Source organism: Mixophyes fleayi, chromosome 1, assembly GCF_038048845.1.
Source record: "Mixophyes fleayi isolate aMixFle1 chromosome 1, aMixFle1.hap1, whole genome shotgun sequence".
NCBI lineage: Eukaryota > Metazoa > Chordata > Amphibia > Anura > Limnodynastidae > Mixophyes > Mixophyes fleayi.
Window position 1 is genome coordinate 61,102,969 of NC_134402.1, and position 72,089 is coordinate 61,175,057.

Here is a 72,089-nt window from a genome sequence, read left to right on the forward strand (position 1 = left end):
TATTGATTATTATTGAGATATACCCCCTTCAAAGGAGAGCAACTCTCATTGTCCTCAGAGAAGCAATTATACATTACAAAATTTGCGGTGATATGCAATTCCTGGTCTTGTTGAACTGCAATCATGTTACCGCAGGCAAAACAATTTATAAGCAATTCAGATTCATTTATTTGACTGAAATTTTAATTTATCTATAACAGTTCACCCTTTCATAGTCTATATCAACTATCACATCATACCCTGTAATGTGGGATGATAATGTAGGATCCCTGTTTCCATGATGGTAACCCTCATCAGTACCATAGCTCAACTTTCAGTGGTATTACTTTCAGAAGTTACCATGGTTATTCTTTTTCCACACTTCAACACAGCAGGAACACACCTGTAAAATGTATACATTTTTAACAGGACACTAAATATAAGAATAAGGAGCTTACTCACAGCTAACACTATTTTCTTCACCCAATTACAGGATATAACCATGAGATCCAACTTACTAACTGTCCCCCTCTGCAGAAAGAGAAAGATTATGAGCTCTACAAAAACTCCCCTTTTAGAAAGTAAGATCTCATCCATTTTATGGTCAATGATTACATTAGGGTCATCGGTATTGATGGGTGTGGTAGGATTTATCGGCACTGACTATGCCAACAAAGTTTTCATTGACTAAAAAATTGCGATAAGTGTGATAGCGACAAGCTGAAAATATGGACTTACCATATCATTGACAACCACTGTTTCTGGCAGCTTTATTTATCTCCAGAGGTAAAATGCAACTTTTACAAACATCTACACTAAGGAATGACTTCACTTGTAATGTCACTACTGAAAACAGTAAAAATGAAAACGATAAAAATGAATGCTCCATGGAGGGTTAATAGAATCAGTCCATTTTTGGATCAGGCTACTCTCACTGCAATTCAAGAAACAGGCTCATGAGTGATGATGTTGTTTTATTGAATTTTCCCTCATCCCGAACCTCTTCTGCATTATTGACCCTTCTTCATGGAGTGGAATGTATCCAAGTGTCTCTCTCTGCTACGTTCAAGGATGTGATGCTGGTTATCAACAGTAGATATGGCCCTTCCCAACAGTCTACTAGACAATCTGAGCGTAAATAATTTTGGATTATTACATATTCTCCAGGCTCAAAATCATCACAGTTAGTTCTTTGCATATCTGGAGAATGCAGTTTTAAACCTTTCTGTTGCTGTCTCAGCTGTTTGCTCATTTTAATGAGATTTTAGAAGTACAATTCACTATTACACTTAAAATTATCCTTCGGATCTACCTTAATGTACTGTTGTTGACCAAAATAGTGACAGTTTAAGAAGTGGTCTAGGAGTGGTTCTGATGCTGTGCAGTTGTAGTGGCCATGCTATCCCACTCTCAGCCACCACTTCACTCAACTTGTTCTTAATAGTACTGTTATCTCTCTCTGCTTTCCCACTGGCTTGTGGCCTGTAGGAATTGTGTAATTTGCTTTTAAAGCCCATAAATCTACACATGTCTGAAAACAACACCCAAGAAATGAGTACCCCGATCACTCTCAATTACATTGAGGATACCAAACCTACACACAAATTCCTGCATGATTTTCTTAGTGGTAATTACAGCTGTATTAGTTACCCCTACTCAGTTACAAAACACATCAATGCATACCAACATGTACTTTAAAAGAAGATAATTGTATGAAATTAATCTGAATTACCTGGAAAGGACCATCTGTTGGAGGGATGTGTGGCAGTTAGGTTGATATAGCCTTCCCTGTGTTCTTTCTCAAACAAGTAAGGCATGATGCAGCTTTCTTACCAGCATGGGAGGAAAATATAGATGCATTCCAGTAGGTTTTAACTAATCTACACATACCTTCTTTACCCAAATGCACAAATCCATGCGCCACTTTCGCTAAGCCTGGAAAATACCAACCTACCCATTAAATCTTTCCATAAATCCATTGCATCTTGTCATCTTCCAGAGGGCATTTTCTTGTGTGAAACAAATTTATTGCATTCTGATTAGTTTGTTTGTGCTGAGAGCTTGAAATGCCAGCAATTTATTTGAGTCCTCGTTTTGAATCACAGGGGAAGCTGCCACTCTCTTTGCAGTCTCATCTGCTCTTCTCGCCCATAGAGACTGTGTCAGTGTCATATGTATGCGCTTGACATTTGATGACAGATACCCCTGCAGCAATAACTGTATGGATATCAGTAGTCCTTGTATATGTAGGGTGTGTGTGCTATGGGTGTGCCTACTGCTGTCAAAAAGTTTCTCAGGTGCCACAGAGCCCAAAGTCATGGACCACCCCAAAGGCATACCTGAATTCAGTGTTCTTTACCGATTTATCTTCTAATATCTAACAGGCTCTTTCAAGTGCTATTAGTTCTGTGACTCCAAATGTGGAGGTCCTAATGGGTTGGCCTCTATGGTTTTCCTGTCACCTACTACAGCATATCCAGTGCACAAGTTTCCTCTATCTGTCTGTTTGTGACAGCTGCCATTATGTAAAATGTTAAGTGTGAGTTAACTAAAGGGATGTCATGTTGTCAGGCCTAGCCATGAAAGTCTGATTTAGATATTTCATATAGTCATGCCTATCTACATCTCCACCTTTTGTGTCTTATTAGGCACATACAGTAGGAAACTAACAGAATTCAGCATGTTACTTCTTTTAGTGATGTTTGTTAGTGCCATAAAGGCATGTACCCACTTGGTGTATCTATTAGATGAGACATGCCTTATTTGAGCCAAATGTAAAAGTGCAGACACTGCATGACGTGTGTGGAATGTATAATCATGACCCAATACTACATACTAACTCTTCTCTAGTAGAAGAGCAGCTGATTCTACTGTCCTTAAACAGTCCGAGTGGGAACAAGCTGCAGTATCTAATTAACCACTGTAGTAGTCTGCAGGTCTGTTACCATTACCATGTCGTTGTGTGAGTACTCTCACTAGCACTTTCCATACAGAATATTTAAAATAGCTTTCCATAGTCTGGTATTCCCAAAGCAGGAGATCATGTCAGACTTTCCTTGAGCGCTATGAAAACCTGTTCCGTATCCCCAAAAATATTAACACTTGCTGCTGGTTTTGTGGCAAGGTTTTGTCTAGTAGTGCCTGTACTCTATCGGGTGTCAAGTGTTGTAGTCCCAGGGTTAGACAGGATCCTAAGTATTTATCTTTCATCTGGCAAGGCTGTAATTTGTTCTTAGCAGCCTTAAGACCTATTTCTGAAATGCAATAACAGAAGATTATTGTTGGTCAGGAAAGATTTAAACAAGTCTGAACATAATAATAAATCATCAACATACTGTATCCGAACAGAACCGCAGGTAGGCTGAAAAAACTGCAAACAGTCATACAAAGCTTGAGAAAATACACAAGGGTTGTCTATGAACCCCTAAGTTAACCATGTTCAAGTATATTGTACCCGCCGATAGGTAAAAGAAAAATGGTACTGGCAGTCAGGGTGTAGAGGAACAGAAAAGAAAGCTGAACAGAAGTCAATTGCAGTAAAATGAGTAACAGAAGGAGAGATCAGAGTGACAGCTGGATTGGGTACTATGGGGAGTTGGCACTCAACTACTTTGTTAATCCCCTAAATCCTGACCTAGTCTATAGCCTCTTCCCCCACTCTTCTTGACAGAAAAAATGAGACTATTGGCTGCAGTGGAAAAACCCCAAGTTTAACTTCAGGTTTCAGTGTGTATTGTGGTATTTTTGGCACTAGCCTTCCTTCTTTTAATCAGACCACTACAAGATTTACATTTACTATCAATCCAGTGTCTTTTCCATCCTTGCACCATAGGGAGCTGGGTATTTGTGATAGCATTTGTTCTACTCTGGATGGAGTTTACCATTAGTCTTTGTGAGATCCTTAGTATGTCCTGCACTTCCTGGGCATTATATTCTGGAATATCTGAAATCACTCCATTAGGAGTGCAGTATATAATGCATCCCAATTTGCACAACAAATCTCTTCCAAGAAGATTAGTAGGAGCTGCTGCTGCAAGGAGAAGAGTGTTTAGTTTGGAGTAGCTCAATGGTAACTTTGCCAGTTCAGTTAAAGAGTAATGATTTCCCTCGCCTGTTATCACCACAGCCAAAATTGTCCCTGGTAAGAGACAAATTCAGGGATGAGGTCAATACAGATGTGGCTGTCCCCGTGTCTACTAGAAAAGTTTATTTACTCCCTGCAATGTTAATTTCCACATTTGTCTCCTTATCAGGCCTACTAATTAACTGTACTGTTTGTAGCTTTTGGGTGTGGCCTAATTTTTCATTGACCAAACCAAAATAATATAGGTGAAGGTTCGGCAGATCGAGGCCCCCTGCTTTCATAAATCGACATAAAGTGGCAAGTTTAATTCTCGCCCTCTTATTCACCCAAGGAGAAGATATGATGGTCTATTGTGCGGAATAACAATTGTGGAATATAAATTGGTGATTGCTGTAAAATATATAGGAACTTCGGATGAAGGATCATCTTAACAAGATTAACTCTGCCTGTGACTGCCAAGAGGAATTGTTTCCAGGCATGCATTTGATTTTTTTAGGTAATCAATATGTAGTTGAACATTATGTACCGAGGTGCTTAATTTTGGGGGTCTATTATAAGGGGGATTGGAGAGTGAGTTCAGTCGGACAAGGTCACTTGACTGAAGATATACAAGACTTTCCCCAATTGACCAAAAACCTGGAGTATTTTCCCAAATCATTGACTACACTTATGGGAGTCTAGAGAGAGCGTTGAGTGTCCGATAACAACAATAATATATTGTCAGCATATAATGCTGTAGTGGCTGTCAATTTTTAACCCGTAAATACCTGGATGTCTCCTAATAACACACGCCAAGGGTCCAATGGTGTGTGCAAAAAGAGTAGGTGACAGAGGGCAACCCTGTCTTGAACCTCGGCCTAAAGTAAACTAACTGAGGATGCATCCGTTAATGAACACTCTGGCCATAGGATTGGACTATAATAGTCTCACCCATAGAACAAAAACTGGTTCAAATCCGAACTTAGACATCACCGTCCACAGGTAACCCCACTCTACAGTGTCAAAGGCCCTGGTAGCAATCAACAACACCACCCCACCCCTTACTATATTATCCAACCATGGGTTGGATATTATAGTAAGTCACAGGCAATGGCCACCACATTATGTTGAACTTCTTAGGTCTTATTCAACCTCATACCTCACACTTTTTGCAGAAAGTGTTCTAGGGTCAAGATACATATAAACGGGAGAGGGGGCAGCCCTATCTGGTACTGTTTCCAATGTATAAAGGACTAGACAAAGAGATCGGAGTAAAGGGCAAGGCTCTACTTAAATGTCGCCAGGCCCAAACTTATGTGCCATAGGCATACTCTAAATAGGTCCAATCCATTGGAGTTCTCTGAATTTGTAGACAATAGAATATTGGGAATTGTGTTCAAATCAGGTCAGTTTTTTTGATTGTCTCATCTTGCGCATCTCTGAATGGTATAAAGTCTGCCTCATCCAGATGGATCATCAATATTAAGATACACTATCAGAATTTTATCAAAGTTCATTAAATTTAAATATTGAAAACTTATCTATAGATGACATATATCAATTGCTCCTTGTTTTGTTTGTGTTTTACAATGATACGTGTCTATATTTCCTGAGCTGCGAATCCTGAACTCTGTAAGTTATATTTTCACCAAAAATATGTACTGTTTAGTGCAAACCCCATCCAATTAGATCTCGAGAGTGAGATTTTGCCTTTGAGAGTTCTTGTGTTGTGACTGAAACGTCAAAGCTTATATTTTTGAAGCAATCACAACAGGCTAGACTATTGTCTATCATCAGAGTTGTTGTTTCCCATGGTTTGGTGTTTGCTTTCCTGTTTGTCCCCAGTCACTGAAAGACAGTTTTTGCTTCCTCAGGCCTGAAACACAAAGGTGATTCCATCTATTACCATATTCTTAGTAAGATCTATAACATCTTAATGCTATATATTTGTCTTTAATATGGAGGTACTTCTTAAGGTTATCTCTACCTATATTTAGGACTGCCAGTGTATGGATCACCTTGGACTGTGCATTCATCAATAAACAGAAGGTCCTATTATTTGTTTTACTGAAAGGCTAGCCTGATTCATTCTCTGGCAGGGCAATCCCTGGAGGCACTTACATTTAGGATAGGACTCAACATACTGTATACCGTATTTCCCCATGTATAAGACGCACCTTTTTCCCAAAAATTTTGGGTGTAAAACCTGGGTGCGTCTTATACAGGGGTAACGGGGATGCAGGGGGGGGGAAGCAGCATTACAAGGGCAGCGGGGGGGAGTCGAGGGGGAGCGGGGCAGTGTTACAGGGGCAGCGGGCGACGACGACCCAGGAGGAGGGGGACAGGCAGAGTGGCAGCGGGGATCCAGGAGGCGGGGGACAGGCAGAGTGGCAGCGGGGATCCAGGAGGAGGGGGACAGAGGCACAGTGGCAGTGTGGGGGGGGGGGGGGGGCTATTGCAGGGAGAGTGTGCTGCCCAGCTGCTCTGATCACAATCAGAGCAGCCGGCCATTACACTCTCCCTGCCATTTTTGACAGCTACTGTAATATTTTTTTTTTAAAATTTCGGGGCCAAAATTAAGGTGCGTCTTATACATGGGAGCGCCTTATACATGGGGAAATATGGTAGTTCCAAAATTTAGGACATATCTCTGAAATGTAGGAACTGCTATATGCTGTACCATATCTGGTGCCAAATATGCAAATCTAAACCATATCTGTTCCAAAGTCTAATACGCAGATAACTGATGCCAAGTCCAATTTACAGAGTCTAATTTGTACCTGGTTTAAGTGAAAGTCCTTTTTATAATCAGAAAAGGTAGGAGGTTCAGTTAAGATACACAATGAAGGACCATTGTGGTTACCAGCATCTAACTGTTATATTTCTAGAATGATCATGTTTATATTTCATGTATCCACCTCACGCTGTCTCTTCTCATTCCAACCATGCCACATCACTGGGAACTACATAGAAATGCCAGTTGCCAATGGCTGCTTTATTAATGGCGGATGACAATGCTGCTTCCTTACAAAAGCCATGTTATTGTATGTAATTTCTTTGTGTCATTATCCCCTCAATCTAAATGTCTGTAATATGTCAGTACTTATAAATTTAAAAAATAAATAATAATAATAATAAACTAATAATAATAGTAATAATAATAATAATAATAATATTAATAATAATAAAACATTGATTACTAGAAATGATAGATGTTTATGTTTAATTGTATTGTTTGACATGTTATTTTAGTTTAATTTTCCTCTTTCCAGTACACTGTAGTTTATATTTTTGTAGTTCATATAGTTTTACGGTATACGCTCAACTCTTGAAATAAATATAAAAAAAAATGATCTGTCCTCTCTGAAAACGTGTAAGAATCAAAATCTTTTGCAAGGTATAAAAGACTTCCTGGCCCCTTGCTAGCTGAGCAATGCCCCCTAAATATGCTCCCTTTCCACCCCTTCAATCTTATTTAAATATATCTGGTCACAAATTGAAATATTGTTTTGCATGTGGTTATAATAATGGGCAATTTAGCTAATGTAACTAGCCTGCATTTAGCTAGGAATGTCCTGAGGTGCCCAGCTCCTCGCATGAGAAGACGCTAAATTTTGTAGTCCCACAAATTCTGCCAACTTGATGAGCAGATTATTGAGCTTACCATAAAAATAGGTGCACAAACTGGGATAAAATTAGGCACATCATGTTATTGGAACTGCTCAATATTGCACTTTCATAAAATTGCCTTTATTATGTCCCAGTTTAATCACATTCATGTGTATGATGTCTCATTTTCTTTGGTAAGTTCACAAAAAATATTTTTAAACTTAATAAAAAAAAAGGATAGAGGCAGGTATGAAACACTTCAGATGCAGAAGAAAAACACACGACTTTATTTGAGTTTCGGAATACATCAAAGGTAATTATGTTTTTTGAAAAGTATCAGCACTTTAATTAGGAATACAGAGCAAGAAAATTTGTAAGCAATATAATTAGAGGTATTGTATCAAAATCATTATTTATAGAACTAAATGACAGATGCGGAATTATAAGCGCAGGCATTTCAAAGAATATGATGAAATAAAATATGCCAAAAGCATTTAAAAAATATATATTTATTTACATGATGTATTTTAATACTGCAAAAGTCTCTGATTACTAAATGTCACTTCCCATCTCTGCCAATTCACTAGGATCCAATGACTTGTAAGTATTGGCCAATATGTGTGAGTAGTAGAGTCACTGATTCCTTGTGAACTGATAGGCTGCTTGGGAATATTGGCTCAGCTCAAAAAATGGCTATGCTCACTGTATGTAGGCAATGAAAACACTTTACATAATACAAAACAAATTGGCCAGTTATTATTTATACATTGAACATAGACATGAATTATCATTATATAAATTTTTATCATTTCATTTGCTGTGTAACATATCTATGTCAGTTTTCACATATTCAGTTCTTTATAGGACAGCTGGGTGGGCATCAATTATTCATAAGAGTAGAGTCATAATGTGACATTTTTGTTAGAATTGATATCACACAAGGGGGTAAATGTATCATTCTGCGGGTTCTTCAACACCCGCGTATTCAGCCTCTTCCGCGATTAAATTTCAAGCGCGCTGCATTGTAAAGGGTTAACTTCCCTTTACAATGCAGCGCCGCTTGAAATTTAAGCGCGGAAGAGGCTGAACACGCGGGTGTTGAAGAACCCGCAGATTGATACATTTACCCCAAGGTGTTACAAACTCTACAAATGTTACACAAAATGCCCCCTTTAGAGTTGGATGCACATAATTTTTTGCATAAAATGTGTATTCTTATACTGCACATGTACACCAAAAATGCATATACTTACATCTGTACTAAGATTCTGCGTATTCCTGACTTGCGTCTCCTTATGCCTGTAGAGACAGAATGGAGAAGGGAAGAGGACTGCAAGCGTAGGGAGAGTACATTGCGTGCACATAAATGTGTAATGGTTGCTATATTCCTGGAAAAAATAGCTTTGCTGGTGATCATCAACATTTACCATTGCCCATTAAAAAATAAATACTAATCAAGTAATAAAGCACATGCTCCTCCTAATTGTGAACCAATCATCAGCGCTCATAGCCTGGGCTAGTTTCCCCTATCTGAAGATATGTGCAACTTAAAATAAACATGTAAATGAACAATTTCTGCAACGCAGATTTTATGAGTGCGTCTAACTCTTAATGACTTCCAATATTGACAGTAAAAAGAGGAAGTTATACTATCAAGGGTCAGCAATTGGGGAAGAGAGACAATATAATTGTCTGATGTCCTCTTCACATAATTGGCATAAATGTGACACAATTAGATATGGATGCATTTTCAGATACTTAGATACATACCTCTTGTGGCTGCTGCAGGCTGGTGTAATGTTACGCACTGAGGGTGAAGAGTATCAGCAGCACTGTATAGCCCCTTCTTCTTTAATTACCTTTTATATTGAAAATATGTCTTTCACATTTATCAAATAGAGTGTCAAGACTATTCTCTCTTGTGTATATGAGCCATCAGTATATTATTATAGTGTGTACAAGTAGAGTATTGTGACTATAGCATTTATTACTAACACTGTCAAGACACACCTCATATCATATGATATGCTATTATGGGGCATAGGTACACACACTTGTTATATCTGACATACATCTGGTGCAAACGATACTGTCTTGAGCTGGACGAATCTAGAGACACAACATATGCATGTAAATATTCTTTTTTGTGTGCATTGTTTTCCTTCGTATGTTCTGAGTGCATATGTCTCCACCTCTACATGAGCCCCATTGGGTCTCCAGGAGCAGTTTCTAACTACAACGATGGCTGCTGAGGTTGTGAGTCCATCAGAACCGGTTTTGTGGAAAGACCACATAGGCGCAGGCTTGGGCAGTGGACGTGCAGGGGAAGCACTGTGCTCTCTATGTACATCACTATCTTATTCTGCTTATTCATAAACAATTATTTACATATTGAAAACATATAACCCTGAGCTTAGTATGGGCTCAGTTACATAATAGGCATTTTAAATAAATGAGATACAATGAAAGTTACAGCAATAAAGAGCTAACACAAAGCGGGGGCGGGAGGTGGAAGCGCACAAGTGCAGTGGCCTAGAATTAAACATGTCAATAGGCCTGGAGAGCATGACTGACATAACAGTAAAACATAACAGTAAAATGGAATCATCATCATCATCATCATCTTATATAGCGACAGCAAATTCCGCAGCGATTTACAATTGGGGATAAACACGGACACAGTAATAAACAATACTGGGTAAAACAGACAACGAGGTGAGAGGGCCCTGCTTGCAAGCTTACAATCTATAGGATTGCAACAACAAGTTACATTACATTCGGATTCAAACAGCAGAACATACATTTTATGTATTTCATTTGTTTAATATTCTGTTGAGATGTTTTCACCCTATGGTTAGGTGTTCTTCATAAAGCAGCCAAAAGATTGTTGATTCCTATTGTCATTTTTATTCCAAGTCAGAGTTGCAGTATGTACTTACCCAATGACGAGTAACTCATGTAAATGCAGACATCACTGGTATAAATGGCTTGCAGTAAATAAAGCTTAGAGAAGACAGAGAATGTAGTCAGAGATAATAGGTCTATAAACCACCACTACTTCTCCATTGATCAAATCACTTTAATGTATTAGGGTCACAAAGGTTTTTCACAAATGCTTTTGCCGAATTTCTTTTCAGATTTTAAATCACAAAAGCAAATTAAGTCTCTATCACCATATCAGTGTTTTAAATGGAAAGCTTCCATGAACATTATGCATGCAGTTTCTTTCCTAGCCCATATAATATTGCTTTATTTATCTCAGATATGTTCCCACTGAGTCAAGGAATTACATGGGAATACATTTCCTTCCTTTGTGCAAACATTCTCCCTAAACTTGTATGATTGTAATACCACACAATGAACAGTCTTCTTCGTCGCTGATGTATGAGTTGAAAAGAGCTGACAGTATGAAAAAATAATCAGCAACTAGTGTAGCAATATTATTGAATTTAGAAAGGACATGAAAGTCAATCTTACTAAATTTAATATATACTTTTTTTGTAAGAAAGGTTTATTTCTTAGTTTAGCTTTTTCTCCTAATAATTTTCTAGAATCAATTTTCCACAAAGAAGAACCCCTCATGGACTTTTCAGCCAAATTATTTAAAGTACTGTACTGATTAAACCAAAAGTTATGTTTAAGACAAGCGGAACTTTTTGTCACTTCATCTTTAACACTATGTACAGACATTCTCAAAAGCACTCATTACACAATAGAAGAAGGAATTTCTCTGTTCCATGAATTTTTGCTCTGCACATTGTTAGTAAATAGCCGATGGTTCTGTTAGAGCAGGAGGTGTGTGCAGGGAGGAATGCGGGTTGCGTGTGCCAGTTGTGGGGTTTGTCTGTTTTTGGTGTAACACTCCCTTATTCCTGCTAAAGGATGTACATGTAAAATCGTCATTTGTGTATCACTTACTTCTCCATGTACAGTGCCTCCACCAAGTTTTCTTATTCTGGGTATGTAGAAGCGACTTGGGGACCCCCTGTAACCACACACACTTCGCACAACTCTGACACACGATAAGATTTTTCTTTTAGATAAAAATATTTACTTTGAGTATATATATTTCAAATAGATGTACAATTAGGTAATAAATAATAATGAAAATCACACACATTTTTCTGAGGTTGAGTACTACACTATAGATATATTAACACATTTGGATGTTATAGTATTTATGTAATTTTAATATTATGCTATTACTATTAGACTACAATTAACTATTTCTAATAGACTACAAACTTACCTTTATAAACAAATCCTAACTCACTATAAAATATCACTGTGTCTAACACCTTATATAGATCATATCACATTAAATTACTTTATAATAGCCAGGAAGTAATTCAAAATTACACTCATTACTTAGAATAAATATTAACTAATTAATAGTATAACACACTTAAACGTCAAAGTTCACAGTATTGATTCTTGCAAAATCCCTCACTTCCAGGCCGGGCTGTCATTGGTGAACTTCGCACTTAGTTATATGTACATTTTATTTTGTACAGATATATATTTGAATTCTATATCACTAACGATGCAGATGATATAATAAATTGATATATAATTCAATCTTTAAAATAAGTATTTCTAATAATTTAGATAATGTATTGAATGGACCTATATCACCAGCTCTGAAATAAACATTTATATTTATGCAGATGACATATTGAATGTATCTATATCACAGTCTTTGAAATAAATATTTATACTGATGCAGGTGTTAAATCTACAGTATTTTCCCTTTGGGTTTATGTAATATAAGGATATGATAGTTATCAGATTTACTCACAAGAACCAGGGTATAATTATACCAATAACACTTTTCTCATTGTTTCTTTTCCCAGAGCGTTGTTATTTGCCAAATGATATTTTGCCTCACAGATGCTTTGACTTTATAGATGATTCTCTTTACTAATATTTCTATCATCAGATGTTTTTTTTCATAAATGCTGATCTTTACAATACATCCTTTTACATATACATCTCTTAATAGAGCAATCTCATTAAAGTATATCTTCTGTATTCTCACAGATTTGTATCAATCAGTTTTCTCCACCTCACATAGGTCTGTCTCCTTTCTCCCTGGTGTCCAGTAAAAAACGTTATTCCTCCTCTCTTAACTGTAATTGACACACTCTCTTGTCAGTTCTGGTACGATTGAAAAATATCTTTCTAGCTGCTGGGGACTCTGGGGTATTTAGTCCCAGCCAGCGATGGCTTCTATATTTATTTTTAATCTCCACTCGCCGGCAGATGTTACAATGGTTACATACAAAACACATTACCTTGAAAGTATGATAAATTTATTCTAAATACTACCTTTAAAGATTCTAGATTTCTACAGAACTACAGAATATTATCAAACTTTTCCAGTCAATAAATGACTGATGTAATTGTGTCCAATTTCTAGTTTTGTGAAAGACAATTGATTCTGCATTTCTATTGGGTGACTTTCAGAACTATAATATGATGTTTCTACTTCATGTTCGGGATCTGATACAGTGTGAAGAGTGATTGACAGCCATGGATGGGCTGAGGTTCATTTAGCACAGGAAGTATACACTAATAAGCAGGTGTGGATTGTGAACTTAAAATGGCCCTTGAACAAATTCTGAACGTGGCCTCATGTAGGCCTGCCCAAATAAATGATAGGTGGGGCCAATAGTAGGCGGAGTTAGCATATCATTAGCCCTAGCCACATCAGTTTTAGGCAAGCAAATGCAAAATGCATAGTAGACAGATTCACATTTGTCGGAGCAAGCAAACAAACAAGCAGGCAAAGCATCACATTGGTAGGTGGAGCAAATACAAGCAGGCAAAGTCAGCGCACCAGTGGATGGAGTTCACAAATCGGTTATTTCAGCAGCAGGAAGTTCCCAGGGTTGGGTCTCCCACCAGTTCAAAAGCATAAATTAAAGAAAAAACACATTGCCTCTGTCCACATGTACACAAAACTTTAGGGTTTCCCAACCATGGTGATGTGTACCTTAACTCCCAAAAAGAGGTTCCACCCTCCCAATGACCTCTGTACATCTTCTTGGGGTTAGGGGTGGGATTTCAAAGATAAAAAACACATATTTTTTAACTAACACTGTGATTACTGTGTAAACACACTAGCATGAACAATTAAAAAATACTTTTTTTCATGAATTAAACAAAAATATTCCCCTTGAAAGCGCCATTCAAAATGCATTGTGTGTATATATTGTGTGTATATATATATATATATATATATATATATATATATATATATATGTAAAACAAAATAAGCGGGAAGGGGCACCACATAGTATAATACTGCATATAAAAATACAGGATAATGTGCCAAAGAACGAAATATAGGTCACCAAGAGGGTATAAACACACAGGTATTATGGGTCAATCAATGAAGAAAATGCACTCTGGAACACCGACACCAAGCCAATAAATTATGCGTACCAGATATAAAAACTTTGACGCTTATCTGTAAAGGTAACTGGTATCTTCATATGTCGGGATGTGTTCAGGTTCCCCTTCAGAACAATAGAATGCTTCACTCAGCAAATAAGGTTCAAAGCTGACACTTCATATACCCTCAGTAATATCCAGGGTTATAGGATAGAAGAAACTCACATAGTGTGATACTGTATATCCACACATTTATTTGTAAAAAAAACAATACAGATGTACACTTACATAAAATACTTTAAAATGAGCTTATCTAGGTATCTTTATACAAAGCCAAACCGTTAGACTCACCAATGGAGGCTCACCAACATGCTGCTGGATATAGAGTCAGTGGGCTCATAAGATACAGTCCTCAACGCGTTTCGTCTAGTTAGAAAAAGACTTCATCAGGAGGAATAAGAATTCTTATACTATGTGGCGCCCCCTCCCGCTTATTTTGTTTTAGATTTATTCCAGTCCACCATCTGGCTTTGTGGGTATTTTGCAGCCGCCTGAACATAAGAATACCAATTGCCCAAAGGGACATTATTTGAACTTGTTCGTCTCCTCAGAGTTACGCGCTGCATTATCTATTGTTTTTGTTTATATATATATATATATATATATATATATATGTATATATATATATATATATATATATATATATATATATATATGCCCTGTATATAGTAAGCATTGACCTTCGATCATTTTAGCTAGGTTGCTTTTATCAGGGGCAACCTAGCTGAAATGATCGCTGGGCAGGGCATACTACTGTGATGTATCTTTCTATTTTTTCTATTAAGTTTTGTATTTTTCTTATTGCTGGTGCTGGTCTGTTCGCTTGTTGAACAACTACGGATCCTGTTCCATATAGAGAGCATTCCTGTGGCCACCATACAATGCACAGAGCATTACTATGACTGCCATACAATACAGAGAGCATTCCTATGACCACCATACAATACAGAGAGCATTCTTATAACCGCCATACAATACAAAGTGCATTCTTGTGACCGTAATACAGATGCATCATAGTGACCTCATATAATACAAAGAATATTTTTGTGACCACCTCACAATACCACCCCCCTCATCATGAATTAACCCCTCTTCAAAATCGTTAACTCCAGCCTCATCATAAAATCCCTTTCATCATTAATCCCTTTATAATCATTAACTCCCTCATTTAGTTTAGTTATTCATCCCCACATCATAAATTTATTTCATGAATATTTATTAAACCCCCTTATTACCTCTCTGTCTCATCCAAAGACTGTATATGTGTGCCCGCAGCGATTGTCCCTGTATGTATGTGCGCCCAGAGTGTCTGTCACTGTATATGTGTGTGCTCAGCAGTAAAGTAATAACATTTACATTTAATAAATATAATGATTTGCTACATTCATCCTGGCATTAAATAATTCATACTCACATTTAATAAGTAGCCGTTCTCCCCACACTTAGCCCCACAGTCAATTAATAGCCCCAAACCACCACAGTATTCATTTATTCAATTAAAGGTTCTGTCACCTCGCCTTAAATGAATAGGCCCCACTAATAAGATAAAAAGCCCCACCATGACCCGACAAATAAAATATTACCCATTAAATAATTAGCTCATACCTAAACTCCACTATTAAATTAATAGTCTACCTCTCACCAACGTACTAAGACACCCCCCCTCTCATACATCATCATGTCAGCATACCCCCTCTCATATAAACAAAAGCCTCTCTGACTACTAACTAATACATTGGATGACCCTCTCTGAAGTGAAGGACCTAGTGTCCCACACACATACAAAACAAGAGAACTTACTAGTCATAAATGGCTGTGTCTCTTAGTAGCATCCAATGACTCCCCAGATTGTGAGACAGTGAGTGAACTGTCTAGCAGCCTTTTAACAGCACCTCATCAGGTGCAACTCCTGATTAGCCAGAACCTTGTTAACTCTCTGGAAAACCCAAAATGGGCCATATGAATGGAGCCCGCCTCTTTCTTCCATTCATAATCCTATGGACCCTAACCAGTTTTTCTTACAACTGAAGACAATCTCTTGCAAGCTTTTTTCAACCACAAAAATTATTCCTGGGGTTTTAAAACACAAACTATTGCAGCTGGAACATTAGCAATGTATTTATGTTATGTAATAGGGCATCTATACCATCTGATCACAATTTTATATTGGGTTTCTGTAACTTAAGTACTTCTAAAAGATGCATGCATGGCTGTGAAGATTTTTGGCCAGAGGGTCTCTGCCAGAGCCCCGCTTATATCAGTCTACCAAACTTCCAGCATTTTCAAATTACATAATGAAAGGAGAAATAAGCAATTGATAAACAATTACTGTCTAAGCATAATAACTTTCGGTGGGGGAAGTACATCATAAGAAGAAGGAATATAAAAGGGAGGATTGATACCAGAATCAAATTCAAATTACTCACCATTACCTACAAAGCCTTTAACAACACTTTCCCTGCATATATCTCAAATCTCATATCAAAATACTCTTCCTTCTCTTAGATCTCCCTCTGACCTGCGCCTTGTCTCATCCCTGGTAACCACCTCTCACTCCCGACTACAAGACTTCTCCCGTGCTGCTACCCACTTATGGAATTCCCTACCACTCTTAATCAGACTTTCCCACAGCCTTCGAATCTTTAGATACTCTTTGAAAACCCATCTCGTTTTTAGAGGTGACCTTATCCCTAATAACACTATTCACACTAATGCACACTCACAACTTTCACAATCTCCAATGTGAGCCACATTTGCCCCTCTTATTTCAGCTGTGCCCTCTTCCACTTAGAATGTAAGCTCTCTAATGAGCCGGACCCTTCATACCCTTTGTTTTCATGTGTTCATTTATTATATCTACCTTGTATGTCCCTGTTTTATGTATGTACTGTTTTCCCTACTGTATGGCACTGCGGAGCACTGTGGCGCCTTACAAATCTAAGATAATAATAACAACAATAATAATAATAATAATGGGGAACGGGGAGACCTCTAGAGTCAGAAGCCAACTGAACGAATAAACACAATACAAGTGTATGCTTCAGTATCCCTGTCATGAATCTCTCAACATATGGAATTGATTAAATAGTAATAAATGTATTAAAAACAGACTAATGCATAATTTTAAGAACAAATCAAAAAACATGTAAAATCAGTAAGCGCAAGGTGCCCTGATATATCAATTCCTGTGGAAACTCAAATGAACACTGGGAACAGAACATCCAATAGCAATATTAGACTTGTATTGACAGCACTATCATACGGAAAAAAAAATACTTTTACGTTTTATGATGTGGATGTTTCCCCTAAAGCAAAATACAAATCAGCAATGAATGCAGTTTATATGTGTACAATTATATGTCTCCTCCTTATGTCCATGGGCAGCACAGTGGCCTAGTGGTTAGCACTTCTGCCTCACAGCACTGGGGTCATGAGTTCGATTCCCGATCATGGCCTTATCTGTGTGCTCCGGTTTCCTCCCACACTCCAAAAAACATACTGTAAGGTTAATTGGCTGCTATCAAAATTGATCCTAGTGTCTCCCTCACTGTCTGTCTGTGAATGTGTGTCTATATTAGGGAATTTATACTGTAAGCTCCAATGGGGCAGGGACTGATGTGAATGAGTTCTCTGTACAGCGCTGCGGAATTAGTGGCGCTATATAAATAGATGATGATGATGATGATGTCCTAGGTAATTGGATGGTATGCACATGTATTCCAAAATAAATACTCTCAGGGCCTGAGTCATTAAGAAGAGCAAGACAAAAAGGAGTAAATTTGATTCTGGACAAACCACGTTACAATGCAAGGGGAACAAATTAGTTTTCTATTTTGCACATAAGGAAAATACTGTTTTTTTTGTCATGTAGCACAGAAATACTTGATAACTTCATTTGTACACTTAAATTTAACGTTGATCTAGGACATGCCTAACCCCAACTCTAAATCTGTCCCCACATTTAAATTTACCTCCCCCTCCAATGCAACATGGTTCTGCTAGGGTGCAAAGATACTCCTTTTTTTTTGCTTTGTTCTCCTTTATGAATTAAAGGCACTTATTGTGTAAGTGACCAGCTTACATGTATAATTTTTATCTGAGACTGGCATTTCTGGATAAGGCTCAAAGCTGGCAATTATGGATGAAAGTCTGTGAATACTACACAGGATATCAGAGCCTCTAACAATATCTGCAACTGACGCATTTCATCTACAAGATAGAACTTTTTCAAAGATGTTCAATCTACCATAGATTGTAAGCTTGCGAGCAGGGCCTTCTCACCTCTTTGTCTGTTTTACCCAGTTTGTTTATTAGTTTATTACGTTTGTCCCCAATTGTAAAGCGCTACGGAATATGTTGGCGCTATATAAATAAATGATGATGATGATGATGATGATGATGATCTACAAGATAGAACTTTTTCAAAGATGTTCAATCTACCAGTATAAGTAGGTGCACACATTCTTTAATGACATCCCTACTTTATGTCTTGATAATTATAATTATTCTTTAGCTGTAGCACAGTGCCTAGCTGAGTATACCAAACAAGAGTATCATATTTATATTGTTACATATCGAAAACAATTTATGATTGCAATAACAAAATACCAATTACATGTATGACAATAAATCTTAATATATGTGGTTGTGGTATCTGTCTCATTAAAACTTGTTTCAAAAATCTTTTGTGTGGCAAAGCCTCATACTTAAACCCTTCAGAGTTTAACTAAAATTTTAAACATAAACTAATATTAATTTTAAGTAACAACACATACACAAACTTTATTTAACATGACACAATAGGAACACAGTTCTAAACAAATTAAACCATTCCGCTGCAGAAATATATGGAGCTCTCGCGCCTAAAGTTACCAAGTTGTCTGTGTATTATTTGTTAAATACTAGATATCTGTACTTTGTATTATTTTGTTTTGCATGTATTATGTGTTATTGATCATTGCTGTATGTTAATTTTACACTACTATAAATTTCATGCAAGAGGCTGCGGACCTCTTGTGATGCCTTATAAATAAAACATAAAAATAATAATATTTCAGCATCTTCTTTTTATTGTTCTATTATATATTCCTTTTTTCCCTCAAACACTATATCTGATAAATTATTTGTACCACACTCCGTCATCCATTACCTAAGATGTGCGAAAAAATCTCACATTTCACATAACTATATTTAACACATTTAATGATTACATTTATCCCTTGAAATCATTCACTTCCATTTCTTCATTTTCCTTTCTACAGTTTCTACAGTTCTATTCATTAACCCCGCACTCGTCTTCTGGTAGGTCCCGGCACTCCTGCAGTTGGTCAGTCTCCTCGTTTCTTTGATCTTCTCTCACTGGTGGAGTGCAAGCACAACTGCAGCACTTTTGAAACTGGGGTCACGTGATTGCTGACTCCTCTTTGCCCACTTAATTCAAATGGCCTATGTAAACCGGCTCTGTGCAAAATATGGTGCCAGAGTATTAAGTCTCCTTCACTCCAACATTATTTGTTTTGGAATACATGTGCCTACTATCCAATTACCTAGGACATAAGATTTCCTGCGTACAGTTCTCCAGCTTGTTTCCTGAATTTGAACCTTTGTTTGTGACCCTCTTTCTGGGGTGTCCCCACGTGGGTACAAATCGTTCAGGCAAAGGACTATGTTCGAATATAAAAGTGTGGTTTATTTCCATAAATATGCACAGAACAACCTAAAAATAATATCAACAGTTAACGTCTGCAGCAGCCTTGTGTCACCTGGCTTTAGATACCAGCTCACACAACGACCTGCACCAAAGACTCTCCTCACTAACAATCTGCATATCCTGCTCAGTGTTTGTGATCCAGATATCCCACTCTCTCTCAGCCATCCTCCATCATACTTCATACCCTAGATACACTATTGACCACATAGTGGGTGCCATAAAGTCTGGCAAGTGGCAAAGACAAGGTGCCTAGATCCCTACATACAGTGGGCTGTGTGTGTGATCAGATTAACTGCAGCTCACCCCATGTAATATTATCTGGTGTTAAAAGCGATTCTCTACAGTCCTACATAAAAGTTACTAGGTGTCCACCTCCCTTAGAGACAAACATCCAGAGTTAATTAGTTGAGGAAGTGTGGGTCTGTCAACAATGATTCTGCGGATAATCTGTTTACCTGATCTGCTGCACAATGTAAGCACCTGAGCATTGTGGTACCACAAGACCTCTTATGACCTCACATATGTTATATAAATATATGTGAATGCAGCAGTACTAAATATTATAGCATTTGGTATATAAAGGGGCATAAACAACATATTCCTGCAAATTACAATAAACCACATAATATAAAGGTACTTTGCAAAATAATTGCATATAGACATCATTGTATGTAATGAAGGCACAATTGGAACATAGCTGAATACATCAAATACATTTGCCCTCTTTGACTGGGGCATTAACTGCAACATATATTTCTACCATAATAAAGTCTGTGATGCAATGCGGGATGAATGCCAGTTGGCCTGTAAGCTCCTTTTCAAAAGCCAAAGACATGTGACAATTGTTGCATGTTGATTGGCCTCTTTTCATTCTATGCGCTATAATTGGCCTGATTAAAAAGCAGTAGTAAAATGTTTGATAGGACAGAATAGTGGGTAAATTTGGGGTCGAATTTCATAAGCTGAAAATTTGCTTCATCTATCTCTACTCAAATTTCCCAATATGGCTGATTTACATGACTTCTCGCAGTTGGCAACACATCCTGGACTGTTTACTTCCATTGGGCAACAATTTGCTTATTGGGGGCCAAGACAGAGGTGTGCTTATAGGACGCTGTATTGAAGTAGAGAAATAGAGTAACACTTTGAATAATGTGTAGTTAAGGATCTAAAATTGCTCTATAGTGAACTGAGTTTCACAAGAATACAGCCCTTTTTTTCCTTCGTGTTGCTTATTAAAAAAAAAAAAAACAGCTCCCATACCTCTAAATGACGCTACAATGCAATGTTTGCTTTAGTGTCAGTCAGCTCTTAAAAAAAAATCAAAGTAATTATATTTAAATATAGACATCACACTACTGAAAGTGCATGGCTTATTTAAAAAATAATAATATTAATAATAAAATAAGGAAAGAGCTTGAAGAATACGGGTTTGTACCCTTTGACTACTTTAGTGTATGAATAAAATTATTTTAAAAGTTGCATATAATGTGGGCTTTCAGGAATGCAGAGTACAAGGCTTCTGCTTCAAAAGCACGTTAGCAATCATCTTTCTAATAGCACAGTCAGCTGCTCAATCGAAAATACATAGCGTAACTTGCTTTAAAAAAAAAAAAAAAAGGAAAAAAAAATATGAGTTAGTCCTATGAAATAATGAAAAAATTAAAATACTTTCAAGAAGTGGATCAATTTTAATTATGAAATTATTTAACATTGTAATATACTTGCTTATTATTTAACCAAAGATATCAACCAACTCAAGTATTTTTCTTTTTTAAAAAAGACAACTAAACGATATACTCTATAACTTGATAACTACTCAACTGTTCACTTAAATTCAAAAATCAAATTTCAGTGTTCATAAATATATATACTAGTTACATTTACATTGTGGGCAGTGGCATGAACTTTACTTGATTGTATAGACTTCAGTGAGATGTGTGTACTGATACACAAGTCTGTACAGCATATCACATGATTTACTAACACAACAGCACTTTTTCAGGTTTTAATTTGATGCAGATGATTCTTAGAGAAGGATAAGGAGAATAAAGTACATTTCATCAATGAGGCTTTAGGGTATAAGCTCACTTCTTTTCACAGCTTTAGAAAACTATTTCTGCTTTTTCAACTTTTATTTCTGTTGCAACAACCTGAGCTAAGTTAATTACTTAATAAGATTCCTTTTAACGGCAGTTTGTTAATTCAGCACATGTTGCTGCAATTAGAAAATAAACGGGACAAGTAGAATCAGGCCATTATCACACTATAGAAATTAGTCATTTTGATAGGTATGTCATTACATGTCTTTTTTTACGTGTAAAGAATTGGCAAAAATTGAGGGAGGGAGATTGGGAGGTTAATTGACCTTTTAAAATCGAAAATGATGTTTCCTTCTAATTTATGGTTAACTCCTGCAATTTTGTGTAGGTAATAATGGATAATGCATTTTAATGCATTTTAATATAGCGAAATGCATGTAAACGGGTCTGATGTTAGAAATCCTTGTTTCTAGTGTCACCATGCCTACAGCTGCTGTTACTAGCTTATGCTAGCGTTCCAGCAGCATTCCATTTGTGTTCTGGTTTTCTGATGCATTGTATTCTAGTTTTGCTTTTACTGAGGGTAAACTCATCTGGGAGCATACGTCAGCGCCTATGTCAAACATATCTAAAATGCCATTTTTTGTTAGGGTTAAAAAGAAAGAAAAACACTGCGAATAGATATATGGTTTTATAATATGAAAACGACTGTCTATAGAGATATATCTCTGTAAACATTTGTAAACCTCTTCTATGGCTTTAATATTCCAGTGCTGTTGTTGGGAATTCTAAGCAATTTCTTTTAAAAAGCAAACACTTGAGGATATGCTTATAGATGCAGAAAGCTCCATGCATTTTCAAGCGTGTTACAATAAATATTCAAAACTGTTGTTAGTTTTGAATAGAACAGAAGATGTGCATTTCTATATTTGCTAACGGCATATTGATATTTTAAAATGCCACATGGTAATTGTTTATTATGTATTTCACTATTTTACGGTATTGTCAGTTTTAAAAGTACATTGCTGTTTTTGTGCTGCTAAATTTATTGGGGTTCTGATCTGTAGAAGAGAGCTGTGGGTAAGTGCTTCCATTACTTTTCATTAAGTTGTGACATGCAGACGGCAGTTGGTGATGGCTGTGCTTTAGATCAGCTCTGTGCCCTACTTCCCCCATAATCTTCTTCCCACTCATATAATAACAGAAAAAAAATTGTGAATGTAGTGGGAAATTACTTGGCGGTACCAAGGTGCGTCATTACATCAAGTATAATGCATGTATAGAAGATCTACTGAATATCACCTCAGTTCAGCTACTGGAGTAAGTTTAACTGTCATTACTGTCAATTGTCATCTCTGCTTCTCCTTTGGTGATTGCCACTGCCTTGGTGACAATGCAAGCTGTCAATCATGGCGACTAACTGCAAATTTTCCAACAGTAACCATGATACTCCTGGCACACCGCTACTGCAAACTGATGGATAACCACAAGAGTACCTTTGCAGCACAAAAGTAAAAGCCTTCTCTAGAACTAGAATATACAGGAGGGTCAGTTAAATTAGATAGTGAACAAGTTATGGCTGACAGCAGATGACGGTTTTAAGGTTTTTACAGTGACTGACTGATGTTTTGTGTCTCTGCCTTCTGTTGCCTCTCCTTGTTCTAACTCTCTGCACCAGTAGCTGAAGAGAAATCCCAGTCTCCAATGACTGCTTTATTATTGGCGACTGATAATGCTGCTGCCTTACAATAGTAACACACACTATCAACACTGCACTGTTTTATGTCATTGTTTCTCATTTGTGTCATGATCCCCTCAATGTTCAGCACTGAATAATATGTCAGCGCTTTATAAATAAAAGATAACAATAATAATAATAATAATAATAATAATATTAATAATAATAGCTACATTAAACATACAATTTGTAAACTTTCAGTAGTAGAAAGGTTGTACCACAAAATGACATTTGTAAGGCCAGATGCAGAGGGGTATTTGTCTTGCACAAGAACTAAGACATCATTGAAATTCATGGTGCTTGGGATGTCAGTATATGCTGATGAGTGTGTGTGTGTCGGGGGCAGCACGCACTGGGGGTGGGGTTCCAGCTGACCAGAAACTCACATAATTTTGGCACATTACGATCACCACCCCTTCCTCCCCTCTGTAATCAATATGTTTTTGTGAATTGAAAAAGTTGCTCCTCTGCCTTAGAGGAGTCCAGAACCCCCCCAAAATAACTCATAGCAGGGGTTTATATTATGTACTTGGACACTGTTCTCATCACATGAGGGCCTAATATTTCTCACTGCCTTCGTCTTCCTAACCTTACTGCCTTCTGCTGCCTCCTGTGTTTCCTCTGCCTTTCTCCTGTTACATCTTCCTATTCTCCTTCACAACTTTTGCCTCTGTCCTATCTCTCTCCATAGCCACAAACACTAAACAGGAAAGTACAGAGAAACACAAATAACTAACTAGACTAACACTAAGAACACTCATACCACACTCACACAATAAATTGTGAAAGAAGCACTGGGAAAGTAGTAAATGGCAAGTATATAAGTCCTGAATTTCTGACATTTGTGTTTTAAAACCCCAGGGCAGTTGTTTTTTTTGGGAAACATTTGTCAGTTTGTTTTAGCTTTAGGAAAAGCTGGTATAACAGTCCCTGGGGTATGAATGGAGTGAGATGGATGGGCTCCATGCTTTAGGTACATTCTGTGTCTTCCAAATTACAAAGAAAATCTGCTGGTAATCAAAAGTTGCACCTGTGTGATGCTGGTAAAAGGCTGCAAGGCAGCTCAATCAGTCTCTCTAACCCTGGGGAGGAGGTTAGATGGCTCCTGAGAGATACTGCAATTTGTATATAGTCTGTTGTTGTTTTGTATGTGTGTGGGACACTAGGTCCCTTACTTTAGACAGTGAGTTCCTGCCTATTAGTTAGAAGCCAGAGAGGCAAGGATTTTGTTTATGTTTTGTTTCTTTTCATGCTAGTAAATAAAACTAGCTGAGGCTATATAGACCAAAGAACTGGACTGGTGTGACATATTTGGCTGATTGCGTGTAAAGTGCAATTGTCTACCCCAGGACAATCTATGACAAAATAACAGATGCCAGGAGTACAAATATGCACCTAATACTTTTATTTATATAAATATGTTTTTTTTTATGATGATCATAAGACAGAAAATAAGTCAAAGGGGTTTCTTAGTTTGAAAGAGTAGCCTCCTCTTTTTCAAACGTGGCGTCCCTACATCTTTCCCATATGGGGGGAGGGCAGAAATGTGGATTCTAAAAGAACTGCCCTACTTGTATTTCCAAAATACTTGATTGACCAAACAATAAATAAAGAGAGTCATCTCAGTTTGAATGAGGACATTCCCTTCTTTCTAATACGGGTGCCCCCTTTTTAAGCACAGAGAGCAAAATCATGGCTCCAAAAAGCCCCCTCCCCAACTAGCTAAAAACTTTGTCAATTAAAAAACTCAAAAAGTGGGTCTCCCATTTATATTGGCATCTGGGCTGTGTGAGATTTGAGCCCCTCCCTCATATTTACTTAATGTTATTTATTTCCTGCTGATCAAAAACAATCACCAGTAAATAACTAGAAACAGGAGTACACATGGGGGCGTGACCTGGACAGCATGTGGTAGCAAACACACTTGCTAATATACTTTTTTACTGCTAATGTCCTGTGGAGTCCTTTTCTTGCAGTCCTTGCATGGTTCTCACTTCACTGTCCATGCCACTGGTCTGCTGTGCTAAAACTGCTCCTTTACGGCTGTGTTTCTGCATGCCTCTCTGGTCAACATACCCTGGACCTACTAAGTTATTATTGCACATATTTGTTAATTTTGAGCGTATCATACGCAAAATCAGTCTGTGAATAGCCACATCCAGCCCATATGCCAGAAAGAGCAGCGCTCTCCGCTCCATCTTTGTACGCAAAGGACACTTACTACAGCCTATGATTTCAGGGAGGGAACGGGGCTGTATTTAAGCCAAGAGATGTTTTTGTGATCTCCAAATTCCATATGCTATGGCTTTCTCTGCCAGGCTCCATGTGGTGACTGAAGGTCGAACATTCTTCTTTGGTTCTTCTCAAAAGGCGACTGTCTGGACTAATCGTGTGACTCCTGGCAGGGCTTGAAGTAAGACCTTTGATGAGTATATGTTTATTATTACCTATGATACGTGTTTCAGAAACTGCATGTTTTCCTTGTCTGCTATGTTTTGATAACTGTTTATAAAATGCACTGTTAGGTACATGCATTTCCATCTGAGATGTCGTTACTAGTCCCGCAGTATGCAAAAATTGGTTGGAGAGCCCACGCCTTTAGGACCTGCTTAAGCTGGGTACACACTACAAAAACTTTAGACCAATCTGTTATCACTAACGATTGTATAAATGACTAAAGTCCCGATCAGCCTGCCGATTCAGGTGTACACACTATACCCAATTACCTTCAGATCTCTGCTCTTCTTCTGTCATAACCATCAGCTACAAGTGATAGCTGCCATGGGTGTCAGTGGGTAAATGCTCAAAGAACTTTGTAAGATTCAGAAGCCAAGATGTTAATTTCTACACTGCTACATAAGATAACAGTCTTTCAGCAAAGGTTGACTGCAAGTCAGACACCATACTCGCTGATACTGATAATCATGCCGGCACCTGTGACCTATCACAAGACTCTGTGTCAAGAGTATAATTTATGCGCTGCAGTAACTTCTCCTAATGCACTATACACTTCGTTTGTGCTCAGATCTCCTGCTCTGAATACGCTGCTGCCCTAGCTGTTAATTTAGTCATTCCTGACAGTTCTCACTACCTCCCGGAGCCAGGTTAACCCATTCATTGCTGGCCTAAGTTACCTAAAGTTACCTTTGAGGGAGTGAAGATCTTCCAGCAGGAAGTGTTGTTCAGCTGAACATAACAGCGTGTGATGGACACAGTGACAGGCTGCATACATGTTAGGATAGATAAGCCGTGGAAAGGCTGCACACAGTGACAGGCTGCTACCTCTCTCTCTCTGGGCAGACAGTGATTGGAACGACAAAAATCAAACAGTACGACCAACCAGATGAAGCGATTATCGGCAGTTTGGGACGACTTTGGATTATCGGTAAGTATACACACTCACAGATATCTGACCAATCAGTCATATATCGTTTGATTGGCCCGATAATCTGCTGAAAACAGTGTAGTGTGTACCCAGCTTAAGTGCTTAGTTTGTCCTCCTTTCTCCTTTCTTTGTTTCCCTTATCGGCCCCTCTTTATTTTTAGTTCTTGCTAGATCTTGTCTGTGTCCTTGCAGCATTGATCTAGTTAATAGTTATAGAATAGCTTGTTAAGTACCAGCTGTTGGGTGGAGTTTGGGATAGATCTATACTTATGTAACTTATATAGTTTTGGGTCGATTATACAGGGTGGTGACATGGGTTTGGTGATAGGTTGATTTACTTTATATTAGCTATCATAACAGCGAGTATGGATAGACATTTTTTGCATGGTACTACTATTAGTTTTCTATGCCTAATATTTGTATTTTTGATGATTGTTGTGGATGGGTGGTTGCATGTTCTCCTGTACTGGTTGAGATTTGTTGTGTATGATTTCTTCCCAGAGAGTCCTTAAAAAGTACCAAAATATCCTATCATTAAATATTAGGGGTCGGAATAACAAAGTCAAGCACTCTCTGGTTTTGAAAAAGAAAAGTGATCCAGATTTGGTCTGTCTCCTGGAAACACATTTAGAAGGTGCTAGAACCCTCTCTTTGAAAAGACCCTAGGTTGGTTGGATGTATCATGCCACTCATACTTCCAATTTGCGTGGGGTCTCTGTGCTGATTCATAAACGACTCCCTTATTTGTTAGATAAAATCCAAACTGACTCTGGGGGTCTGTATGGCACCACCATATAGGAGTGAGGTGCTTAAGAAATGTATAGAATTTATGGCACTCGTCTCTGATTTGCCCATCATCTACATAGGGGATTTCAATAATGTTATGAACAAAAGTGTTTATCGATGGAAAGAACAACATGTTGTAGGCACTCAGACTAACTCAGCCTTTATTGTACTGGTTTACAGAATTGAAACTCGTTGATGTTTGGCACTTGCGGCACCCTGACTCTATCCAATTTTCTCGTTTTTCTGCCTCTTATAATGCTTTTTCCAGAATTCTCTCTTCTACCTGCAGTGTTGAAAGTAGAATATAGAGCTAGGGTGATATCTGACCACTCCCCTCGCCTGTTATTTATATATTTTAATATTACCAGGGGCCAGTCCTACTGGAAATTTAATCCATTCTGGTTGTCAGCTATAATGTCTTTCCCAAACGGCAAAGCACCTGGTGCAGATGGTCCCCCAAAAAAGCTAAATAAACAGCATAGATCTATTTATGTTTGCAAGCTACTGGACACTTTTAATGAACTGTATGAATCTGTCTCTCTCTCTCTCTCTTCAAATATGTCAGAGGCACTGATAGTAGTTATACTGAAACCCAAATTCCTATAGACCTAGATCTGTTATTGACAGATGTGAAGATTCTGGCTAAGCTGTTAGCCCTTAGACTTAATAAAGTTGTGACGGAACTTGTATATCCAGATAAAACAGGGTTCATGCCCATAAAGTCCAACCCCTTAAACCTTAGGAGTTTATTTACCCTTCTACAGATTAGACACTCACACAATGCGGGACATCATACAAGAAGTTGTAGTATCACTGGACGCTGCAAAAGAGTTTGATTCAGTTGAATGGACTTATCTGTGGAAATTCTGGCCTGTTTTGAGATGTGATCCTTGTATGTAAAATGGGTTAAGCTTCTCTACTCTAACCCTGTAGCATGATTGGGTGTGAATAGATATATTTCAAATTCGTTTCAACTAAGTAGGGGCGCCAGGCAGTGGTGTCCACTTTCCCCCATTTTATTTCCATTTGCGATGGAGCTTCTCACCAGTCTGATTAGGAATAACTTAGGAATGTACTCCCTATGTTATAAAAAGGTTTTACAACATAGGGAGTACAAGGTGGCCCTCTATGCCAATGATATTGTTTTTATCTGATTCCAGTGCCTCTATGGTGGCTTTGCTGCAATTGGCAATCAAATTTGGATTTTTTTTGGGTTTAAAAATTAATTGGGACAAATCTAGAGTTTTCCCATTGCTTTGGAATGTCCTGATATGCCTATATCTAATTTCCCGCTGAAATGGACTCCCCAGTTGAAATATCTTGGAATCACTAATGTTACCTCGGACTATGTGTGGCTTAATATACAGCCCCAAATTGATTTTCTCAGGTTTAAAGTCCATACATTGCAGAATAAATTTAATAAAGATGGTGATACAACCAAAATTTCTCTATGTAATTCAACAAGCCCCAGTTTTTGTTCCGCCCTCAGTTTTCGGTAGAATAGATTAATACCTCACTTCCTTTGTGTGGGGAGGGAAGAGGGCTAAGATTATATTAAGCTCCCTATACAGACCCAGATCCTTGGGAGGTCTCATTCTTTATTATTACGCTTCTCCACTGGCCCACCTCAAATTCTGGGTTTCTAATCCTGACTATCATTGACCTACACTGGAAATGTATGTCAATTTGATAGTAACCACACTCTATTACAGGCCTTACTGTCAGGTATGATTGATAACTGTGCACCTCTATTGTTGGTACAAGCTGTGAAAATATGGTCTACTACCAATAGAACGGCAGGCGGGGATGGTTTAGACCCATGTACTACTCTGTGGGATACTATTAAGCTTAAAGAATTATTTTCAGTGGAGGGTAGATCTCGTTTGTCCCGACATGGGATGATGGCAATAAGTCAACTCTATGTAGATATAGATCTTTAAATTCTTTGAGCAGCTGCGAAAGGCATATATTATTCCCCGGTCAAGGTTTTTCTCTTATCTTCAATTCTGACATGCTATGATAGCACTATTTGACAAGGGAATACCGGCTTTGACAGAGGAGCCCATAAAAAAGCTCCTTCAACCTCTTGGATATAGAAGGCTAATCTTCCATGTTTCCTCTTAATCTTGTGCAATTAAGAATAAAAATGGGAGTCCGATTTAGGTATTACTGACAAAGACTGGAGAATTATTCTTAGTAGCTCACATTACTCTACTCATTAACATTTCAGCAGATACAAGTGTATATTTTACATAGAGCGTATTTAACTCTTGTTTACTTAGCAAAATTTGGTTCTGATCATACTACCATTTGCCCAAAATGTGGGAGTGAGTCTGGAACATTTTGGCATCACCTTTGGGAATGACCCACAATTAATGCCTTCTGACTTAAAGGGGGGTATTCAATTGTTAGCGAGTTTTGAAGTTCGAGCGCGTTAAGTCATTTTCTAGCTATTTTTCCTTTTTTTTGAGCGCGGAAACTTCTCCCTCAATTCTATTCTTTTTTTTTTTTTTACCGAAAAGGTGTTTTCGCGCTCCAACCGTTTGTCAATGTTAAAGTATAGGCTGGATGTGAACGCTCAGCGGGAAAAGCTATTCAATTGTTTTTTAACGCTGAGTGTGAAAAAGTAAAATCTGCAGTTTCATCTCGCACCTCCTTGGTCTGCTCAAAGTAAAAGATTTTTTTTTTTAGTTATTAAAAAGAGATATTAAACTGAAGATGAGGTGTAAAAGTAAATTAAAACAACCTGAAAACGTAAAATAACTTTTTTTTAACAAAAATACAGTGTAAATAATGAAATATTTTTTCAAAGTTCCCCCTTTAAAAAAATCCATAAGTGGTGCAGTCCTATTTTATTTAAACTAATTTTTTTTTTTTTTCATTCCAAACACTTGAGTGTACAGTTGTGGTGATCAGCTCTGTGGTGAACTGACTGTTGCCTCAGTGTTTTTTTTGTGCATACCAATCTTTCTGAGCATTTTCCAGTAGTGTTCGTTGGTGGATTATCCAGGATTTCCTAAAGATAAGTATCGTATTTGTGCTTGGTGTTGTCTGTCTGTCAAGTTTGCAAAATTAACATATAAATTAATCACTTACACCAATTTAATATCATATAAAAATAGTGCATCTCACAGGTCCATTCATCCCCTGCACAAACATTCATTTCCCTTACAATTTTTGTTAAAAATAGTTAAATACTTTAGTTTCAAATTCACCCCTTTTAATTATTGTCTCATTTCAATGGAGCCATTCGTGGACACAGTGTGGATGTACATGTATGCTGCATGTATGGAGGAGACTGCTTTGGATGAAATGCAAGGTGCTGCAAATGTGGGAGTGTCTGGAGAGAATGTTGATGTTTGTGATGTGAATGCGGGTATGGAAGAGGGAGAGGCTGTGGGAGAGAATGGTGGACAGGCAATGGCTGCATTGTCCAGTGTGGCAAGTAGGACTAGGATCCCCAGGCCGCGTCTGTACCGCAACAGGCGTTTGCTTGATGGATTGGCCGAGGACGAGGTGAGAAGACTATATCGCCTATCGTCCTCTGCAATTTACAATCTGTATGAGATTGTAAAACAGGACCTGGAACCTCGTTACCCTAGTAACCGTGCAGTCCCTGGACTTGCCAAACTGCTTGGTGTTTTGCATTTTCTTGCCTCAGGAACATTTCAGCCCACCTTGGCAGTTATTGCCGGGTATTCCCAGCCCACTTTTTCTAGGATCCTGTTCCAGGTCCTAAATGCCCTCAAAAAGCACACTGCAACGTTTATTAATTTCCCGCAGTCTGCCAATGAGTGGCGTGAGGTCAAAGCTAAATTTTACGCTTTGTCTCGAATGCCCAATGTGCTGGGTGCAATTGATTGCACCCACATTGCCCTTACACCACCCCGTCGAATGGAAGAATGTTTTCGTAATCGAAAACACTTCCATTCCATCAATGTTCAGATGGTTTGTGATGCTAAGCAAAAAATCACTAATGTTGTTGTTGGTTTCCCAGGTTCATCCCATGACTCCTTCATCCTGCAACAGTCGTCCTTATTCCGTAATTTCGAAGCAAGATCCTTTCCAGATGGCTGGCTGCTTGGTAATTTTTTTTGTATTTTTTTGTTTTTGTTAATTGTGTATTACAGTTGTAAACCCTTAAAAAAATGTAATGATGTGTCACTGTTTTTAAAAATGTTTTTTTTTTTTTTTAAGGCGACGGTGGATATGGAAATCGTTCCTGGTTGCTGACTCCTTTAAGCAACCCTGTATCTTCCTCAGAAAAAAGGTACCAATCAGCACACATTCGTACCAGGGGTGTAATAGAAAGAACCTTTGGTACACTTAAAAGCCGGTTCCGCTGTTTAGACCGGTCCGGCGGTGTGCTTTTATATTCACCCTCCAAAGTTTGCGATATAATTATTGGTTGCTGTATTCTTCACAATATTTGTATTGCAAACCAATTGGAGGTTGAAATTGATCCAGACATTAGTTTGGATTTGGACCTTTCTCCTGAGCTTGGTCAGATGGAGGAGTTTGCAACTCATGTTCGTCAACGTGTAATAGAAGATTTTTTTTCATGTAAGTATTATTTAGAATGGTAAAATTGATGTGTGTATTTTATAAAAAAAATAATGTTCTTGTACTATTATATATACAGGAATGATGGCAAACTGTGTACCTGGCCCCAAAGGAGGATATAATCTAGCTTTTCAGAAAATGGGTAAGGAAGTGAAAAATAACATCATGGTGAGTATAATTGTTTTTTATACTTTAAAAAAATGTATTTGTTGTATTGCATTTATATGTAAGGGAGTGATGTGATTGGATATGTCAATTGATAACTGAAATCTTTTGACAATATTGCTGACCCTTAATAATTTTTTTATGAAATGCAAATCAAATTTATTTTTCTTAATAGAGTGATACTGACCTAATTTTCTTTTTTCTAATAGATCTCCTAAAAACAAAGCAACATGGATCTTTTGGATATTGGACTGAAAAAAAGATATGCAGAGAGAAGCAGTGTGGTGTCCATTTATTTTATTTTTTTTTCTCTAGGACTATACACAATACAATAAAAACGACTTATTCCAAAATGTATTCATATATAAGTTTCAAAAAGTGATCACTGCAGTACCTTTTTGAATAATCATCCAACAAAAGTGACTTTACTCTTAAATATTGTTTCCTTTATTTTTTTATATCAATAAACAATTATTTTTTTTTATTTTTTTTTTTTTTTGTGATAGGCACTATAGCAGGGGAAGAGAAACGCAGTTTGGTCCCACTGTCATAATTAATAATCAACCACATACTGTTCAGTGCTGCCCTTGATTCCTTAGTGAGTGCTGTCCCCTAAAAATTGTAGTTGGCCTCCCCCCTAGGGACACCCAGCCCAGTGCTGATAGCACTACGGTTCTTCCTAATACCCCTGGCCTGGGGCTTATAAATGGGCATTTTGTTTTTATAAAAAAAAAAATAATATTTATTTGAGGAACTACATGTCCCAGCCAGCAATGTTTGCCTAAATAGTGTGGCCATGCAGCTACTACTCTAACTACAAGCATCAGGATTCCCATGGCACCCAAAAACGATTGATGCCACTTTGAGAACCAAAAGTGTCTTCATGCTCTTACACACATGGCTGGCTGGGATCTGTAGTTCCACAAATCAAATTATTAAATAAAAGCACAACACCCTCATTACAACCACAAATCTTTATAAAAACAAATAAAAAACCCAAGAAATACAATAAACACCCTCATGTACACCTTATTCAAAGAAAAAAAGTAGGATTGCTGAAATACTCTGTTGCAGCCTTTACTAGAAAGACATGACAGCTACCGTGTTCTGATGCAGATGTACATCTTCTGAACCTAAATTTAAAGTTAAGCCTAGTGCAGCCGACCTACTGCTGTTTAATTAGAAAAACTCTGGAAAAAATGTCAAAGCGTAACCCATATTTTCAATAAAACAGCACTGGGCAAACCAGCCTGGGTGATTAGCACTATAGCAGGGGTAAGAATGTCATAATGATTAAACACCCACAGACTGTTCAGCGCTGAGCTGGATTCCCTAGGGAGTGTGTTCCCCTTTAAAAATGTAAACGAGCCACCCCCCCCCCCCCTAGGGACACTCACCCCACTACTGATAGCACTAGGGCTCTTCCTACCACCCTGGGCTGTGGGTAGTAGGGTAATAAAGGAAGAATATTTGTGTAAAAAAGTGAAATAAAAAACCATTTTATGTTGTGGAACTACAGGTCCCAGCCAGCATTGTTGCCCAAAATAGTGTGCCCACGCTGCTACCAGTATAAGTACAAGCACCAGCGTACCCACGGCAGCCAGGGCATGTTGGCACTTGTCAAAGCACAAGTGGAAACATGACGTGACACCCACGGCAGCCTGAGACCTGTAGTTCCACAAAACAAAATTTTTTGTTGGTTTCTTTTATATAAATATTTTTTTTGGGTAATGAGGTTGTTGTGATTTTATTTTACTATTTTGTTAAGTGGGTATGCTGGTGCTTGTACTTATACTAGTAGCAGCGTGGGGACAATAATTTGGCAAACATGGCTGCCTGGGACATGTAGTTCCACAAATCTGATTTTTTTTTTTTTTTTTCCATACTATTACCCTACTACCCAGAGCCCCTGCCTAGTAGGAAGAGCCCTAGTGGTATCAGCACTGGCCTGGGTGTCAATAGTGGGGTGGCACGCTTACATTTTTCAAGGGGAACACCCTTGTTAGCGAATCCAGGCCAGCGCTGAACAGTCTGTGGGTGTTTAGTCATTATGGCATTCTTACCCCTGCTATAGTGCCTATCACCCAAGTTGTTTGGCTATAATACACCCTGTTGTATCAATACCTTTTTAAAGAAAACGCTATACTTAGTTTAATCCCATTGAAAATTATCTCAAACTGCTATCTTGAGTGTTAAACATTCAACTCTTTCCCTGGAAGTTAATTTAATAATACTATTTCTTACCTAACCACAACTTTTTTAATTTTATATTTAATTAAATTAAAAATATGTATGCAAATTTAACCACTAATGACTATATATCAGAGTAGGAGCCATTACAACCGTCATACATGTATACAAAAAAGTTTAGGGTACATGTAAAAATGTCATGTCTATTCTCTCTATTGTCATGTGCTGTTTTTTTTTTCTTTCAAAAAATGGTTGCAGTAGTTCACAGTTAACAAGTCTACAACATCCCAACTTTAAAAAATGGTAATACTATCCCCCTAAAATATTGGCAAGGTAACTGCATTTGATGAAGGTGTATCTATCTAATAATTAAAGGAACAAGAAATTCAAAAGTAAAATTTTATTGTACAAAATACATAAGATTTTTAATACATTTTTCTTAAGTTCATTCAGTCCCTTGGATTTTCAAGCTGTTTCTTTAAAATGACATCCACCAATTCCATCCGAACATCTGCAAGAAATTTTTTTTATTAAAAGCTTATCTTTGAAATTAATATTACATTTCACATCTAAATACTGGAACATTGATATAGTGCTTTAGTTTATATGGACACAAAACATATCCTATTGTTGGACTCTTGATAAGGAGAAAAATGTTAACATTCAAATAGACTGCATTAAAAATGTATGTCTAAGTCAATAGTTATATAGTTTTTTACCTGAAAACTCTAGTTATGTCTGCAATTTTCGATTCCATGTTCCTGAAAGTTGTATCCATCCAATATTTGGGTGCAATCTTAAAAAAGTAAAAATAAAGAAGTGTATGTAAAACCTGTATTTTTTAACAAAATACAAACATAACTTTTAAAACAAGGAAGGATCAGTATGGAGTACAATATTCATTGTCCATGTCACATCATATCCCTTCCATTCTGCAAAAAAAATTAAAAAATTACATTTTTATGAAAAAGAATAAACTGAAACAAACTCACCAAATATTTAACAATGCTGATCATTCCTGATGTTGAAAGGTCTGTACATTTGACTTTTTCCTGTGTTAGGATAAAAAACAAAAAATATGATTACTTAAATTTTCCAAAGAATAAAAAAAAAAAGGAAAGATATATTTATGTATATATAGAGATATATATATATATATATATATATATATATATACACACACACACGAGGAGACAGACACACACAGAGACTCACACACACACGGAGACTCAGACATTTCAGGCATGCATCCTAGAGAGAAATAAATAAATACCAAATAACATTGTAACGTAATGCTTTTGGATGATGTTATCCTCTTGCTTTCACTTCCTACGCATTTTGATCCACGATGCTTCTGGGTTACCTAGAATTGAATGTAAAACATAGAAATTAGGATAAATTTACATTCGTATAAGAAACTTATGACATTACTGTACATATGACATATTTGTGTTTTTATGTCACTAACCTATTATCAGTTATACGCTTCTTTTAACTAATCATTTTCTTACCCTTCTTCCTCAGATGAGACGGGGTTGATGATTTCCTCTTCTGGATGTTCCTGTAACAATCTCCTCCTTGCTGACTCCGCTCTTCTTACTTCCACCACGGGGGTGTGTAGTGCAGATGACGTCCTCTGCTGTGGTGTTGGGGGAACAAATCCAGAAATGTTCCAATCGGCTAATGGGACTGAAACATTACCCTGTACTCGCCGGAGTCTCAGCTCTTCACTGATATTCATTACATGCATTGACAGCATTTGCAGATGCATTGTCTGTTGTTGTTGTAGCATATGCATCTGTGCCATGGATTGATTCATCTGGTAATACACTGCTGTATTCTGCTCCATTGCAGCAGCCATTCGCGTTTGTAAGTTGTTATTTACTTGAATAGATGCTGACATTTCACTGTGCACTGTGATGAGTCGCTCCAGTAACGAATTGGTGGTATTACGGGAGCTTCGTACCTCTTCCACAACAGACGTTAAACGGTCTACCGAGTCACCAATTCTCTGAACTCTGTCTTCCTTCCATCTTTCTGGCAAAGTCTGTGATGGAATGAAACCGAGTGGCTTGTTCTGGCAGACCGTGCACCAGTTGTGTTGGAAGACTGGTGCCTGTGGAAGGTACCCTTGCTTGAGATGGACCTTCCCCTTCGGTGGTTGGAACTTAAAAGTTGGGGAAGGCTTGCTGTAGCATCTCAAATCTTGTTGCAGCATCTTCGTGGACCAAACTGTCAACTGGCGAAAATGTCAGTGATTGACTGTCATGTTCTAATTCCTCTGTAAAACCAAAAAAAAAATACTACATCAATTATTCAGATATTACATTATATGATTTCAATGTTTAAAATAATTTGAGTAATGCATGTATTCTGATAAAAAAATAAAAAAAAAAATTAGTCACCGGTTACTGAGCAGACAGGAGATGCTATTTCTTCCATGGCAGCTTGAGAAAAAAAGGTGGATACTGGTGTTACCACCTGTTCCCTTGGGATGATGGATTCTAAAACATAAAATAAACAAATAATAATTAAAATTTGTCTATTAAATACCCCAAAAATATGTGAGACATTTCTTTATCTAAAATGATACATGTGTACAATTACAATATGTATATTCCTATGGATCTGAAAAAAAAATACGATTATAATGCTAGATAGTTATGGACACACAATTTTCAACATCATCATACCTTCACGACTATGAGCAAGGGTTATTGATGTTCCCCCTTCTTCACACATCTCTTCAACGGGTCGGCCTTCTATACATAAAAATAAATTAGATAAAATAAATTATTACATATATATATATCTATATATATAGATAGATAGATAGATAGATAGATAGATAGATAGAGAGAGAGAGAGAGATAGATAGATAGGTATATAGATAAAAAAAAAATGACACATTAAAAAAAAAAGTTGCTGAGACCAAAGAAAAAATTAATTCTGTGTAAACATTACCTCGCTGTACATCAGCAACAGGTTCCGAGACGTGTACCTCAGTCACTCTTCTTCTCTTGTGAGCTGTAAGTTAATTTTAAAATACTATTAGATGCTATTATTAATTGTTGACAAGGATTTAAATAGTAATCAAGAGTGACAATGAGGAATAGTGAGTGAGAGAGTGTGATAGTGAAAGGAAAAGATAGAGAGAGATAAAGCAATATTAAAGAAAAAAAGAGGGAGAGTGACAGTTAAAAGAGAGAGTGATAGTGAAAGAGCGAGAAAGAGAGAGAGAGAGAGAGAGAGAGAGAGTGAAATAGAGAGAGACATTGATAGACCTAAGAGCGACAGTGATATAACAAGAGAGAGAGTTATAGTAAAAGAGAGAGTGATAGTGAAAGAGCGAGAAAGAGAGAGAGAGAAAGAGAGAGAGAGAGAGAGTAAAATAGAGAGAGACATTGATAGACCTAAGAGCGACAGTGATATAACAAGAGAGAGAGTTATAGTAAAAGAGAGAGAAGGAGATATATGCATATTGTTTTACAATGCAAATATAATTACCTTTTTTATTTGGTTCAACAGTTTGGGCAGGATGAGTAGACTTGGTTAAACGGCTTTCTTTTTCTGTAAAAAATAATTATAATAAGCTTTGCAAAATGTACTATATTTAAAATATATTCTATCTACTTGATCACAATATATACCTTGATTGGAAGCCGTTGTCGCTACTTCCACTGCGACTTGTCTTGGCATAAGCAATGTCACACCTATAATAAAAAATAAAATTTATTTTTAGTTATATAGAAGCAATAACATTACATTTTTGTTTTTGGACTATTTTATGGAAATATTAGATGCACCAAAAATAACAACTTACATTTTACATTGGAAGAATATTTTTTTGATATATATTAATTGCATGCAATAATTATAGTAACAAGTGTGACATCAATTCCCTGGTATTATTAGACAAATGATATACATTTCTATCTTACTATTACAAAATTATAAACATGTAAATATGTATGTGTATATGTAGATATGTATGTGTATATGTAGATATATATATACACACACTTGTAGGTTAATTGACTGCTATTGGAATTGACCCTAGTGTCTGTGTGTGTGAATTTAGACTGTAAGCTGGGTGCAGGGACTGATGTGAGTGATGTGAGTGATTTCTCGATACAGTGCTGTGGAATCTGTGGCACTAAAAAAAAAATGGTGATGATGATGTATGTACATACATACACAAATATGTTTGATTAAATTTTGATGTAAAACCCAATAAAGTAATAAACAACTTTATTATGGAACTTTATTTTTTTTTTATTTAACATAGGTGATATTGTCCATAAAAACTGTTATGTGTGAATAATATTGCTTTAAGGTTAAAAGTTTAAGGGCTACATTTAATAAGCTGTCAATTAGAAAAATTGGGGATGTTGCCTATAGCAATCAATCTAATTCTAGCTTTCATATAAAGCTAGAATCTAATTGGTTGCTATAGGCAACAGCCACACTTTTGCTAACCCGCAGCTTAGTAAATCTAGCACTATAATGGGTGTAATGTGTAGTGTAAAGTATGTAATCTATTGAGCATGTATACATGCATGTTACATCTTTATATCATACCTTCTCCTTCTACACTCCTCTGGCCCTTGTGTCCTTGAGAATAACCCAAATCTAAAATACATTAAAGAAAGATTTATTAGTACATCTTTATATAAGATTTTGGCAAGGCAAGTAAAAAAAAAAATTACAAAAAAAATTTTTTTTATTATACATTTGCCATTTACCTCCTGATTTGAATTTTCTCTTCCGGGGTACTGCTTCACTTTCATGTCTTCTCCTTTGTGCTGCATCTTGTTCTGCAAAATTGTAAAAAAAAATTTAGAATTCTATACAAATTTAATTGACATCGTCACTTTTATAGACAATTATACATACCTCGTGGCTGGAAGGTGGATGGATCAAGGGTGTCCACTGTCCCTTCCACTCCTTCCACAAGATCATCACTGAGAATTTGCCGCATCTTCTTCTCCCAAGGCTTAAATTTTAGGCGCAGTGGCTTGCCACCACCGGTTCCCCTAGAATGACGGGCAACGGCTGCCATCTTTGCCTTCGTGGTGCGCTTGCAGTCCCGAAAGCGTTTCATGCAAACCGCAACTGATCGGACTCGAACACCTACTGCGGACACAGCAGAGGCAATCTGGGACCAAATCTTCTGCTTATGCTTGAAGGACGCCTTCAGCGATTGGGCACCCTTCAGTGTCTCGTAATGTTGCAGTACCCCAGCAACAAGGACTTCATTCTCCTCAAGTGTGAAGCGCCTGGATCGTGTTACAGATGGTCCTTCTTCATCATCAGATCCACTCTCTGTAAGATGTTGCTGCTGGGTGCTTGTGCTGGCTTGCACGCTGCTCACAAACTGCTGCCGCCTTCTTTCTTCTTGGCGCTCCTCAGGACGGTCTCTCCATTCCTCGCCACTGCTGACAATTTCTTCTTGGGTTCCCTGTGTAGAAGAAGAAGAAGAATCCCTACGCTCCCTAGACATGGCTACTCTAATAAATTTTCTTTGCAAAAATAAATAAAAACTATTGACTATTTAACAACACTTGCCTAAGGATACAGTACAATATCCTACTATAATACTAATAACAATTAATTAAACTACACAAGTACTTGACTAAAAAAAAAATTCAGTTGTATTAAAAATAAATTATAATATAATTTTTAAGTTACCAAACTAGGTTAAATACAATCTATAAACTACAGAAAACTAAATGATAACTAAGGGAAAAAGGACAATAATACAACTGTAGAAATACAGCAAAAAAATAATGTAACACTAGATAAAAATATAGCAGTTGTATTTTAACTAAATTATATTATAATTTTTAAGGGACAAAACTACGTGCAATACAATCTATGTAGACTGCAAAAAAGTAAATGCAAACTAATTCAATTTTTATCCTAAAACAAGTCAAAACTGCAATTGCTTAAATACAGGAAAAAAAAAATTTTTTTTTTTAAAAATGTGTGTGTATGTAATAAATGTATATATATATATATATATATATATATATATATATATATATATATTAATATATAAAAAAAAGGAGATATATGTGTGTGTGTGTGTGTGTGGTGGGTGCAATTAAATAAGTGTGGTATGTCTGTAGTATATTCTTGTGTGTATTTGCCTGTATTGTAAAAAATAAAATGTTATTTTTTATAAAAAATATGTGTATAGTGCAGTGTAGAGTCAACTCACTAATCCAATTTCGAAGATTAGAGCAATGGAGAGCAGTCAGGAGTCACAAGCCTCAGGAGTCACAAGCCACAGCAGTCACCAACCAAGTCAGCCAACAGCTATCAGCAAATGACAGTTTGCTGTTGGCTGCATTATTTTTTCATACTGAGCTGCCAGCGTAAAACACTCCCCTTAGATTTCAAACTCGCTAGGACCAATAGTAGAGCGCGAGGCGGAGGATGCAAAAAAACATTTGCATTGAGCGAGTTTGTTTTTAAAACGAGCGCTCAAACGGCAATAAACGAGCGCGGATTTTTTTTTCTTTTTCGAGCGCGAAATTTTATCGCGTCTCGCTAACAATTGAATACCCCCCAAAGTCATTTACTGTATCAGTAAAACAGGTGCTTCAATCCCCTTACGGTCACCAGCCACTTACCTTTTTGGGTTGAACCTAAAGCACATGAAGGATAAAGTAATACAAGAGCACATATTGCATTGATTTATAATGGCTGCATATCCCAGTTATGGAAGGCCCACATTAGTCTGACAATTCACAATAGGATTGCTTTGGTCAATGACATGATAGGACATGAGAGATTTGCTTATACTAGTAGGATGGCCTTTCCGAAATGTAAAAGTATCTGGGGTAGGTGGTTTGACTCTCCTTGTGCTTTAGCCTCCATGAGGAGGTTGAGAGTGGATGACAGAGCCTACAAGCACCCATAACCGCTAACATTAACTACATTGATATCAACTTCAATTATGCTATTACTACTTACGTGTTTCTCTACATATATTATCAAAGCTTCCATTTTCTTTTTTTTTTTTCTTTTTTTGTTTTGCAATTGTTGGGACTGCAGTTATTAGATGAGCTTTTAGAACCAGGCTAACAGAGGTCTTCACCTTTAGCACCCACCTTTACTATACTTGTTCGGAGGTACACGGATGCCCCCAGGACTTAAGCTTAGAGGTAGTAAAAGCTTATCTAAATAACCACAGCGCAGGAGGTAAGCGGAATGCTAGAGGAGGATGTCAGGAACAGGCCAGGGTCATTGGAAATTTGCAAGCAGGATAACCAAGGGACAGGCAAAAGGTCTGGGCAGACAGCATACAAGAATTATCCAAAAATAGACAGAGGTCAAGGAGCACAGGAGTTCAAGCAGGAACCAGAAAACAGACCAAAGTCACAACAGGGAATAAAGGGCCTGATTCATTAAGGATCTTAACTTGAGAAATTTCAACTCCTGGACAAAACCATGTTACAATGCAAGGGGTGCAAATTAGTTTTCTGTTTTGCACATAAGTTAAATACTGACTGTTTTTTCATGTAGCACACAAATACTTGATAGCTTATTTGTACACTGAAATTTAAAGTTGATATTTGCGCTAAGATGTATTATGTTAATTTAACTTGAACAATAAAGAGGGCTTTGGACTTTCCACCAATGTGTTTGATCATATTCAACGTTATTAAATAATAGTTTTACGGTAAGAAAGCAGAGTTGTCAGTGGGGTGCTGACACCCACATCTGCTATGTAATGGCATTTTGCCAGAATTCCTATCTTAATTTGAAAACACTTTTTTTTTATATTTTTCCCAATAAATATTGTTTGAATGTCTACTGTATTTCCAGTGATGCCATTTTTTTTAAACCCCAGGTCAGCAATGAGAGCAAAAAAATAACATAGATGGTAATAGAAATTTTAAGCGAGTTTTAAGCGACAATAGAGACGGTCAATCAACAATCACAGTGTTATTAAATAAAACAGTGTTCCTGAGATTAAATTTGTTTATCACCAACATATTCATTATGCAAATTGCATAAAAGGAAAAAGAAGATAACCATTACATTAAAGATTTTCCTACAGATATAAATGAAAAAAGAGCACAGTAATGAGACCATGGAAAATGCTAGCTGGTGTCTGTAAATTTCAATACTTATTAATAAAAGAAAATTGCATCAATTAATGTATACAGCCCAATTATGCATCTGACTACATTATTTCGTTTAATCCTCATTGCTGGAAGGTTTGTTTTCCTTAATGTTTTCAGTTAAAAATAAATAAATTCAAAGATATATATTTTTATCTTTAGATTACTTACAGTAAACTGCAGCTAGAGTGACACATAAAATCATACATAATAATACAAAGAAATGTTGAAGATGAAAAGTTATGCAACGATAGCATTGGCAATTAACTGCTGTACTGTATAGTACAATGATAGTTGTTAGTGGTTGCAGTGTACAGAAATTAGAGGCTGAATTGCAGAAAATGGCTGCTATACAGTGGTATGTGGTTACATTGTGCAAAGAGTAGAGCCTGCATTGTACATAGCTTGGAGGACACATTGTAAAAAGGTTAGAAGCTACCTCATAAAATGGGTATTATAGAGAGGACAGAGGTTTTATTGTACATAGGTTCGTGGTAGGACAGAGCTGACAAATTTTTGCCTTGGTTTAAATACAGGCAAGTAGACCATACTTTACTACCAGCTGACAATGGTGGGAAAATGAGCTTGGCGAAAACATGTGGATGTGGTTTGCCTTATGTACTTGTAGTTTTATTTGGCCAATGAAACACATGAAAAATTGTTATTCTAAAATTGATGTTCAAAGAGCTATAACTTCTGCTACTAATATTTTTATCATTAATAACTTCAATTGTTCATCACTTTCAGGATAATCTTCACAACAAGGAGATTATTATTTTTAATTATTAATTATAATTCAATAATAACATAATCACCAGTTATTTATATAGTGCCACTAATTCTGCAGCACTGTACAGAGAACTCACTCACATTAGTCCCTGCCCCATTGGAGTTTACAGTCTAAATGCTCTAACATATAAACACACAGACAGAGGGAGAGACTAGAGTCCATTTGATAGCAGCCAATTATCCTACCAGTATGCTTTTGGAGTGTGGTAGGAAACTGGAGCACCCAGGGGAAACTCACGCAAACACAGGGAGAACATACAAACTTCACATAAATAAGACCATGCTCGCGAATTCAACTCATGACCCAAGTGCTGTGAGGCAGAAGTGCTAACCACTAAGTCACCATGCTGTTCAGCCTTCTCAAAGTGTACTTCTTTAACGTCAAGTCTTACATTAGTAAGTTAGTGACTCTGGTTTTATTTCCTATTTTGTTCTGAAACTTATTTGTGCAACTTATTTTGTATGCCTTGTTATTAACTGTTTTGTAATTAAGCCTTGGGCACATTTTTTGGATTAAATACATTTAATCTAGCATATTCTCTGTGATTCTTTGTGAACTTATGAAGCCAAGTGAGGTTCATGCTACATGTGTATGTGATTTAAGTGTGTAATATTAATAAGTGGTTTTGGTCAAAATAAGGACTCCATAGAAAATGCTTTGTGGTGGCAGAAAAGGTGTATTCATTGGTAAGTGGCCAAGGTAACAAGCCAGCTGTTTCAAATTGCTGTTTCTGAGACAGGCTGGGGGTTCGTGACAAACTGGTCTAATGAAACAGTAGATTGCAGTAGTACTTTAAGTATAAAATGTGAACAAGATTTACCAGTAACACTACAGCAAATGCTTACATTATAAAGATATATTGCTTATATATTCTAGCAAGACAAAGAACAATATGTAATCTAGATCCAATTGTCTTATGCATCATTCTGATGTTTAATAGGATCAGAATATATATGTATATGTGTAGGTATATGTGCTTTTGTTACATTTGCAATTGCACTTATTAGATAAAGCATAATAAATGAATATTGTATAACAAATATAAACTTAATATCACCTTTATCATGTTACATATATAAATTTAATTTCACTTAAATTGTAAATTGCTGTGAATTATTTTATTGAAATAGCTTTTGTGATTGATATACAATACAAAGAGCATCTTAATAACCAATATATAACACAGTGAACATTCTAATAACCTCTATACAATACATAAAGCATTCTTGTGGCCCCTATACAAAATAAAGAGCATTCTAGTGATCTTTATACAATACATAAATTATTATAGCTCTTTAGATGATTCAGATAATTTCCTGGTAACATCTATAGAATTGAGAGAGATTTCTTGTGTACACATACAAAACAGATAGAGTTTAGATAACCTCCAAAAAAAGAAACAGATTACAATGGCAATTTTTTTGAAAAAAAATAAATGTAAATATATAAATTAATCAGTTGTCGGAAGTGGTGGTGTATACGGTGGTATGTCATACCGCCACTTCTCATACTGCCTTCATTATAACACTATCACATTCCATTCACTTACATTATATATACAGTGGTAGAAGTAGGGTGTATACGGTGGTATGTCATACCGCCACTTCTCATACTGCCTTCATTATAACACTATCACATTCCATTCACTTACATTATATATACAGTGGTAAAAGTGGAGGTGTATACGGTGGTATGTCATACTGCCACTTCTCCTACTGCCTTCATTGTAACACTATCACATTCCATTCACTTACATTATATATACAGTGGTAAAAGTGGAGGTGTATACGGTGGTATGTCATACCGCCACTTCTCATACTGCCTTCATTGTAACACTATCACATTCCATTCACTTACATTATATACACAGTGGTAGAAGTGGGGTGTATACAGTGGTATGTCATACTGACACTTCTCATACTGCCTTCATTATAACACTATCACATTCCATTCACTTACATTATATATACAGTGGTAGAAGTGGAGGTGTATACGGTGGTATGTCATACCGCCACTTCTCATACTGCCTTCATTGTAACACTATCACATTCCATTCACTTACATTATATACACAGTGGTAGAAGTGGGGTGTATACAGTGGTATGTCATACTGACACTTCTCATACTGCCTTCATTGTAACACTATCACATTCCATTCACTTACATTATATATACAGTGGAAGAAGTGGGGTGTATACGGTGGTATGTCATACTGACACTTCTCATACTGCCTTCATTGTAACACTATCACATTCCATTCACTTACATTATATATACAGTGGTAGAAGTGGGGTGTATACAGTGGTATGTCATACTGACACTTCTCATACTGCCATCATTGTAACACTATCACATTCCATTCACTTACATTATATATACAGTGGTAGAAGTGGGGTGTATACGGTGGTATGTCATACCGACACTTCTCCTACTGCCATCATTGTAACACTATCACATTCCATTCACTTACATTATATATACAGTGGTAGAAGTGGTGGTGTATACGGTGGTATGTCATACTGACACTTCTCATACTGCCATCATTGTAACACTATCACATTCCATTCACTTACATTATATATACAGTGGTAGAAGTGGGGTGTATACGGTTGTATGTCATACCGACACTTCTACTACTGCCATCATTGTAACACTATCACATTCCATTCACTTACATTATATATACAGTGGTAGAAGTGGGGGTGTATACGGTGGTATGTCATACCGACACTTCTCATACTGCCTTCATTGTAATACTATCACATTCCATTCACTTACATTATATATACAGTGGTAGAAGTGAGGTGTATACAGTGGTATGTCATACCGACACTTCTCCTACTGCCTTCATTGTAACACTATCACATTCCATTCACTTACATTATATATACAGTGGTAGAAGTGGAGGTGTATACGGTGGTATGTCATACTGACACTTCTCATACTGCCTTCATTGTAACACTATCACATTCCATTCACTTACATTATATATACAGTGGTAGAAGTGGGGTGTATATGGTGGTATGTCATACTGTCACTTCTCATACTGCCTTCATTGTAACACTATCACATTCCATTCACTTACATTATATATACAGTGGTAGAAGTGGAGGTGTATATGGTGGTATGTCATACTGACACTTCTACTGCCTTCATTGTAACACTATCACATTCCATTCACTTACATTATATATACAGTGGTAGAAGTGAGGTGTATACAGTGGTATGTCATACCGACACTTCTCATACTGCCTTCATTATAAAACTATCACATTCCATTCACTTACATTATATATACAGTGGTAGAAGTGAGGTGTATACAGTGGTATGTCATACCAACACTTCTCCTCCTGCCTTCATTGTAACACTATCACATTCCATTCACTTACATTATATATACAGTGGTAGAAGTGGAGGTGTATACGGTGGTATGTCATACCGACACTTCTCATACTGCCTTCATTATAAAACTATCAGATTCCATTCACTTACATTCCCATTACATTTTTCTTAACTTCACTTCAAAAATTCCCATACTTCCACTTCTAAATGTCCACTTCGACCACTGAAATGAAATATAGGAAAATAAAGAGAGAAATAAAATAAATAAATTGACCAACTAATTATCTTCTTGTGTTGTTGCGGAAACAAAGGACAACAGTCTCAGCCAGTCTTAGGATAAGGATTCATTTTGAAAAAATGGGTATTTCTGTATTAATGGCATGTGTACATGAAATGATTCATGTGTACAATAAAATAATAGTTAGTCACATTATTGTGTCAGCCTCCTTTCACAATCCTTCTTTTTCAGTCCGGATGCTGCAGGAGTGAGAGTCATGAGGAGTCTATTCTAGTGGTCTCTTCCTCTCATGAGACCATTCAGACTGGTATAGAGAGTATAGGAGCCAATTAATCAAACCAGGGATCCCTTCCCCATTGCAAAAATGAAGCAGCCACCCAGAGGCAGGGCCATAAACTGTGCTGCCAGATTTGGCTGTAGGCATAAAGCAGACCAGTATTAGACAAAATGGGGCCATGGACATAAATCATTGTGGGGCCTCCTACACACTGAACCAGCATCCACCGCAACATCTCTTTTATGCTTCCCAAAATATATTGACCCCATGTTTCCTATATGGTTGCCCATGTTCACCCTCACGCTGCAATGTTCAGTGGTTAGTTACTGTAATGTACATGGGATAATGACTGCATTGTAGAATAATGTAACTGTATTGTAAAGAAGGTGAAGGCTACATTGTAAAGAAGTTAGATGTTGCATTGTCCACATGTGAGAGGTAGAGATAAACAAAGCTGCAGCAAAATTTTTCACAGGTCTAGTTTTGCAGTGGAACAGGTTTTGCAGAGCTGCAAAGTTACAGTGATACACTTTTCAAATTTCACTGTTGCTTCCCCATTATGTAGTAGTAAATTTTCTATGAATAGAGCTATGATATCATTGGTCTACGAATTCTGCTTTGTGGTAAGGTTGGGGTAAGGCTAGAGACACTGAGCCAGTGAAACATGCAAAATGAGTGGAGTCTTCACTGTACAGAGGTCAGCAACTGCATTATAGAGAGGCCAGTGGTTACATAATACTGAGAAGAGCAAATTTATGGTACAGAGGGTAGTGATCGCATTGTACAGAAGTTAGAGGTAGCATTGTATTGAGTTTAGTGGCTGCATTGTACATTGGTTACAGGCTTTATTGTACAGAAGTTACAGGCAGCATTTTAAAGCGTGTGTCTAATGATAAGTGGCATGTTATAAAAATTGAAAACAACATGAGTTTAGTTTGGGCTACATTACATCCATATATTTATTGTATACACATAAAATACATTGTCAGACATTGAGAGTTGTCTCTATGGAGAGCTAAGTCAGAGTCAGAGATGGAGAATAGAAACACAAAATTGGCCTGGGAGGCCGATGCAAATCTAACCCATGAAACATTTCTAACACTCAGGAAACAGGTATCTGGCTCTCAAGCATAGCTAGCTGTTATTTCTAAAGAAAATCTATTTTTTAAAATAAAGCATGTCACATCAGAGATCATCTTGCTTGACACTGAATAATTAAGCACAGCCGAGTCTTTAAATCACCATTTACTTGCAATTAGTAATTGTGGTATAACTGCAGTTGCTCTGTTTATTATCTCAATATTGAAGTTGGTATCACAATATTGAAGTTTCTTTTCAGCTGTTTATTATTCTGAATTGTACTATTCACTTTTTTAGTGGTTGCTCTTAATAGGACAGGTTTCAACATATAATACAGTAGTGCTTGGAAATTCAGAGTACACTTTTCCTCAGAGTATGTGTACCAGCATTGTATCTTACTAGCCATTTACAATGTATATGATATCAACATAACACATCTGGACAATATCCGATATACAGTGTATAGTAGAAGACTCAAAGTATACCTCACCCCCAGGGCCGGTTGAACATGGGAAGCCCAGTAAGCACAGCAGGGGGGGGGGCCTCTGAACAGAGCAAGGATCGGAATAGGCTCACCAAGGCACATCCGTGCAGGGAAACTGCGCATGTGCAAATTGCCAACAGGGGGCAGTGGAAATACCCTGCTCGTCTCTCAGGTTATGACATTTACTAGATCCGTAGCTAACTGGCTGGTTACAGTATATATGAGGGTAACAGTTAAAACTCTAGTCCATGCCGCAGCTAGAGACATGATATTATTATCCGTACTCAATTGAACATACCCCATTGTGCAAGCACAGAAAACACACACACTACAGAACTCGATGATGCCAGATAGATAGATATATATATATATATATATATATTTAGATATATATATATGTATATGTATATTTATATATATATGATAGGTGCAACAGAAGGAGACAGGCGCACAGTAGCTTAGTATTTTTCAGAGTTAATAGTCCGAACTCAGTGGGTATATGTGTAAGGCTAAAAACTTAAAACTTTAAAGATGTTCATTAGTCCAAGCATCTGGGTGGTTTTTCAAAGACCATGTACACTCACTCCAGTCCTGTACATTCATAAAAAGAAGACAGAGATATCAGAATAATGTCAGATAACTGGTGTGTTCAATCATGTACCCATCACCTTACCAATATGAAAAAAGGTTTTGCTTATCTGTATGTTTTCATCTAGTTGTAAATGTTCACATCTGGTTCATTCCATCAACCAATATATAGGAAACAAAAAGGTTGTCCCACATAGTGTAGTATATTAAAAGTAATATGAATTTATTCACAAAGATATTATAAAGTGCATGCTCACAATATAAACAATAACAATAAGCTTATCTGTAATTCCAATAGGGTCCTTAATCTCCACAGCCGTGGGTATCATGTCAGGATATCTCTGCTACTGGATAGCTGAATATAGATAATAATAATAATAATAATGGAGGGTACTAGGTGTCCCTCTGCCTCAAAGCGTTTCGTCTCTAAGACTTCCTCAGGAGAGTGATAAACAACTCTCTGCCATGGAGATGTTTATATAATGTGCGGCGGCCATCTTGCGCATGCACTCTGTATAGCACCAACTGCGCATGCGTGGCCCTCTCGTAATCGTGCAAATATATTACAGTGATTTCTCAGAAATTCTTTCACTGTATCTAATTACAGGCCAATAGTAGTCTACAGGCGCCCTAAACACAAGTGAAACGGTTGCTCATATCTCAATATTAGTCCGTCGGCCATTTTTTTTATCAACAAATAGAACACATTTAATGCTCAAACATAGAACAGCCATTTTGGAAAAGGGAAAGATATAATTATAACTACCCTTCTAAGACACCATCAGTTGATCAGTAATATACATCTGACAGCTTATGCATATTTAATCTATGTAGCAAGAAATATTATAAATATTATAAATATTAAAAAAAGAATAATACTACAATGGATAAATAATATAATAATGTCATGCACATCCGCTCAAATGTTGCATAGCAATATATATTATCAATAGTAATACAGCGAAGTTCGATGACAAAAAATCCATATGTAGCCTAATATTTCGGCTAATCATATCAAGTATAATACTATCCTACACATCCACCCACATAGTTGCATAGCAATCTATTTTACAACTATAGTAGTGCAGCAAGATCCGATAACATAGAGTTCCACATATAACCTAATAGGTAAGACTATTCAGATAAAAAACATATAATCGATATATAAAATTTGCATAAATATAAAAACCACATAGATATAAAAAAACAAATTGCTTATAAAAAAGGTGCAATTTCATATCCTTCGTTAAAACCAAGGGGGGCAAGGGTGTTCAACTGAAAAATCCAAAACATTTCTCTTCTGGACAGTTTAGTTTGGATATTCCCAATATATATATATATATATATATATATATATATATATATATATATTTATACACACACAGACACACACACAGACACACACACACACACACACACACACACACACACATACATACAACAATACTCACCATTTATCATCTTAACAGTTAATACATAAATACACATACATTTGTAATTAGGTTTATAAGCAGAGTTTGAACTAGGGCTTATAGTGGAGGGCCATTAGTTATTATTGTTTGTTTAAATAGCACCATTATATTGTACACTACTGTACATAGACATTTAATCATTCATATCTGTCCCTGCCCTATTGGAAATTACAATCTAAGTTCCCTAGTACACAAGCACTAAGGTCCAATTTTAGTCACCAGCCAATTAACAAAGTGCCCAGTGGAAAAGCACACAAACACGGAAAGAAAATGCAAACTCCACAAAGATAGGGCCCAGATTGGAATCAAACTCATGACTCCAGCTCTATGAACCAGCAATGCTGACCACTGTTCCACCGTGATGCTCAAAGGTTAGAGTAGGCTTTCCATCATGGCTCACTTAGACGCTCCAGACCCTAACGTCTCTTCTTTAGACACATGGAATTTTATATGCTGAGATACAAATTGCCTGTATGGAGTAAAAAATCCAAATATATTTAATGTGGAGAGGGTAACTGTGCATTTGCATTCCAGAGAAAAGTGCCTGGGTGCATATGACAAACATATTAAAGGTAGGATTGAGGCACTTACAAGATTTGAAATAAGGAGATAAGAATTTTTACCTAGACTAAAGTCATAGCCGACATTTAACAAGATAAAGATCATCTGCGTCTCATAGAAATTTTGGTTTAGCTCATTATCCCAATTATTTATGTTCTGGTAGTGCTTCCATTCTACATTTAGACTCTAGTAAACTAGTTTAGATGGGTAAATGGGGAGGCTGGCACTAGGTGTAGAAGTAGCAGTCTATCCTTTACCTATCCATTTCAGTGAGAATGATAGAAGAAGATGTTTGATGCACTCATCTGGTAGAGAAATAACAGACTGAATAAAATGCATTTTAGAAAACTGTCACACTTATGATTTATGACTGAATCACCTTCATTTTAAAATGACTAAATTAGGTTTGTTTCACTTGTATTTTTAACAACCTTTTGTCATTTTTGCTATAAAGACTCTGACTCTCTTTTTTTAAAATAAATGATCATTTATTCTAAGTAAAGTTTTAGAACATTAAGATATCACCAATATATCACTATGATAAATTTTACATTTGCATAAGAAAGCAAGCAAGTATTCTACTATTTTCCCATGAATATTTGGACCCTGTTACTCTTGGGTCTATGAGCATCATATGTGATTCAACAGCACAGTGACTTTATTTGTCTGCTGAGGCGTTTAAACTGTTACACATGAATTTACATGGTTATTAAATGTTGTCTTTTCTGAAGGAGCAAATGTTCACCTGGGAATTTGGGTGGAATCAGGACTAAACAGTTTCAGTAATGCCCTTAAATATGCAGAGACATCACTAAATGGGATTTTGCTTCGCAAACAAGATGTTAAATTGTTCTACAACAGTGTGAATGTTTGAAGGTTTTTTCAATTTTCTGGAGATTTGCAAAAGCTTTGTAACTACAATAAAAGGTGTAGATTTTCTGCATTCTTTTAACCATCTGGAGCCCCACAAATTTGCAACATGGGGGGGGGGGTAGAGACTGGTGGACAATCCATTTCAATAGTTTTAATAAATATATTCACACTCTTTTAAATGACAAAATTGGATAGTAATGTGTTCTGTTAAAAAAGTTGGAGAAGATCGCCTTGGACAATGTCAGGGAGAATAGACAATCTCAATGGAATAAATAAAGAAAAAATGAACAACTAGGAGCACTCCTAAACAAAATGTGTCAGCCTTTCACCAGCTATGTATATAGCGCCACTAATTCCACAGCGCTGTACAGAGAACTCACTCACATCAGTCCCTGCCCCATTGGAGCTTACAGTTTTAATTCCCTAATATACACACATACACCAAGGGCTAGATTTACTTAACTGCGGATTTGAAAAAGTGGAGGTGTTGCCTATAGCAACCAATCAGATTTTAGCTGTCATTTATTTAGTGCACTCTACAAAATGACAGCTAGAATCTGATTGGTTGCTATAGATAACATCTCCACTTTTTCAAACATGCAGTTTAGTTAATATACCGCCAAGAGCGACTAATGTCAATTTAATAGAAGCCAAGTAACCTACTAGTATGGTTTTTTTGGAGTGTGGGAGGAAACCGGAGCTCCCGGAGGAAACCAATGCAAATTTTGGGAGAACATACAAACTCCACATAGATTAGGTGATGGTCGGGAATTGAACGCCTGACTCCAGTGCTGTAAGGCACAAGTACTAACCATTCAGCCAGCATGCTGTAAATTAAGGTTTTCACTGTACCCCACTAATAAAACAAAATTATGCGAAGTGTGGATTTACATCAATGGGCTCTATGTGGTTTGTACACGTGACATATAGCTTGAAATAAGATTCAATAAAATATTGAATTATCGCTAAAGTCCCAAAGCACAAAAGTCCTTTATAAGGTGTGATTTGTTGATTTTTTTTTTCCCACATCAGTCAGTGCTGTCTTCTGACTAAGGTTTCCTTAAGCATATAGGATATAAAATATAGTGTAGTATTTTTGTGAAAAAAATGTAAATGCGGAAGATGCTATGTAGAACATACCCCCCCGCCCTTTAAAAGCGCACATGTCTGAACATGTCAGTAAGATAGGAAGCTCCCAGAAGTTAGGAACATATGGTTATTTGTGATTAGGTACAAGTCAGTATTGACTAGATGCCAATAGATAATATAAAAAACAAAAACATCTTCTTTCCTTTTGCCTTGGCTTATAAGAAATGGGTAAGAACAAATAAATACACATCACCTCTTCTGAAGCATTGATGGTTAAAAGCTTCAGCCAGAGTATTTTGTATAGTTCCTACTCTAATAATTTGTCAGTCTATCCTGGTGCCTCAGATAGTTTGGAAGATTATTTTTTTGTTGTGACAATACCCGATTTGTGCTTTTTACATTTTTTTTTTTAAAAAAAACTATATCGGATGAAAGGATGAAGTAAGTGAGATATTTATCCTGTGGATTACATATTCTAAAGAGTGAGGACCATTCATTGAACACACATACACAGATAAGGATCTCCATCTGGTAAACTATCTTTAACATAAAAAAAACAAAAAAAAGCAAGAGCATAAAAAAGCTTTAATTAGTTTTAGTGTCAGAGGCAAATTTAGCTCTTTAAAAAAACAGCACCTATCCCCCATTTAGAGCATCATCATCATCACCATTTATTTATATAGCGCCACTAATTCCGCAGCGCTGTACAGAGAACTCACTCACATCAGTCTCTGCCCCATTGGAGCTTACAGTCTAAATTTCCTAACGCACACACTCAAACAGACAGAGAGAGTGAGACTAGGGTCAATTTGATAGCAGCCAATTAACCTACTAGTATGTTTTTGGAGTGTGGGAGGAAACCGGAGCACCCGGTGGAAACCCACACAAACAAGGGGAGAACATACAAACTCCACACAGATAAGGCCATGGTCGGGAATTGAACTCATGACCCCAGTGCTGTAAGACAGAAGTGCTAACCACATAGCCAACCGTGCTGCACTACCTTACTTCTTGGTCTTTTTCTAACCAGTGGGCAACTAGACCACATACCTCTGTTTAGTGGATGAACACACTGAAACTATCCTTATATATCTTAGGCTCCCTTCTCAGTCAGTCTCTGTAGTCCCACACTCTTGACAGTGACAGTGACTGCTATGTTCAATTTGTCCTTTTTCTCAGACCTTCTGCCTCCTGTAGGAAACACAACAGCCTCAGACTGATCACTGAGATGTCTCCTCTATTCCTCACTGTGTCTTCTCCCAAGCTCATTGTAGAACTGTATCAGCTCTGTACTGAGCTCTATATGGTGTGGTCCCACCTTGCTCTAATTCTGTTGAGACAGATCCCAAAAGGGTGCAAACTACCAAGGACAGCACTTCCATAAAAAAAAAATCACCAATTTAGCAATATCATTGTAGGTCAGTGCACTTTAGTAAGGGGTGTTAGTAATCACAGAGCAGTGTAGTTGTTCTACCTGCAAATGAGATGATAACTCTTATCAAACTGACGCTATATTGTAGCAAGCATGACAAACAGGTTAAGTTATGATGGACACAATTTTTCCTTGCTAGCAATTCAGGCAGACAACTTGAGACTTTAGGGAAAAAGTACAAGGAAATATAGAAGTGGCCTTTCCATAGCTGCCAACAATCCTGATTGGAAATTGTTGAGAAATTAGTCCAACCCCTGAGCTACCCAAATCATGGCACAAATCAAAAACAATCACATTCCAATTCACGCCTGCTTGGATAAGACCATACCCTTTTTAAGTCAAATGTCAAAACTGTTTGGAGGTATGTGTTCCAAACATTCAAGACCATAGTTTCAGACATAGCAAATAAAAAAAAAACACTCAAATCAAATGCTTATAAAGATAGTGTATTTATGTGCATATGTTCAGGCAGACGCATCTCTGCACCACTAGCATATGCGTCAGGTTTATGTCAGTTTTACAACAGCTGTACATCAGATACACTTAGACCCAAATCAACACATTTGTGCTGTCACGCCTGAGGATCTGTCTGTACCCAGACTGGGTTGTGTCTCTGGAGCTGGACTGGTGACTACGTGGACAAAGCTGGGTGGCCTGATAATGTTCCTCTGCATGTAGTGAAAGGACTGATGAAGATGGTGATTACACTAGCAGAGGAGAGCAAACAGAAGCCGGATTGCTGAAAGAGGATTGCTGTAACCAGACTGTAAGCAGAATGCAGACTGCACTATCTGAGCTGGAATAATAGCAAGACTGCTGGAACCAGGTTGGCATCTGAAATACAGCATTGCACTGGCAACAGGTAAGGGCTCCAGGAAGTCTTTTTATAGTGGTTGTTGATTCCTGGTTGGAGACTACAGTCAGCTGGGCCGAAGCAGCACTCTGAATTGCTGAGATGGATCAGGTGATCATATCCAAGATGGCTGCTCTAATGAACTGGTTTTGGAGGGAAACCTGGAATGGAGGCTGTTATCACCTGCTTGGCTGAGAGGCATCATGGGACCAAATCCAAGATGACCACACCCATACACTGATTCTGGAAGGATCTCTGGAGTGGAGACAGACTGGGCAGCATCTTTCAGAGAGGTCTGAAACCAGCAGAGCCTGTACAACTTGGAATGGAAGCAAAGAGGTAAGTGACAGGACCTGAGGGCTTGGTGTGTGACATGTGCATTGTGAATGGCCATTAATATCTCACATTAATCACATTGTTTAAGAAGAGGCCCTTCACTTAATTTGTTAGGCAGCATGGCTTTCTTATTTTCTGCATACATGCAGACACCTCACCAAAAGAGCAAAATGGACATTCACTACCCAGTGATAGCAGAAGTCAGGCTGGCGCTGAGGTTTTGGTCTCTGACAGGGAAGGGACAAACGGTCTCTGGAGTACTGCCCTTGTCCTGATCTCTTTCTCCAGGTCTTGGGGAGCTGTGTGCCTGCCAAAAGTGGAGTGACAGTGACCCAGGATCGCTGCCTTGCTGGTAGCCTTAAATGGGAGAGGGCCTGCGTCCCAGGAAAAGCTTGGATGGACAGCACCCCCTGAGAGTGACAAGGATACTAATGATTTGAATTGTTATTCTGCTACTTTTGGCTATTAAATCACAATGTGCTTTGGAACCACATATCGACAATTGGTATTGCATAGCAACTACACGTGCATAACAGTTGTAATTACGCTCAGTCTGCATTTGCACCTTTCCTCCCTTATCCCACCTCTCCAAGCGTAAGAATGCCAAAGTACCAAATGTACATACATATGTACAATTGTTTGCGGGCATGAACAATACAAAGTTGCCTATTATACGCATTGGAGCATACCATCTGGATTCATTGCTAGCAATCAGCACATGGTAATTTTACACAGATGCACAGAGGCACACAAATAATTTTTAAGCATTGAATTATGTCCTACCATTTACTATTTGTGAAGGACCATGCACTGGTGACATACATTCTAGGAATTAAGTAAATGGATTTCCATCCAATATAGCTTAATAGGAAATCAGAATAATGGATCAATATAAATGATTTGAAGCTCATTGCACAGTTCAGCCCTGGTAAACCAAATAACCTGACCTTTTCTAAATAAACATTTCTGAATTAAATTGCATTTGAGCTTGCGGGGTATAAAAAAGACAAAGTAGTAATAGCATAATAAAAAGCCACAGTTATATTGTGATTGCAAAGCTGTAATTTAATAAATGGGCATTATTTTATGCTCCTGCCTATATTTTAAATTACCTGTCATAGCATATAAAAACTGTATTATATATCAACGTTAGCGAGAAAGTTATAGCTTATAATTAAATAAATTAATTTAATGCGATTATTTCACAGTTAATTTGTTTGATTCTACCTCTTGATCGAGATGTACAATATATTGTTACTGCAGTTTACTGCAGTAGTGACAATAGTGTAGCATATGCAAGGAATAATGTAAAAAACTGATATTTTTCAGAGCAATGTAATGTTCATTCATGCTAGTAGCTATATATATATATATATATATATATATATATATATATATATATATAATTTACTTGTTTTAAACATGCATATATGTTAAATAGTTAGAATTGTAATAATACTGTTTTAGTTTGGGGAATGTGCGCTGCATAGCAGTATATTCCAATAAGTTGTTTCTCCAGATAAGGACTCTATATTAATATCATACTTGCCTACTCTCCCGGAAGCTTGTGTAGGAAGGGGGGGCACCATAGTCTCGCCCCACTATAAAATGCTGAAATTCAGAGCATTCAATATAGGCTGTGGGGTTTAATGGACAATCGCGTCATTAAGCCCTGCCCCCGCTAGTCAATGCTGTGAATTTCGGCATTTTATAGTAGGGGGAGGTGCTATGGTGACGTGATGACATCACTACGCCCACCCTACCCCTGTCACATGACCTGTCCTCTTGGATATCTCAGAGGACAGGTCAAAAAAGTAGGCAAGTATCATTAATATATTTTAATGTGCATATATTTTATACTATGTTATTAAAAATCTATATGTATGTTTTACACAAGCTTCCTTCATTGTTTCAAGTAGTTCACTGTGGATACTCTCTATTTATAATTGTGGCAGTTTATTCTCTCCAAAATTCCTATACCTATGTTGGAATTTTGGCCAGTATGCTAAGTAGTAAGTACATAGTTCTTTTCAACACTACTGTTGTTTAAAATCTACTACGCTATTCAGCTCTCACCTTTTGTTTTTATAAACACACACATAAATAGAAAGCAAAGACATAATATAGAATTCTTTACTATATTTACACACCTCTTTCTCATATATAGGTCAATTTGAATATATAAAACATAAAATATAGAATTATTTAGCATATTTATTAACATCCAATATATAGGTCTATTGGTATAAATCTATTAAGATGCAATTTAACTAAATTGTTTATTTTGGACATGATTATTTTTAATTTCATAAAAGGGCATTCTGCTGGACATTTCCTCAAAACACCAATATATCTATCTAACAGTAGAGAAGAATAACTCATTCTCTATTCCTGGCATGGATTCTAATTCTTCATTGTTGTTGTTTAACCTTTTAGCATCAATGTGCTGCCATGCTATTTTTCCACTTGTATTGATTTTTTGACAATGCTATCCTTTTGTGCAATATAGCTGCCCTCTGTATAATATATGTTATTACCCACATATAAATGGCAATCCATCACTTTGTTTGTTGCATCACATCTTCTCACTTTAAAGACCCTTTTACAGGAACTAAACATCTTGTCCAGAAAAGATTCCAGGTTACTAAGTTCATATGGTGATGGACCAATCTGTCTGTTTCTCATTTTTATGGAATAATTACCAGCTGTAAAAAGGGCCTTTAAAATATTCCAGTTAATGCGAATGAAGAATATTGCTGTTATGTAAATTACATATCACAATGAAAGCTGAGTCTACTAATATTCAGATATGTGTCATGCTTTCAGGCTGGAGTCAACTTCTTCTGCAAACATTTTTTTTACATATATATGCTAGATATCATGGGGTAAATGTATCAACGTCCGGATTCTTCAACTCCGACGAGATCGGCGTCTTCAGTGCTTAAATTTAAAGTGGCGCTGCCTTGTAAAGGGAAGTTTACATTTACCCCCATGCGTTTTTTTGTGCAACTTTACTGACAATTCTACAGATGTAAATATTTCATTATGACAGTTTTTTATTTGATTCTTTCTCAAAGTGTTTGATTGCCTTAGTTTTTGCTTCACATCGATCCTCTTTAGGAAAATAAATCAAAAACTCACTTAACAATATTTTTTTTTCTGTTTTTGATTTAGAAATATATTGGGGTTAATTAAATTCCCTGCATTGTTCTAAATAACAACACAGGGTGTGCATTATTACCATTAGTACGGTAATTTCAACGTAGATTTCTGCTAGCGGCTCAGGGAGCTACGAGCAAAAATCAGCGTTGAAATGACCGTAGTAATGGTAATAACGCGCAGCAATTATCATACTAACGGTAATTGTGCGCACCCCACATTGTTCTTTAGAATAATGTAGGTATTTGAATTCGCCCCTTTGAAGCTTAAAAATAGAACACTTTTGTAAACAATAATCATTCAAGCAAACAGATATGGAGAAACCAAGATTCACACTAGCCAACCATTAGAACCACCATCTGCAAATACACCTAATATAACAAGGGGCCAAGAGATAACACAGCTGGTCAGTTCTATATAGACCATAATACAGAAATATAGACCATTACTTTCACTATTTTGAATTGACCATGATTACTATTTCTCAAATAATAAAGTGTGTAAGTAGACAAATTAGAACACAAAATCCCCTTTCACTTGTCTAAATGTGTGTAAGTAGACAGAGAACAATTTCCATCACCCCAACTTCAATGTATTTCTATGTGAACTCCACCTATTGTCCAGCCTAGAATCAGCTTAACTGAACACTCAGGACTTAGTTATCAATGCACAATGGGTAAATGACAGGATTTCAGCATCTTATATCTAACATGTTAAGTCAGAGATGCAGTATACATCTCACCTTACAACAGCATTGATGGTAAGAAGTTATACTGTTATTCCATTTTTTCATGTTTGCATTGCATTAAACATGTTCATATTGTGATTGCATTCTGTAATTTATTTATTACACTTTTACCACTTGGTTTCACACGTTCTTTACTGCTTAAATAAACACCATTTTTCAGATCTTAACATCTAGACTGGATTATTAAAGTGGGTGTGGTTATGCTGTCGGTCTAATTAAACTCTGGCCAAAGGGAAGTTTATAGCAAGGACAGCACACAAATACAAAGTCCAATACATGCTATGCTAAATCAATTTATTTATATCTACGTGCACCAACTTATTGTTTAGGTGTGTTTAGCCAAAAGCAAGATGCTTTCATCTGTGGAGCAGTCTGTCTACATTCTATCTGTACTTAGTAAACATCTTTGAAGTGATCCATATATCAGAAACACTTCTTTTTTTTACACTTCTGAGATGTTTTTAAACTAACAATGAAGTGCATAACATTAGGTATTATGTTTGCCGAGAAAGAGCAAATAGTGTCTATTTAGCAAACTAAAATCTTTAATTTTAGTTGGAACAACATGGATGGCATCCTCTCAACTATGCCTGTCACACAAGCTTAATTATATTTTACCATCAGTTCAAGTAAAGGTAAATAATTATAACAAATGTAAGAATGATTAGGACTTAGTAGAGCTCACCTTTTGTTAATTACTCTTCAAAGCCTAAAAAAAAGTCTTCATTCACTTGGGAGAGTCCTGGTGGGTTGGTTAATGCAGTTTAACAGAGAACATAAGCCTCTGTAATCTGTACTTAATGACCTTCCACATAACTTTGCACAACAAGCTGGTGATTTTTCAAAATGTAAAAATAAAAAATCATATTTTGTATTGTCTTGAGTTGTAGAAAGATGGACAGTGGACAAAGCAATTATTGTAGGTGGCACTTCTTCATTAAATTGGCTGTTTGTTAGATCATTTAGCTATGGAAGAAATAGAGGCTAAAATATAATATTTATAAGAAGCAGAAACCCCATCACCCCAAATCTTATCACATTTCATTATGTGGCAGTTATGGTTAATAGTTTATTTATTTGCAAAAAAAAAATAATTTACACACACACACACACACACACACACACACACACACACACACACACACACATATATATATATATAAAACATATTCCCTATATCTGGTGACTATATAGAGTATATGAGAATAAATAAAATAAGAAATAATAATGACAGACCCTTTGCTAGTTCTTGGGGCTCATAGATGTCGTTTCTTTACAAGAACTAAAAATATAAAAAAATGAAAGAGGGGAGAATGAGGACCAATGGAAAGTAGGTGGTATTGGACCTTATTTATATAACAGGGACAGTGGGTGTCAAAAGCTCAGTGGGCGGTTTTCTACATGTTGGTGGCATACTCTTAATGTTGTGCTGTGTGCAAACGTGTGTGGTACAGTGCTAATACAAAAGAACAAATTTGCAGTGGTAGATCCTTTTGTGAAAAACCCTAATTTAGTTTAATTGTTTGAACTAAAGAATTTAGTAGCAGATATACAGTTTAGGGTTAATGATTCAAGATAGAGAGAATCCAGATTGTAGATGATCCAGAAGAGACTCAGAGAATTATTATTTAGACAACACAATCAACAAGTTAGGGGAACATATAACTAGACATTATAAAATTGAATTGAAGTGGTTTTCACATTTTCTAAAGTAAACAGGATTTATGAGATGCGATTGTTTCACACTCTTGGGAAATTTAAAAGTCTATTACTTCCCTTTTTCTCAGAGAGGGTTATTTCCTGAAATTGTTGGCAGTCTTCTCTTTAGTTACTGGCCAAACCTCCTTCTGAACTTTCCTGACCTGACTTCATTACATACAGATCTGTACATGTTAGATGTTGTGGTGTTTTCTTTTATTGTACATGAAAAGCGGGAAGGCGCAGTTTCTTTCCCTTCTAGACCACTTTAACTGTGCTGCTTCCTGCCCTCACCATGTTCAATTGAGTTCCATGGTTGTAACCAACATTCCTTTAGTAAGGTAGAAAATAGTAAAAATGATGTTGAATTACTACCCAAGTGAAAAAAATGATCAGGAATACATATTAGCAGAAATAGAGATCTTTGTGTTTATAGAGTATTTACATTTCAATAATCCTCTATAGCAAGTGGCAGACTGGAGCATACACATAATCATAGTGATGCTTCCACATACTAATTATTGCATTGTGTTTTGATTGTCATATAGCGTTCACAAAACAGAATTAGTATCTATTCTCATGGATATGCCATTATGTAATTGGTCAAAGTCGTGCACACAAAGTTCAGAGACTTTATAGACACAGAATTAAGAGTTATAATTATTAACACTAACATAATATTTTAAAATCCAAATTTTAATGGCCTGATTCATTAAGACAAGCAAAACTAATGCAGTTTTAAAAACGCACGTAACTCAGGCATACCAACTAGAAGCGGATCTGAAGAAACACCTCTTGTTGAACACGGGTGTAGGTACACTTTGCCTATACAGCACTTGCTGTATTAAGATAAACGTCATACACTTCAGGATAGGTACAATACATAAGTGCAAAATAAAGTCCCAGCAGAACGCACAGAAAAAAATATTCAAATATTGTGATCTGTTAATAATATAGGGCCTAATTTGTTGAGAAAAGTTAAGCAAAAAATTGAGTAAGTAGTCTCCTGGACAAAACCATGTTACAATGCAAGGGGTGCAAATTAGTTTTCATTTTGCACATAAGTTAAATACTGTCCGTTTCTTCATGTAGCACACAAATACTTGATAGCTTATTTGTACACTGAAATGTAAAGTTGATATTTGTGTGCTGCATGAAAAACAGACAGTATTTAACATATGTGCAAAACAGAAAACTAATTTTCACCCCTTGCATTGTAACATGGTTTTGTCCAGGAGACTTAAAAAATATTTTTTTTCCTCACATGAAATACATTTATCATGATGTTATTAATGTATACTATGCTTAAAATATATGTTTACAGTTATTCTTAATTACAAACACGTGTTTTTGCATGCATATGTGGCCGTAGGCACTAGTAATTGGCACTCACCTGACCTGTAGCTGGTGCAAGTGATATAAATGAAAAACAAGCAGCTTAGAGATGTCCAAAGCTTGGCACGCCCTTACTGTACATTGACTACATGCATATGCCCCGTCTCCTGCCCGTTCCATCCATAAAATCATGGCCTGTTGTAAGTGTCTTTTGCACTCGAAGATGCATTGCATACACTTGCGTTCTCTGGCCTGTAGTCAGTTTCTGGACATGCGCAGAGCAATTTAACACAAAATATGGCAAGTATCCGCATTTACTTTCCTTAATGAAAAAGGCCCATTATGTTTTCCATTTACAATTATTTTACTCAAATGTTAATGTTGTTTTTTTGGAGAGGGAGCAATGGGGTAATGAGATTCTAGCAATATCTAATACTGAAGTAGTGATCATAGTTATATTTAAAAAAAAATAGCAAACAAATAAATAATATGTATATTTTTATCACATTCCTAATAATATTTAATTACATATAAATAGTATAAATAGTTTTCATAATTGCATTCATAAAGCAATGCATAGATCTGTACATCTTAAAGATTCAAAGTTGTATTTAAATAGAAATCATTTAACATAGTGAGGAAATACACACTACATTGGTCTTCACAGTGTGATACTACTAAACCATGCAGTTCTGTTTATTTTATTTTTTTTAAACTTACTTAGCTATTTTCTTTAAACAGCCACATTAACTATCTAATTACTGTGATTGATTACAGTGAATAAACAGCCATGTTTCCACGAATGTAATATACTGCATTGTTAAATGAATCATAATTCCAGTTCAAAATATTTTCCAATTTATACACTGCTAAAAAAACTGGAAAGCTGCAGATGAAAGACAGATATAAAATCAATAACTACTTATTGACAAAATAAATAGAATTGTATAGAATTTTAATAAATAGAATTCTATAAAACAAGTGTTCTCATTTAGGTTAAAAATGTGATTTCAATCAGCTTGGCACGCAGGCATGTTAGGACTTACAGTGCTACAGTAGCTGTAGAGCCACTGGTTGCTTAGGAATGGCACAGTAAAAAAAATAAAAATAAAAAAATAAATCTTGAAAAAGAAGCACAAACACCACACTCAAAGCAAATAAATAAAAATGTAATTAAGCTATAAAATACTATCCCCTTGTTTTATGTATAGTTCACTGATGCCCTCATCCTCAGTGTTCATCAGCGCACCTTAATTGAAGCCTTTGATCTTCTCTTGATGCGATATAATCCAATTAAGACAAAAATGTGTCTACAAATTATCGCACAATATATCCTTCTTGATCCACTGTATTATAGCACAGGTATGGCACAGACTTTGTACATGACTCAAAAGTAACACATTCATATTTAAAATGCAAGCTTGAAACATGTCACATGTCCATTAGCGCACTTCTATTTGATCAAAAGCAAAGAATAGTTTATCAAGATACATTTTATTATACAAATGTCACATGACTGAACATGATTGGGAGGTGAAGTTGTTATGATCCGATCAAAAGGTAGATCAAGATCATTGGATGAGGTTTATGCAGTAAGTTACATATTTAAAATGTAAAGTACGAATAAAAGAAAATAATGACATTTAAAACACACACGAAGGTGTGCAAATGTATAAAGCGGAAGATTAGTACTTTATTGCAAAACGTAATTTGACATGGTAAAATTGACAAAAATATGCCTGAATCTCTATGTGTTGGCAAATTGTGTTTTGGAAATTATTATGAAACATCATATACATGCCACTCAGTCAGCATAAATGCAATTTGAGCTCCAGTCGATTTGTCCTTCAATTACAGTTTTCCATTATTTTTTTTATTTTGTTTTTTTTTAAAAAAAGTGAAAATATTGTCAGAAATGCTATTTATATTATATATGATTCTTGCAGGAGATTGATTTTACTTTTTCTCAAAATCACTATATTGTTTGATGTTGAGGCATTGTGCACATCATTTTCTCATATAATCCAGACAAGTCATCATGTGATGCTGAATCAATTGCTGCATTTGATTTTGTATAGTAATGATTGTTTTTATTTTAGGGCACATTCTATTTGCAGTGTAGCAAGCCAGCAATGGAGTGCATTGTGTTTCCATCATTTGTAACTGACTATGAACTTTTTATTGGTCCTCTATGGATCATATAAATAATGTCTTTATCATTTGCACAGAGCTGGTGGACTTCCTTTACTAATTCACTAATTGTATTAATTGCATGCCAGAAAATGTGAAATTTACTTTGCCCTGTGGTCTCCCAAATGAACAATTTTGGAAAAAACAGAGATTTGAGTCACGGAAATAGAATGAGTACTGATTTATACACTAAAGCAGTTTGGAACAGTTAAATGTATGGTAAAAGACTAGCAATACATCACCAAGTCAACATGAGCTATGGAATTCCCTGATACTATTTTACAGAGTATTTATGAAATATTCATGGATTTTAGACACAGAGGGCCTAAGTCATTAAGGCAAAAAAGGAGTAAATGTTCTCTTTGACAAACCATGTTACAATGCAAGGGGTGCAAATTAGTTTATTATTTTGCACATAAGTTAAATACTAGCTGTTTTTTCATCTAGCACACAAATACTTGCCAGCTTTATTTTACACTGAAATGTAAAATTGATCTAGGACATGCCCTACCCTAACTATAAATCTGTCCCCACATTTTAAATTTACCTCCCACTCCAATGCAACATGGTTTTGCCCAGGTGTAAATGTTACTCCTTTTTCATGCTTTGCTCTCCTTAATGACTCAGGCCCAGAGTGCCTGATTCATTAAGGAACGTAAAATGAACATATTGTGCGGTTTTTATAAAATACATGTAATGGGCATACACACGTCTGTTTTCAACTACAAGTGTATCTGAAGAAGCGTCTTTTGTTGAGTAGGTACGCTCTGCTTATACTCAGGGCCGGATTAACCCGAGGTCTAACTGGGCTACAGCCCAGGGGCCTCGGGCATCCAGGATGCCCTTGACAGAGCTCAGCAGAATTATTGATCGGGCCGGGGGCGGGAGCTCTGTCACTGCGGTCCTCCTTCTCCGGCACTCAGTAATCTCCTTACTGAGGAGATCTCGCGAGAGTGTCACAAGATCTCCTCAGTAAGCAGCTTACAGCGCACCGCGGAAGGAGGGCTGCAGTGACAGGAGAAGGTAAGCGCTTGGGGGGGGGGGCGGTCGGCTAACAGGGGGGCCAGTCTGCTAACGGGGGGGCCTCACGGGGGAATGGGGCCCCCCTTAGCCCAGGGGCCCCATTCCGTTAATCCGGCCCTGCTTATACTGCACTTGCCTTATTGAGAGAGACACAACACACTCCTGGACATATATATATTTATTCTCACAAATATAAAGCTTTGGATATTTCTGAATATTGTTGGCAAACGTTACAGCAGCACTGAGGACCGACTTCATACCGAAAAACAGTCTGTTTTAGGATCTATTGAACTACAATCTCTGTTCAACTGTGGGACCCAGAGAACTCAACTGTCATTGTTTTTTTAACATCTGTTCAGTTACCCATTGAGCTCAATTTTGATTGTTGTTAACATCTCTGCTAGACCCTCTGCACCAAACTGTCAGGTCAGCATCCTCCTGGACCTCGTCGTGTCAGAGCAGCAGAAGCTGCCAACTCTGTTAACCCCAGCCAGGGGGCGGTAAAGTATCCTTCACCTCTTCAATTACCCTGCACAATTTGGATCAATTGTTCCATTCACTTTCTCATTACCTACTCTAGCTAATGCACATTCATTCACATCTCTCCATCGTGCACCTACTCAATTTACAGTATCTCCTCTTTACTGTCACCATACTTCTCTCCATAATCCTCTTCTTTCTCCATCATCCTATTCTTCCCTCCCAGATTATAATTTCCCCTTCACTACTTCCCTCCTCGCTAGTAGATAGCTTCAAACTGTTTTGTCTCTTACACCCGCTGCACTCACCAGCCTACATAAACAGAAATAAACCCCACACTTACAAATCCTCCTCGCATGTCCTCTTTTTACCCTGCTCCTTCTCATGGCTGCTGGTGACATCTCACCTAAGCCTGGACCCCGTACTATCCCCATTATCTGCTCACACTCCTCTCTCCACCCCAAACATTTCCAGCCATGCCGTACTTCCAATTCCACCAACCTTATCCACATATCTCCACTACTCTCTCTTCCCTTCTCCTGTGCACTATGGAACGCCAGATCTCTTTTTAACAAACTCCCATCCATCCATGATCTATTCATTTCTAAATCCCTCAACCTCAGGGCCTGATCAACCACTAGGCTGACCAAGCTGCAGCCTGGGGCGCTGAGTCCTGGGGGGCGCAGCGCGGCACACTAGCAAGCTGGTTTTTTTTATTTTTTGTTTTTTTTTCAAATGCCGGCGATCGGCTTCTTTCTCCTCTGATGGGGCCGCCCCTGTCCACAAGGGGGCGGTCCCACATGTTCCTATACCCAATCACGCAGCTAACAGCATCTCATGCTGTTAGCTGTTAGCTTATGCTGTTAGTCAGTGTGTTGCTTAGTGTGGTCACGTGAGATCTCACATCTCACGTGACCACACTAATCACAGAGAGCGCGCCCGCAGTGACAGTGCAGCTAACAGCATCAGAGGCTGTTAGCTGTGTGTGAAGATGACAGAAGCGCCAGCTGGTGAGAGGAGGAACAGAAGACAGCAAGGTAAGTGCAGCTTGTTAAATATCAGGGGGGGAGACACATTGGATGTGGAGGGGGGGAGATGACTGGGGGGACTAATGAACTGGCTAATGTGGCTAACGAGGGGGGTCTTATAAATTGGATATGGGGGGATTAATGAACTGGCTAGTATGGATTGGATAGGGGGTATTAATGGAGTGAAAATGGGGAGGTAATGAACTGGTTACAGGGGGTGCTTATGAATTGGATAGGGGGGCTTATGAATTGGATGGGGGGATTAATGGAATGGCTAGGGGGGATTAATGAAGTGCAAATGGGGATTAATGAACTGGCTAGAGGGGGTGCTTATGAATTGGATAGGGGGGGCTTATGAATTGGATGGAGCGGGTTAATGAAATGGCTAGGGGAGGGGATTAATGAAGTGAAAATGGGGAGGTAATGAACTGGCTAGAGGGGGGTTAATGAATTGGATAGGGGGGATTAATGAAATGGCAATAGGGAGGTAATGAACTGGCTACAAGGGGGGGTTAATGAATTGGATAGGGGGGGTCATACACTGTCTGTTGCGGGTCGATAGGGGGGATGAATTAGCTGGTGGCGGAGGTGATGAAATAGCTTGTGGGGGAAGGATCTCTGTATTATGTTGCGGTGATGTGGATGCTGACTGTGGTTTCAGCGGTCACTAGAATACTAAATACTAGATAGACAGGGCTGGTAAATGTTACTATATGAGTGTAAATAAATTTCATATATTTTATTGTCTACGTCTGTACTAGGGGGTTGTTTTGTATCATTCAGGGTTTGTTAAAATTTGGCTATATAATACAATTTTTGCACATTTTAAATACAGGACTCCCAAGTTTTCAGAAGCCAAGCAACGGACAACGCTCCAAGAATAAGCAAAAGAGAACACCAGGTAGTCTACGCTGCAAGATCAGGTAAGAGAGGAAGTGCATAATGAAGTGTGTTTTATGTATTAATTAATGTTTTACAATTTTGTTTACATATATATATATATATATATATATATATATATATATGTATATATATATATATATATATATATATATATATATAGATATATATATATTTTTTTATTTACCCACACATTGGTGCGGGGGGGGGGGGGGCGGTAACCAGTGTAGTAGCCTAGGGCGGCTGTGACCCTTAGTCGGGACCTGCTCAACCTCCTTTCCTTTATAGAAACTGGGCTTACTTTCTCTGATACTACTTCCTCTGCAGTTGTCTCCTATGGGACTCTCCCTCAGCCACACTCCCAAAGCCAGAAACAGACAAGGTGGTGGAGTAGGCATTCTAAGCTGCACCTTCCAAGTCATGCCCTCTGAACCCTCCCTCTCATTCTCTTCCACATTATCCATCTATTTTATCCTCTCCACCTTTGTGTCGCTGTCATTTTTCTCCCCCCAGGTCCAGTTTCCCAATTCCTTAACAACTTTGTGGCCTGGCTCACTTATTTCCTATTCTTTGACCTACTAGAGGATTTCAACATTCCCATTGATAATCCCACTGTCTGTTCTGCCACTCAACATCTTTCACTTACTTCCCCCTTTGGTTTCTTCCAATGGACCTCATCCCCACCCAATGTGATGGGCATTTTCTTGACCTTGTCTTCTCCTGCTACTGCTCCATCTCTGGTTTCTCTAATTTTGCCTTCCCACTCTCGGACCACAACCTCAGCCTCACCTTACCTCATGCTCTTCCCCCTGCACCCAAATTCACATGCACACAATGAAACTAAGTACTTTTAACCCAATCCACTTCTCATTTTCACTAAAACAACTATCACCTCCAATGACTGCATTGTCCTGTCCTAATCAGGATGCCTCTTTCTATAACAAAACACTCACTTCAGCCCTAGACAATGCAGTTCCAGCTACTACATATAGTCTCTGACAATCCAAATCCCAACCTTGGCACACCAAACAGACCCGCTACCTGCAAAAGTGCTTCCGCACTGCAGAGCGCAACTGGAGGAAATCTCATTCCTATCTCGATTTCCTCCACCATAAATTCATCCTTTCATCTTACAGCACTGCCCTTTCAATTGCCAAACAAACATTTTTCAAATCTCTAATGTCCACCAGGGGGTAAATGTATCAAGCTGAGAGTTTTCCGGCGGGTTTGAAATGCCAATCAGATTCTAGCTATCATTTATTTAGTACATTCTACAAAATGATAGCTAGAATCTGATTGGTTGCTATAGGCAACATCTCCACTTTTCAAACCCGCCGGAAAACTCTCAGCTTGATACATTTACCCCCAAGTCTTCTAAACCACATCGCCTCTTTGCAATCCTAAGCTCACTTCTCTGCCCACCTGCGCCTCCTCCCCCTCCCTCCCTCACAGTCCATGATTTTGCCACCTATTTCAAAGACAAAATCGACACCATTCGACAAGATATTTCCTCATGCCAAACTCCACTCACTCCACCCACTCTACCCACTTTTGTTTCATTTATTTATTATTTTTTTTAATTTAAATTTTGTGATACTATACATCTTATTGAAACTTATCAATAATATACTAAAACAATACCCATGCAGGGGTAATAACAGTGTCATAAAAACAAGCACACAATACTTAAGAACCATTTAAATTAGAAAACAATAGGAGTCAAACACTGTATGTACCACAAGAATAAGGACATTTTCACAATAAATTTCATATATATATATATATATATATATATATATATATATATACATTAGACAAATGGACAAATTATTTCAAAATAAGTATAATGGGGTATTGGAGGCATAACCAGAGTTACTTATAATTTTAAAAATTGGATTTGGGAGTGTCTAGATCCCGTTTCAGAGACCAGGAGATCATAAAGGGTTGAGCCCCCATGAGACTGCAGCCACATGTTAATATGTGCTAATTGAGATGCAAAACAATACATTTGCATATTTGGTAATGCAAATCTACCTGACTTTTGGGATCTAAATAAGTTAGTAAACTTGACATGGACTCGTTTATCCGCCCATACTAATGAGGAGATTAAGAGGTGAATTGTTCGAAAAACAAATTGGGGTATATGGACTGCCAGTTGCTGTAATATATATATATATAGGAACTTTGGTTGAAAGATCATTTTTACCAATTTACTCCAACCCATAACCATCAGTGGCAACTGTTTCCAAGCATGAATTCAGTCTTTGAGATAATTGATTTGAGGTTGTGCATTATATTGAACATAGTGAATCATATAGTTAGAGGCACTTATACTCAAGTATTTAAATGTGGGAGTCAAAGGGGTATCTACCCCTTTTTCCCTTTACCCACCTTTACCTACACTTCCCAATCCACTCTTAATTCATTCTCTCCAGTAGCTGAAAACAAAGTCTCTGCACTCATATCATCATCTCACCCTACAACCTGTCCCCTCGACCCTATTCCCTCCCAACTTCTTTGCTCCCACTCCTCCACTGCATGCCCACCTGTAACTCACCTCTACAACCTGTCTCTCTCCACTGGCATATTTCCATCCTCTTTTAAACATGCGCTCATCTCATTAATTCTAAAGAAACCATCTCTCGATCCAGCTCTCTCTCCAACTACCGCCCTATTTCTCTCCTCCCCGTTACCTCCAAACTACTTGAGCGATCAGTGTACAAACACCTGTGTCACTTTCTCTGCTCTCATTCCATTCTCGACTCTCTGCAATCAGGCTTCTACTTCCAACAATCCACTGAAACTGCTCTCACAAAAGTGATCATTGATCTTACTGCAAAGTCTAAGGGTCATTTTTCCATACTCATTCTCCTGGACCTTTCTGCTGCTTTTGACACTGTTATGCACCCTCTTCTCCTACACGCCCTTCACTCCATTGGTCTTTGTGACAGAGTTCTTTCCTGGTTCAATTCCTACCTATCGAACCACTCCTTTAGCGTTTCTACCTCTGGCACATCCTCCCGTCCTCTCCCACTATCTGTTGGGGTCCCACAAGGCTCTGTTCTTGGCCCTTTACTTTTTTCATTATATACCTCTTCTCCTGGAACACTAATTTCTTCATTCGGCCTCCAATACCACATTTATGCTGATGACACCCAAATATATATCTTTCCCCTGACCTCTCTGCTTCTGTACTATTTTGTGTTACCAACTGTCTTCCTGTCATCTCTATATGGATGTCCCAACGCTACCTAAAGTTCAACATCTCCAAAACAGAGCACAATATCTCCCA

The 72,089-nt window shown here is 37.3% G+C and overlaps 1 protein-coding gene and 2 long non-coding RNA genes across 3 annotated transcripts; all 3 read right to left on the reverse strand.

Annotated features, from left to right (window-relative positions):
• Positions 1-35,071: 35,071 nt before the first annotated feature.
• Positions 35,072-35,723, reverse strand: LOC142104489 (uncharacterized). The gene is made up of 2 exons (XR_012679576.1): positions 35,406-35,723; positions 35,072-35,197 (listed from the first exon to the last, which is right to left on the reverse strand). It is a non-coding gene; the product is annotated as an uncharacterized LOC142104489 (long non-coding RNA).
• Positions 35,724-35,958: 235 nt separating this feature from the next.
• Positions 35,959-36,707, reverse strand: LOC142138504 (uncharacterized). Its single transcript, XR_012688045.1, has 2 exons — positions 36,198-36,707; positions 35,959-36,049 (listed from the first exon to the last, which is right to left on the reverse strand). It is a non-coding gene; the product is annotated as an uncharacterized LOC142138504 (long non-coding RNA).
• Positions 36,708-36,854: 147 nt separating this feature from the next.
• On the reverse strand, positions 36,855-40,348 carry LOC142099280 (uncharacterized). The gene is made up of 9 exons (XM_075182988.1): positions 39,583-40,348; positions 39,432-39,503; positions 39,268-39,318; positions 38,337-38,399; positions 38,194-38,256; positions 37,651-37,713; positions 37,380-37,448; positions 37,092-37,190; positions 36,855-36,967 (listed from the first exon to the last, which is right to left on the reverse strand). The coding sequence occupies exons 1-9, from the start codon at positions 40,187-40,189 to the stop codon at positions 36,855-36,857; spliced, it is 1,200 nt and encodes a 399-aa protein (XP_075039089.1). The 5' UTR covers positions 40,190-40,348.
• Between the last annotated feature and the right edge of the window lie 31,741 nt (positions 40,349-72,089).

What these genes read in the sequence shown, in the direction of transcription:
- LOC142099280 (XM_075182988.1), bottom strand. Translation starts at nt 40,189, where the DNA reads ATGTCTAGGGAGCGTAGGGATTCTTCTTCTTCTTCTACACAGGGAACC. An exon ending in ATCCACCTTCCAGCCACGAG is followed by an intron (nt 39,504 to 39,582) that starts GTATGTATAATT and finishes ACAATTTTGCAG; the next exon opens with AACAAGATGCAGCACAAAGG. An exon ending in GACAACGGCTTCCAATCAAG is followed by an intron (nt 38,257 to 38,336) that starts GTATATATTGTG and finishes TATTTTTTACAG; the next exon opens with AAAAAGAAAGCCGTTTAACC.